This window comes from Oncorhynchus tshawytscha, linkage group LG19 (genome assembly GCF_018296145.1).
Source record: "Oncorhynchus tshawytscha isolate Ot180627B linkage group LG19, Otsh_v2.0, whole genome shotgun sequence".
Taxonomy (NCBI): Eukaryota; Metazoa; Chordata; class Actinopteri; order Salmoniformes; family Salmonidae; genus Oncorhynchus; species Oncorhynchus tshawytscha.
Window position 1 is genome coordinate 1,583,073 of NC_056447.1, and position 65,707 is coordinate 1,648,779.

Sequence of the window (65,707 nt, forward strand, 5' to 3'; positions counted from 1 at the left end):
GGTTATTCGGCGTAACAATGTGTGTGGAAAACATTTAATCACGGGTAAGACGTTTAACTTGTACAGTCTGTTTGTAACTCCACTCACTGCTTGTAGCTGTATAGTCCATTTGTTGTTGGTCTTGGCTAGGTTAATGTTTCGGTCGCTAGCTAGCACTCACTCATGTGGCTGTTAGCACTGAAATGAAAAGGGGCATGTGGGAAGCCCTACAATATTAAGTTTTTCTAAGTAGTGAGAACACTTAAGAGCAGGTCATCTTTAGACATGTAGTTTTGCAATTGACTAAAACAAGCATGCAAGAAAATTGCATTTGAAACAAGTAACGTTTTTGCTGTGAGCTAAGATAACCGAGGTTGTTTTTCCCACAGGTGGGCGCGGCCCACTATAATTTTGATATCATGGATGATCAGTCCTTGTATCCATAGCTCTGTCTATGAATTTACATTTATCCAGGCCCATCCCTCCAGCTTTTTACCAAAAATAACTTATTGTTTCAACTGCGAAATTGCCGCTTTAAAACTTCTTATGGCTGCAGGGGCAGTATTGAGTAGCTTGGATGAATAAGGTGCCCAGAGTAAACAGCCTGCTCCTCAGTCCCAGTTGCTAATATATGCATATTATTAGTATTAGTAGCATTTGGATAGAAAACACTCCGAAGTTTCTAAAACTGTTTGAATGATGTCTGTGAATATAACAGAAGTCAAATGGCAGGCAAAAACCTGAGAAAAAATCCAAACAGGAAGTGGGAAATCTGAGGTTTGTAATTTTTTTAACTCAGCCCTATCCAATACACAGTGGGATATTGGTTATGTTGCTTCCTAGGGCTTCCACTAGATGTCAACCGTCTTTAGAAACTTGAATGAGGCTTCTACTGTGATGTGGGGATGAGAGCCCTTTGAGTCAGTAGTCTGGCAGAGAGCCAGGTCCTGGTCATGCACATTTCACATGAGAGCGACCAGCTTTCCATGGCTTTTCTAGAGACAATGTAATTCTCCTGTTGGAACGTTATTGAAGATTTATGATAAAAACATCCTAAAGATTGATTCTATACTTAGTTTGAAATATTTCTACGACCTGTAATATAACTTTTTGAACTTCTCGTCTGACGTTTGGCTGGACCTGCACGAGCATTTGGATTTGTGTACTGAACGCCCTAACAAAAGTAGCTACTTGGACATAAATAATGGACATTATTGAACAAATCAAACATTTATTGTGGAACTAGGATTCCTGGGAGTGCATTATGATGAAGATCATCAAAGGTAAGGGAATATTTATAATGTTATTCCTGATTTCTGTTGACTCCAACATGGCGGATAAAAAAAATTCTGAGCGCCGTTCTCAGATTATTGCATGGTTTGCTTTTTCTGTTAAAATCTTTTAAATCTGACACAGCGGTTGCATTAAGGAGAGGTATATCTATAATTCCATGTGTAACACTTGTATTTTCATCAACATTTATGATGAGTATTTCTGTAAAATTGATGCAGCTATGCAAAATCACTGGATGTTTTTGGAAATAGTGAACTTTAAATATGAACTTTATCAAACAAAACACATGTATTGTGTAACATGAAGTCCTATGAGTGTCATCTGATGAAGATCATCAAAGTTTAGTGTTTAATTTTATCTCTATTTGTGCTTTTTGTGACTCCTCTTTGGCTGGAAAAATAGCTGGGCTTTTCTGTGAGTTGGTGGTCATCTAACAATCGTTTGTGGTGCTTTCGCTATAAAGCCTATTTGAAATCGGACACTGTGGTGGGATTAACAACAAGATTACCTTTAAAAAGGTATAAAACACTTATGTTTGAGGAATTTTAATTATGAGATTTCTGTTGTTTTGAATTTGGCACCCTGCACTTTCACTGGCTGTTGTCATATCGATCCCGTTAACGGGATTGCAGCCCTAAGAAGCAATTTTAAGTCCCATAACACTTGATGGAATGACATTCCGAATGCACTGTATAGGCTGTCATTGACTTGCATTTAAGTAGGCTGTTGCTTCTATGGAAAGTATACAGGCCCCATGACTTTTTCCACATTTTGTGATGTTACAGCCTTATTCTAAAATTGATTCAATTGTCCCCCATCTACACACAATACCACATAATGACAAAGCAAAAACTGGTTTTTATACATTTTTATAGTTACTTAAATATTCAGACCCTTTACTCAATTATTTTTTTAACCTTTATTTTACCAGATACGTTGACTGAACACATTCTCATTTACAGCCACGACCTGAGAAATAGTTACAGGGGAGAGGAGGGGGATGAATGAGACCATTGTAAACTTGGGGTGATTAGGTGGCCATGATGGTATGAAGGCCAGATTGGGAGTTTAGCCAGGACACCAGGGATAACACCCCCACTTTTACGATGAGTGCCATGGGATCTTTAGTGACCACAGAGAGTCAGGGCACTTGTTTAACGTCCCATCCGAAAGATGGCACCCTACACAGGGCAATGTCCCCAATCACTGCCATGGGATATTGGGATATTTTTATTTTAGACCACAAGAAAGGGTGCCTCCTACTGGTCCCCCAACACCACTTCCAGCAGCATCTGGTCTCCCATCCAGGGACTGACCAGGACCAACCATGCTTCAGAAGTAAGCCAGCAGTGGGATGCAGGGTGGTATGCTGCTGGCCTAAATACTTTGTTGAAACACCTTTGGTAGCAATAACCGCATCGAGTCTTGGCACACCTGTATTTGGGGAGTTTCTCCCAATCTTCTCTGCAGATCCTCTCAAGCTATGTCAGGTTGGATGGAGAGCGTCGCTGTATAGCTATTTTCAGGTCTCTCCAGAGATGTCCGGACATTCAGAGACTTGTCTCAAAGCCACTCCCGCGTTGTCTTGGCGTGTGCTTAAGGTCGTTGTCCTGTTGAATGGTGAACCTTCGCCCCAGTCTGAGACCTGAGCGCTCTGGAGCAGGTGTTCATTTAAGGATCTCTGTACTTTGCACTCTTCATATTTCCCTCGATCCTGACTAGTCTCCCAGTTCCTGCAACTGAAAAACATCCCAACAGCATAATGCTGCCTCCACCATGCTTCACCGTAGTGATGGTATTGGCCTGGTGATGAGCAGTGCCTGGTTTCCTCCAGACGTGACGCTTGGCATTCAGTCCAAAAAGTTCAATTTTGGCTTCATCAGACGAGAGAATCTTGTTTCTCAGGGTCTGAGCGTCTTTAGGTACCTTTTTGACGAACTCCAAGAGGGCTGTCATGTGCCGTTTACTGAGTAGTGGCTTTCGTCTGGCCACCATAAAGGCCTGATTGGGGTGCTGCAGAGATGGTTGTTCTTCTGGAAGGTTCTACCATCTCCACAGAGGAACTCTGGAGCTCTGCAAGAGTGACCATCGGGTTGTTGGTCACCTCCCTGCCCAAGGCACCTCTTCCCCCAATTGCTCAGTTTGGCCAGGCGGCCAGCTCTCGGAAGAGTCTTGGTGGTTCCAAACTTCTTCTATTTAAGAATGATGGAGGCCACTGTGTTCTTTGGGACCTTCAAAGCTGCAGCAATGCTTTGGTACATTCCCCAGATCTGTGCCTCGACACAATCCTGTCTCAGAGCTCTACAGAAAAGTCATTTGACCTCATGGCTTGGTTTTTGCTCTGACATACTGTCAACTGTGAGACCTTATATAGACAGGTGTGTTCTTTTCCAAATCATGTCCAATTAATTTAATTGACCACAGGTGGACTCCAATCAAGTTGTAGAAACATCTCAAGGATGATCAATGGAATAGGATGCACTTGAGCTCAATTTTGAGTCTCGGCAAAGGGTCTGAATTAGGGATTCACGATATATCGGGAAGCATAATCGGCCGATATTAGCTAAAAATGCCAGCATCGGCCCGATGTCTAGTTTAATACCAATGTGCAAAGCCAATGTCAAAGCTGACGTGCATACTTAAGGTAGGTAGAAGATGTAATGACACCACCAAAAATACAGTGCTACACATGCAACACAACATTCCTAACCTAGCCAACAATGTCTGCTGTGTGGATCTATTTTGAAGTTTCAAAGGAAGATAACAATGGTCTGGGAAAACTGGCCTTTTTATAAACACATTTCATGCAATTCTACATCATTTTAAATGACTGGAGACTTGGGCATAGTCTTTTTTAATTTACGCACAAATGGCCGCACTGCTTCTTGACACACTGCTCACAACCCAGAAGCCAGCTGCACCAATGTGCCGGCAGAAACACCGTACAGCTGGTGACCGAAGTCAGTGTGCACATGACCCGCCACAAGGAGTCGCTAGAGCGCGATGGCACAAGGACATCCCGGCCGGCCAAACCCTCCCCTAACCTGGGCGACGCTGGGCCAATTTTGCGCCACCTCATGGATCTCCCGGTCGCGGCCGGCTGTAGAACAGCCCAGGATCGAACCCGGGTCTGTAGTGATGCTTCTAGCACTGCGATGCAGTGCCTTAGACCGCTGCGGGAGGCCCACAAATAGGAATTTTTCAAGCAATGCTACAGTAGCTTGAGATCTCCAAGTGTAACCTTTTGGTCAAAGTTTTCATTCAAATATTAATACATCAGTTAATCAATAAGAAAGAGTTCCAAACCTCCCTGCCAGTAACAGCTAGTTTTCCGTTTCCCCTTCCAACTCAGACCACTTCCTGGCAATCCTAGCAATATTATTGCATGAGAAATTGCTCTTTGCTAAGAATTAAAATTGTTTTAAAAAATCCCAGTAAGGTACTTAATTGTTTACCAGAAATAATAGCTTTACATGCTGACCACATAGTTCACGTCACGTGCACTTGGCAAAATAAATATACACATACATGTTATTCAATCATTGCACCCACACTGCTCGCAAGTGTCTGCGAGGCCAGGTGCTAAAATAGAAATGGGTTCTATTTGTGATGCTCAACGCGCTGCAAGCCCGGCATCTCCCATATCCTCATTGGTTTTTAGAAGCATATACCAACTTGGGTGATTGAAAGATTAACTGAGGTCCTCACTCCAGTCGGTTGTAGTAATTAGAGGTTGACCGATTATGATTTTTTAACACCGATAGCGATTATTGGAGGGCAAAAAAAGCTGATACCGATTAATCGGCCGATTTAAAAAAAAAAAAAAAATATTACAAAGATTTTTTTGTTGTTGTAATAATGACAATTACAACAATACTGAATGAAAACTTATTTTAACTTAGTATAATACATCAATAAAATCAATTTAGCCTCAAATAAATAATGAAACATGTTCAATTTGGTTTAAATAATGCAAAAACAAAGTGTTGGAGAAGAAAGTAAAAGTGCAATATGTGCCATGTAAGAAACCAAACATTTAAGTTCCTTGCTCAGAACATGAGAACATATGAAAGCTGGTGGTTCCTTTTAACATGAGTCTTCAATATTCCCAGGTAAGAAGTTTTAGGTTGTGGTTATTATAGGAATTATAGGACTATTTCTCTCTATACCATTTGTATTTCATATACCTTTGACTATTGGATGTTCTTATAGGCACTTTAGTATTGCCAGTGCAACAATATAGCTTCCGTACCTCTCCTCGCTCCTACCTGGGCTCGAACCAGGAACACAACGACAACAGCCACCCTCGAAGCAGCGTTACCCATGCAGAGCAAGGGGAACAACTACTCCAAGACTCATAGCGAGTAACGTTTGAAACTCTATTAGCGCGCACCCCGCTAACTAGCTAGCCATTTCACATCACATTGTTACACCAGCCTAATCTCGGGAGTTGATAGGCTTGAAGTCATAAACAGCAGAGCTGCTTGCAAAATGCACGAAAGTGCTGTTTGAATGAATGCTTATGAGCCTTCTGCTGCCTACCATCACTACCAATGCTCTATCAAATCATCAGACTTAATGAACTAAATCCCCCACAAAATGCAATAATATGGCTACTTTACCTGGCTATCATCTGGGAAAACAAGCATTTATTCTTTCAGTGAAATCAGAACCGTCACCTTTTTATCCTGGAATCCCTGTCTAAATATTGCTGTTACATTGCAGGCCTTCAATGTTTTAATTTTAACCTCAATTTGGAGGTCAAACTGGTCTTTAGTAAAAAGCAAGAGTGACAAAACCTGGTTAATATTGCCTGCTAACCTGGATTTTTTTAGTTAAATATGCGGTTTAAAAATATATACTCATTGGTTTTAAGATACCAGGGTTTATGGTTAGGTACATTTAGATCCTTTTCGCGGCCCACTGCATCGAATATGGACACAAAAATGTTAGTGGAATTTCTAAATTCCTGTATGTTTTGTAGCCAAAACCAGATTCTCACTCATTCTAATTCATTAATGAGTTGTAAGTTCATTAATTATGCATGAAGTAGATTGAGACCAGTCTTAAAAGCCAAAAGTAACAGCGTTTATTTCAAGAGAGTACTGAAGCATACACATTTTTCCACAGGTTATAAACTGAACATGACATCATCAGTTTATCCCCCCTCTCTCCGATTCTCACAAGAGCCCATTGTTCATTAGGCCTCGAACGTCTCCCAGACATTTCTTATCTGTCTGACAAGCCATAGCCTCGCTCCTCCGTTAACTTCCCAGGAGGCCCAGACAATTAATTCGTTCTGCTTACATTTTCAGTAACAGCTTAACCAATAACTTTTACTTTTCATACCATAACATAATAGTATTAGAATAAATGGTTCTAATCAATAATGTATACATAATTAATCATCTAAACTATAATTTCCTCTAACAATAAACTAGTAATATCATCAACCATGTGTAGTTATAACCAGTGATTATGATTGATTAAGTTTAATGCTAGCTAGCAACTTACCTTGGCTTCTTACTGCATTCGCGGAACAGGCGGGCTCCTTGTGAGGCAGGTGGTTAGAGCGTTGGACTAGTTAACCGCAAGGTTGCAAGATTGAATCCCTGAGCTGATAAGGTCAAAAAAATCGGTCGTTCTGCTCCTGAACAAGGCAGTTAACCCACCGTTCCTAGGCCGTCATTGAAAATAAGAATGTGTCCTTAACTGACTTGCCTAGTTAAATAAAGGTTTAAAAAATATATAAATAATTGGCATCCAAAATGTACAATTTCCGCTTGTTATGAAAACTTGAAATCGGCCCTAATTAATCGGCCATTCCGATTTAATCGGGCGACCTCTAGTAGTAATGCACGTAAAGTTGGTTGCCAATCGATACATAAAGTCCAAAGAAGAAAAAGAAGCCTGAAGGAAGGAGGAGAGTTGATGAGCGCGAATTCAGTGTACCGTTTGATCTGTGGAATAATTGTTGGAGTAGTGGACCTTGTGCATTTCAGGTAAAATAACAATGCAATGTTTATATCCCAGGACAAATTAGCTAGCAACAGCAAGCTAGCTAGATAAATTGCCATAAATATTTAATGATTTTTGACCTGTCCCCAAAGTAATATAATTGGTTCAGCGTTTGTTTTGATATTTCAACCTGCTGTCCTGATCGCTTCTGGTGTGGTTGAACAAAATCAACGTGCGCTGAGGGCATAATCGAATTATCCTCGCGATAATGATCATTCTCCTAGAGACCTGTGTCTGACGTCATTTCAATGTTAATCAGGCGTCTCTGAAATGACGTGGGTGTGCATGTGTCTGCATAGCAAATCTTTATTTACTGAACATTATCACCCATTAGATTTAATCTTTTGAAGATGGACACCTCTGCCAAAGCCCAAGGAAGCATTGTGTGTTCTTTTAAACTCTCACGCCTTTCCACGTGCTACTGTATCGTCACAAAAACAGACCCCATAAACATGTGCCTTCTTTCCCTTCAGAACATTCCTACTTCGTTCTTTAACACCGGACCTTTATTTGTAGCTAGCTTCTTATTGGGTTGTTAAATGGTAACCTCAATTGACATTGTCTAATAACTTGGGGGTCAAAGTTTACAGACTAATAACGCACAGCATTAGACACCAATCTACTCTCCCATTAAACTGGGCTTGTTTACAATAGGGAAATGAGTCGCTTTCGTAAAGTGTTTGGTTTGTCTTATTGTGTTGGAAGGGTTGTCATTTCTATCCGTGTTTGGCTTTTTTAGAGTCCTTGATTTAAAGGGTAACCCTGGAAACCGACATAATTAACCTTTTTCTCACATAGTTTCTAAGCAAGAAATGAAGAGGTGGAATGACCACTTGGCCTTTCTATTTTTCATTCCATTCCATACTGGACTCCTACTAACTTTTCAATTAAGGGTTGAAAAAATATTTAAAAGAATATTAAACAGAGTTTATCTTTGTATTATTAAGTATTTTCAGCCAGCATAGGTCAATGAACAGGTCTTGTAGGGAATTACACTTTCTTCACCTCTTGAAAAGATAATCACACACCTCAACAATAAATTTGGCTTTGGAGGTGATGTCCCTCCACCTCACAAAATGAAAGTTGTGTCACCATGTTATCTGCACTGTAAATGTCTGTGACTTTGTGTCATGAAAAGGACAAAGAGGCTTAACTATCTAAGTCAGTGAGTCTTGTGCGTATCTTGTAAGGGAGTGAGTCCTGTACATCTGTAATTAAATGGCCAATCACCTTTCATTTACATGTGGTGAAGTGGGAATCGACATTAAAATAAATAATGGTTCATATGTTTAAGAACTGAACAGAACGGAGTATCTTGACTTGTATTTTACAGAAGGCTTGCAAGGTGACATGAACCTTTTGGATGGAGATTTGATCTTATGCAGAAGTGGCAGTAAAGCCAACCAAGCTGGGAGGATTAATACAATTGCACATCCCTGTAATGTGTAGAGTCAAATTATCATTTTGTAAGAGTCTATTGCTGACACATTTCAGTTGAATGCATTCAGTTGTACAACTGACTAGGTATCCCTCTGTCATGTTGGTATACAGGGATCGGGAGACAGGCGCAGGAATGCGTAATAGGGGTTTTTATTGACCCAAATTACAGCGTGTCGGGGACGAAGACCAAACAAACACATATACAAAACACAAGGTTGAAACCAAAACAAAAGAGCGAAGAGTACCTTGAATAAATACACCGGGGCGAGACCCATAACATACACACACACACAATGCTTCCACACGGGACGAAACCTGTAATCATCTGCACAATACAAGTGGCACGAAAGCCAAAACAACACAGCACAAGTACTCACATGACCAGCGGACATTGTAACAATAATCAACCATTAAGGGAGATGGGGGAATGGCCTGTCCGACGAAGCTGGGGCTGGTCCATCCGGCGCCGCTGCAACTGGCCCGTTCGACGCCGCCGCAACCGATCCGTCCGACGCCACTGCAATTGGCCCGTCTGACAACACAACTTCGGCAGCTGCATCAGGTCCTGATCGACCTGCACTGCATTTAGTAGGCACTAGATTCGATTTTCTTATCAGATGCATGAACAATGAAAACATTTGCTGCGATGTCGATGAGAACCTATGGCCATATTCTCAAGACAGGCTTGATGCAAACTAGTGTCTACAAACCTATGTTGTAATTATATCTGAACAATACATGTATTTTTGTTGCATCAATGATAGTGATAGTCTTCAATCATCACACATGGATTAGAATGATATATTATTATATATTTGTATATATTTTCCTGCAATTTTGACAGTACTGTAGCATATTCAATTCAAAGGGTAATTTTGAAACCTGTATCTGGCATTTTTTTGCTATTGAATTAACTGGTTGTCATTATATGTTGGTGATTAAATTAATGTGTAAATAAAATAAATCAATGTTCTCATGGTATTTCACATCAAAATGATATATTTAGGATCAATGTGTGGTGAAAGTTGTATCCAAACCAAATGAATGCACAATAAAAGGTTTTGAATATAAGACTCGCTGCGTAACAAAACTTCCAACTGGTAACACTTGTATTAAGAGTGTAGCATATTCACCACATCTCTTAAAATAAAATAAATGCAATGTGAATACGTTGAATTAATGTGGAAAACTGATTGGATTTGCAAAAAGTCATCAACATAAGAGAATTTAGTATTTTTTTCACCCAATGTTTTACCTAAATCCAATGATGGTGAAATGTTTTGTTGAATTCACATTATTTTACAACTCAACCAAAACTAGACATTGAGCTGACGTCTGTGCCTAGTATAAAACAATATAATTTCCCCATTGTTTTGAACATACAATATAGCTCAGTATTTATATGATTTATTTTAGTCTTCTTTGCTCATCTTTATCAAGGGTGCCAATCATTTTGGACCTCACTGTATGTACTGAGAACATTGTCTTTTTGTCTTATTTTTTGTTGTTGTATTTTAGCCTGGTACGACCATCCTGATCTCGCGAACTTACACGTAGATCAGGCTAGTAGTCTTTGACCATACAGTACAAAGCACTGAGAATGACCCTATGCCACCTGACTGTTAATCATTTGGATAACAGACAAGAAATGTGCCTCAATAACTTATTACGGACAGACATAAACACAAAGGTTTTAAATCTTCAATGTGATGTAAAAACAATGTAATATATACTCTTATGAATTTCTGGATTTATTAATCAGATCAGAAGATAAGTTTATCACACATGAAAGCGAGCAGTTTGGTAAGGTGGGTATAGTACACTATCACATTGAATTTTGAACATTCTGAATTGCTGGTAAAAATCCTTACCCAAGATCCTTTTAAGGATCTTATGGTTTTCCAGTGTAACACTGTTGTATCTAGCACTGAGGTATGTACCAGCTTCTTACCAAGATCATGCACACAAAGATCCATTCAGATTGTATTTTACAGTATTTATTTAATATCGTCACTTCAATCATGAAATCAGACATCCATTTCAAAGTTGCATAAGCCAAACCAGTTCAATGATCATCAAATACACTATTTTTATTTGACATACAAGAGTGATGGTGAGGAAGAGGGGAAAGGGACAGACAGAGACGGGAAGAGGGAGGAACAGGGCTTCACTGCGTGGCCTTGCCACCAGCGGCTTGTGGGATGGTAGTCAGGATCCTGGCTGTCACCGTTTTGATGGGCTTGGCGACTAACAGGTTGCCGTGGGTGGCTGATTGCAAGTCCACTTCCTGGAGGTATTTGGCCATGACGGGGATCTTGGAGAAGTATTTCTTTGCCACTGTGTGTTTGTGTTTAACATTCCGAATGAACACCACTCCATAGGCCTGTCCATGGTCAACAGGGGTTGATACTTTAGACTTTTCCTCCCATCTAGCTAGTGGTATCATAATCTATGATATTATATTGCCTAGACTGATTTTTTTCTCTCTCTGGTACTCTAATACTATCTCTTAATATAGGTTATGTTTACTTAAAACAAAATCTGCTGGAGAAACTAGGCAATTCATTTTAAACCCTCAAGTGTGCGGGTGTGTGTGTTTACCTTCTCAGTGTTCTCCATTTTGATGTGAGCAGCAGCTTCTCCCTTGGTGAGCAGGATGCAGTTCCAGGGACTCCACTCCCACTGGCAATCCCACCTCACCATTACCAAGTCATGCATGTCGCTCCATGCACTGAGGGCCGACTGGGCCCCCCACACTACATCTACCAGGTACCGCAGGTCCTGCTCCTGTAAGATACACACGACCACAGTCAGACACACACACACATACACACACACACACACACACACACACACACACACACACACACACACCTGCAGCAGGTAGGTAATCTTGGCCTCTTTGTTCCTCTGGGCCTCAGTCTTGCGGAGCCTCCTGAGGATGGTCTTGTAGTGGGAGAAGTCCTCGCGGCGGCGAGCCTCGTTGTCCAGCTCCGAACAACTGCGACACTTGCCTACCAGGCGAGCATTGGCTGTAAGTGCAAAGTCAGTGGAAAGCAGGTAGCGGCTGCAGCCGCGGCAGAAGTAGATGTTCTTCCTCAACTGGGCTGGGTCCTGGGGGACCTGAAGGAGGAATGAGGGGGATGGAGAGGAGGGTGAGGGTCAGAATAATACCGTTTTCTTAATTGGCCTAATTGAATCCACTGGGCGCACACTGGTTAAATCACCGTTGTTTCCACGTCATTTCAATGAAATTACGTTGAACCAATGTGGAATAGATGTTGAATTGACGTCTATGCCCAGTGGGAAGGTTCAATAATTATATTTTATTGACAAGAAAATACACCATATAACACCTATACAGTCTCAGATATGTACACTCGATATACAAAAGTATATGGACACCCCTTCAAATGTGTGGATCTGGCTATTTCAGCCACACCGTTGCTGACAGGTGTATAAAATCGAGCACACAGCCATGCAATCTCCATAGACAAACATTGATAGCACAATCCCCATCATAGCACTGAGACTGCACTTGTGAAGGTGGTAAGTGACCTTTTAATGGCATCAGACCGAGGCTCTGCATCTGTCCTCGTGCTCCTAGACCTTAGTGCTGCTTTTGATACCATCGATCACCACATTCTTTTGGAGAGATTGGAAACCCAAATTGGTCTACACGGACAAGTTCTGGCCTGGTTTAGGTCTTATCTGTCGGAAAGATATCAGTTTGTCTCTGTGAATGGTTTGTCCTCTGACAAATCAACTGTAAATTTCGGTGTTCCTCAAGGTTCCGTTTTAGGACCACTATTGTTTTCACTATATATTTTACATCTTGGGGATGTCATTCGAAAACATAATGTTAACTTTCACTGCTATGCGGATGACACACAGCTGTACATTTCAATGAAACATGGTGAAGCCCCAAAATTGCCCTCGCTAGAAGCATGTGTTTCAGACATAAGGAAGTGGATGGCTGCAAACTTTCTACTTTTAAACTCGGACAAAACAGATGCTTGTTCTAGGTCCCAAGAAAAAAAGAGATCTTCTGTTGAATCTGACAATTAATCTTAATGGTTGTACAGTCGTCTCAAACAAAACTGTGAAGGACCTCGGCGTTACTCTGGACCCTGATCTCTCTTTTGAAGTACATATCAAGACCATTTCAAGGACAGCTTTTTTCCATCTACGTAACATTGCAAAAATCAGAAACTTTCTGTCCAAAAATGATGCAGAAAAATTAATCCATGCTTTTGTCACTTCTAGGTTAGACTACTCCAATGCTCTACTTTCCGGCTACCCGGATAAAGCACTAAATAAACTTCAGTTAGTGCTAAATACGGCTGCTAGAATCCTGACTAGAACAAAAAAATTTGATCATATTACTCCAGTGCTAGCCTCCCTACACTGGCTTCCTGTCAAGGCAAGGGCTGATTTCAAGGTTTTACTGCTAACCTACAAAGCATGACATGGGCTTGCTCCTACCCATCTCTCTGATTTGGTCCTGCCATACATACCTACACGTACGCTACGGTCACAAGACGCAGGCCTCCAGCTGGAGGCAGGGCTTTCTCCTATAGAGCTCCATTTTTATGGAATGGTCTGCCTACCCATGTAAGAGACGCAAACTCGGTCTCAACCTTTAAGTCTTTACTGAAGACTCATCTCTTCAGTGGGTCATATGATTGAGTGTAGTCTGGCCCAGGAGTGGGAAGGTGAACGGAAAGGCTCTGGAGCAATGAACCGCCCTTGCTGTCTCTGCCTGGCCGGTTCCCCTCTTTCCACTGGGATTCTCTGCCTCTAACCCTATTGCAGGGGCTGAGTCACTGGCTTACTGGGGCTCTTTCATACCGTCCCTGGGAGGGGTGCGTCACTTGAGTGGGTTGAGTCACTGATGTGATCTTCCTGTCTGGGTTGGCGCCCCCCCCTTGGGTTGTGCCGTGGCGGAGATATTTGTGGGCAATACTCGGCCTTGTCTCAGGATGGTAAGTTGGTGGTTGAAGATATCCCTCTAGTGGTGTGGGGGCTGTGCTTTGGAAAAGTGGGTGGGGTTATATCCATCCTGTTTGGCCCTGTCCGGCGGTGTCCTCGGATGGGGCCACAGTGTCTCCTGACCCCTCCTGTCTCAGCCTCCAGTATTTATGCTGCAGTAGTTTATATGTCGGGGGGCTAGGGTCAGTTTGTTATATCTGGAGTACTTCTCCTGTCCTATTCGGTGTCCTGTGTGAATTTAAGTGTGCTCTCTCTAATTCTCTCTTTCTCTCTTTCTTTCTCTCTCTCGGAGAACCTGAGCCCTAAGACCATGCCTCAGGACTACCTGACATGATGACTCCTTGCTGTCCCCAGTCCACCTGGCTGTGCTGCTGCTCCAGTTTCAACTGTTCTGCCTTATTATTATTGGACCATGCTGGTCATTTATGAACATCTTGGCCATGTTCTGTTATAATCTCCACCCGGCACAGCCAGAAGAGGACTGGCCACCCCACATAGCCTGGTTCCTCTCTAGGTTTTTTCCTAGGTTTTGGCCTTTCTAGGGAGTTTTTCCTAGCCACCGTGCTTCTACGCCTGCATTGCTTGCTGTTTGGGGTTTTAGGCTGGGTTTCTGTACAGCACTTTGAGATATCAGCTGATGTACGAAGGGCTATATAAATAAATTTGATTTGATTGACAGTAAAACTTACTAAAGAGCTCAGTGATTTTCAACATGGCACAGTCATCAGATGCCACCTTGCCAACATGCCAGACTGTCACATTTCTACCCTGCTAGAGCTGCTCCGGCCACCTGTAAGTGCTGTTATTGTGAAGTGGAAACATCTAGGAGGAACAACGGCTCAGCCGCAAAGTGGTAGGCCACACAAGCTCACAGAACAGGACCGCCGAGTGCGGACACTCACTAATAAGTTCCAAACTGCCTCTGGAAGCAACGTCATCACAATAACTGTTAGTCGGGAGCTTCATGAAATCGGTTTCCATGGCCGAGCAGCCAGATACAAGCCTAAGATCACCATTCGCAATACCAAGCATCAGCTGGAGTGGTGTAAAGCTCGCCGCCATTGGACTCTGGAGCAGTGGAAACATGTTGTCTGGAGTGATGAATCACGCTTCACCATCTGGCAGTCCAACGGACGAATCTGGGTTTGGAGGATGCCAAAAGAACGCTACCTGCCCGAATGCATAGTGCCCACTGTACAGCTCCCTCAGTGAAGGGAAATCTTAACGCTAAAGCATACAATGACATTCTAGACGATTCTGTACTTCCAACTTTGTGGCAAAAGTTTGGGGAAGGCCCTTTCCTGTTTCAGCATGACAATGCCCCCGTGCACAAAGCGAGGTCCATACAGAAATGGTTTGTCGATAGGTGTGGAAGAACTTGACTGGCCTGCACAGAGCCCTGACCTCAACCCCATCGAACACCTTCAGGATGAATTGGAACGTCGACTGCGAGCCAGGCCTAATCGCCCAACATCAGTGCCCAACCTCACTAATGCTCTTGTGGCTGAATGGAAGCAAGTCCCCGCAGCAATATTCCAACATCTAGTGGAAAGCATTCCCAGAAGAGTGGAGGCTGTTTATCAAAGGGGGGACCAACTCCATATTAATGCCCATGATTTTGGAATGAGATGTTCGTAGAACAGGTGTCCACATACTTCTGGCCATGTAATGTACCTTGAGCAGTTTGGCCACCTCAGGGTTAAAGGTGGGGGTTTTGATGTATTGGAGGAAGAGGGTGGAGATTCTCTTCCTCAGCCCCTCCAGATTGGTCTCCTTTACCCCCCTCATCAGGAGGTCCGCCTCCCTGTCAATCAACTCCACAATGTTCTGGGTCAGCTTGCAGTCGTGCTCCTGTACAATTATGAAGCATTTTTATGATTCACAAATTAAAGAATCCTCATAGAAAACAATGGCCAATTGTCAATTCACAATCAATCAGTATGTATATTTCATATCTAAAAACAACTCAAGATTAATATATATTTTCAGTCAGTATGGGTTGAGGGTAAGTGTTCCCACCTTGACGGTGTGTTTGAGTGTGAGCAGCACGTCAAGCCTCTCCTCCTGGTTGAGGTACTGCAGGTTGATGCTGGAGTACAGATCTCTCAGCTCCTTGGCTCTAATGGTGTACTGGGTGTCCACCTGGGTCATCTTCCCATCGAAAGCACGCCACCTCTTAGGGGCAGCACACTGGCAAATACAAAAATAATATATTGTTTGGTCAAATGTTTTAATTGAAACTGAGAGCCTGCATTGCCTATTCAATGCTATGGAAAACTTTGGGAGAGAATTAATGGGACACCGCACATATCCCAGAGCAGTGGGAGAGAATAGAGGGGACCTTTGACCTTCTCAAGGAAGGCCTGCACGGCCTTGTCGTAATTCCTCTCTCCGGCGGCGATGCGATGGCGTCCGATGGAGGCAATGAGCTGGCTCTCCTGCTCCAGTAGCGCACACAGAGCAGCCTTCCTCTCAGCACCATCCAGAGTGGCATCGATGTGCTCTACCTCCTCTTTCCTCCACTCTGTTACAAACACATTCAGAGGATTTAAACACACACACAGTCTTGTACAGCTAACCTTGTGGAGACACAATGCAGTCCCATTCAAAACCTATTTTCCCTAACCCGTTCACTTACCCTAACCTTAACCCGATTGGCGCAGTGGTCTAAGGCACTGCATCTCAGTGCAAGAGGCGTCCCTACAGTCCCTGGTTCAATTCCAGGCTGTATCACATCCGGCCGTGATTGGGAGTCCAATATGGCGGCGAACAATTGGCCCAGCATCGTCCGGATTTGGCCGGGGTAGGCCGTCATTGTAAATAAGAATTAGTTCTTAACTGACTTGCCAAGTTAAATGAAGGTTACACACAACCCCAAAACCTAACCCTTAACATAATTTGAATTCTAACCTTAACCCTAGACCCCCTAGAAATAGAATTTGACCTCGTGAGGACTTACAAAATGTCCCCAGTTGGTAAAATGTTTGTTTGTTTACGATTCTTGTAGGGACTTCTGGTCCCCACAAGAATAGTTAATCAAGTCCACTCACACACACACAAACCAGTGGAGGGTGCTGAGGTGAGGAAAGCTCATAATAATGGCTGAAACGGAGCGAATGGAATGGTATCAAACACATGGAAACCATGGAAACCATGTGTTTGATGCCATTTCACCTATTCCGCTCCAGTCATTAACACAAGCCTGTCCTCCCCAATAAGGTGCCACCAACCTCCTGACACACACACACACACATATGAGCAGCAGAGGGTGGTCCCTGCTTACTCTCCAGGGCACTGTAGAGCAGGGCAAAGTCGTCCCTGCACTGGGGGTTCATCCTCCTGTGGTACTCAGCCTTGATCTGCTCCTCTTTCTCCTCCCTCTTCCTCCTCCCCTCTTTCTCCATCCAGGTCAGACGCAGCTCCCTGTCCTGCCTCAGCTGGTCCGTCATCCGCTTGGCCTGCCAGCGCCGCGTGTACATCTGCAGAGTGATCACCTATAGGTGGGGGTAAAGGTGTGAGCACAGAGATACAAAGGCAGCTCTGTCTGTCTATGTATAGTTCAGAGGACGTACAGCTCTCAGTCTCTTGCTATGGTACTGGGCGGCAGTGATGTAGGAGCCAGGGGAGATGAGCTTGTCCTCCATGTTGGACACGTAGCAGCCGATCTTGGTCATCTGGGTGGATGTGCTGTTGGTGCACTGCTGGGATTGGCTCTTCACCGTCACTGTCTGAAGGAGAACATTTGGTTGTTCGCATACCTTATGCAGCTCCAGGTGCAAAAAATAATCATGTTTGAAAAAGATTTTTGTTTCAAACTTTTTACACATTAAATGCACTATGCCTAATGTGGGTTGAATGCTGTAACGGCAACATTTATTCACATTACTTTACTTTAATAAAATATTTCAGTTGTTGTGTATATTACATTTGTTTTATTTGATGACTATTATTTTATTCAACGACATCATGTCATTTCTATAGAGCTGCTGCTTATGCTGTCTGACAAAAATCACAATACCAACTATCAATCACTTAGATAATGTATTTTTAGGTAGATACCCCACGAAGCAACTGCTTTCTATCCCTCTCGATCGCTCCTCTCCGTGCCTGCCCCATACAGACCGGACAAGTAGGCACGCAATGGATTATGGTCATTGTTAGTTACCATGTTTTCTGTGCTAAACTATGTAGAATATTGGCCTTTTGGAAACTACAACACCCTACTACATTGCACAGTTCGGGCTTGATTGGATTTACATTATATATACAAACGTATGTGGACATCCCTTCAAATTAGTGGATTCAGCTATTTCAGTTACAACTGTTGCTGACAGGTGTATAAAAATCGAACACACCGCCATGCAATCTCCATAGACAAACATTGGCAGTAGAATGGCCTTACTGAAGAACTCAGTCACTTTCAATGTGGCACCTTCATAGGATGCCACCTTTCCAACAAGCCAGTTCGTCAAATTTCGGCCCTGCTAGAGCTGCCCCGGTAAACTGTAAGTGCTGTTATAGTGAATTGGAAACGTCTAGGAGAAACAAAGGCTCAGCCTCAAAGTAGTAGGCTGGAATGGTGTAAAGCTTGCCGCCATTGAACTCTGGAGAAGTGGAAACGCAATCACTGGAGTGATGAATCATACTTCACCACCTGGCAGTCCAACAGACAAATCTGGGTTTGTCGGATGCCAGGAAAACACTACCTGTCCAAATGCATAGTGCTAACTGTACAGTTTGGTGGAGGAGGAATAATGGTCTGGGGCTGTTTTTCATGGTTCTGTCTAGGCACCTTAGTTCCAGTGAAGGGAAATCTTAATGCTACAGCATACAATGACATTCCAGACGATTCTGTGCTTCCAACTTTGTGGCAACAGTTTGGGGAAGGCTCTTTCCTGTTTCAGCATTACAATGCCCCCTTGCACAAAGTGACGTCCATACAGAAATGTTTTTGGTCATGTAGTGTATATTGCGCACAGAAAAAAACTGAACTAAATGGAATTCAAATAATTGAACCGACATCAGTCAATTAGTTGTTTAAAAAAATTAAATATAACAAATGTCAGTTAATCGCTCACCAATAGTGTGTGTGTATGTACCTGTGTATCGCGGCTGAAGGTCCCCACCCCCTTAATGGGTTTCCTCTTAGCTATGGTCTGTACAGCTGCATGGTGGTACTCGGTCTCTGTGGCCTTGTGTCTGTAGCCTCCCAGGAATGCCTTCCTATGGGTGACCCTCTCAATCTCCACCACCACATCCTGGAATGTCTCTGTCTCTGGGTCTGGGAGAGCAAGGGGGGCTGAAATATACAGATAGGATGCAACGCATATGACTATCATCAATGAAGGCTGGCCCTGCAAAAGTATGGTATTGTCTCCCAGAAGACTGGTAGAGAAAGACTAGTAAAAAAAATACCTGTCTGGACACGGACAGTGATTACGTCAGGCATGTTGTAGTCCTGCTGGGGCTTGACAGGACGGATGGGGTGGTTTTCAGGGTCAGACGAGGTCATCTCCAACTGGATGGTGCCATGAGGCTGCACTCCCAGCTCTATCAGGGTCCTATGGTCGTCTACCATCCTACCTGGATGGAGAAAGACCTAAATCATAATGCATAAACAAAGAAAGTCAAGGCCTTAGCAGTTAGTTGAAAGGCTTACCACTCTGAGAAATCTGTATGAGTTCTGATGGCACTTTCAGCTCAGTTGCGAAGTGATACTTCAACTCCTTGACGGTCAGCCCAATTGCAAAGGCCATCGTCATCATGTGTCCCTCCGGCATCAGCATGATCTTCACTACAATAGAGAAGATAAACAACATGTCCAACACATAATATGATAAAGCAGACAAATGCCCTTCCTATCATGAAACTATTGTGGTCTATAATTATTGTGATACTTTGTAAATCCTCTTTCTTACCAGTGGCTGTTGAGTTCCCAACTTCATTAGAAAAGGTTGTTTTCTTTGGTGATGCTCCATCTTGCATGCTGTCCTCAGGAAGGTCCGCTTGAGCTGTCGCCTCCACTGTGTCCTCCTCACCTGATGTCAAAAAAGTTGACTTGTGCACCGTTTCCCCCACCAGCTCGCCAGTTTCAGTCTTTACTCCAGTATCGCTATCTTGTACATCTGGAAGCAGGTGTTCAGTGGTGTTGCTTTCAACCTGAGATTCATCTAATTCTGCTTCAGGACCTATCCCCTCTTTTTTCACATTTTGTTCATCAGCAATCCCGTTGAGCCCCGACGTTTCTGCGTCTTCTTCGGACATGACACGTAGCTAGTTAACCGCTGACAGCAATAGTGGGAAACAATACGTTTTTAAGCGTCAGTAAAAGTGAGTGGATTTTGAATTTACTTTATTTTTGTTGCCAGTTACTCTCAAAAAGTCGATAAGCAAGCTGGATAGAAGCACGCTAGCTTTTATTTCCCTGTGTATTTTCAACCGCAACCGACTGCTGTTTGTGCAGCAAGTGCTTGATCGCTGCCATGGTAACGTCCACGTGATCTCTGCTAAAATGTAACCAATGAAATGTCTCTGCCCACAAAGGTTACCAGAGTCCAAGTGGGGACCATCCCTTGCGAAATCAGCATTACAATCTTTGAACGTTAATTCATTTCAAATGAATGGTAGCAGTATATCTTATAATTGGTATTAGTGTGGTAGTTATCAGGTAGCACTACACAATGTTTATCTTTGCAAGCATTTATAGAGTTGACCACACATGTGATGTCTATTTAAAAAAATTGGCACCCAAATAAATTATTTGGCCTTAAAGTTTTCAGAGAGATAAATTAAAGAAGTTTTTATATATTTCAAAATGTCCTCCTAGTTCAGGGATCAATTACAATGGGAGTATGACACACAACATGATGAGATTGGCAAATTAGTTGCAAAAAACAAACCAATTGAAGCTTATTATAAAAGCCTACATTTTTCCCATTTGAAGAACTCTATGCACTTCCACTATCCTCCAAGCAACGCGAGCGTCACGTGCGCGAGCGTTGCAAAATAAATGTAGAAATCTATGTTATTCAATTATTGCACCTACAATGCTCGCACGCGCCAACGAGCGTCTGCGTTGCCAAGGGCTAAAATAGAAATCAGTTCTATTTCTGACGCAGAACGCACTGCAAGTCCTGCCTCTCCCATCTCCTCATTGGTTTAAAGTGTGACTGAAAGACGAACGAACGAGCTCAGTGGTGGTAATGCACCTAATTTATGGAAGTTGCCAATCGCAATATAAAGTCAAGAGAAGAAAGAGCCTGGATGGAAGAGAGATGACTAGAAACGATTCGGTTGACCATTTTATGTGTGGATTCATTGGTGAAGTAGAGGACCTTGTGCATTTCAGGTAAAATAACAATTCAATGTTTGTATCCCAGGACAAATTAGCTAGCAACAGCAAGCTAGCTAAATAGGACAAATTAGCTAGTAAGTGCAAGCTAACTAGCTTAAGTGCCATAAATGTTTAATGCTTTTCGACCTGTCCCCAAATTAATATAATTGGTTCAGAGTTTTTAAAATATTTTAACCTGCGTGTCGTGATCGCGTTTGGTGTGGGGGGACAAGATACATTTATGCACAATGGCGCAGGATGGCACACGCGCGCAGCCGGTTAGGGTTCCGTAGGCCTACACTTCAAAATCCAGAATGAATATTTTATCTTTATTTTATCAGGGAGTCATACTGAGACCAATATCTCTTTTATAGATGAGCCCTAAATGACAGAAATGACAGAAAATACACATCAGAATATAAATACAAACTGCAAGCAGAAAGAAAAACAGTCATAAAAAACAAACACGTTCATCAGTAATAAGGTCCTCAATCATCTTTCTGAATCTCCCCAGAGGCACCACAACATCACATTTAAGAATATTTTGCAGATTGTTCCACAAATAAGTTGCAAGAAAACTAAACGCTGATTTCCGTAACTCAGTACAGACCAAAGGAGTTTCCACAGTTAACTATACCTGAGACCAGGTTTGGTAACTTGTATGTCTAAAGTTTAGTAATGCTGTTATGTACAGTGAGACTAATGGTAAATGAAAACATAGCAAAGTATCAATATATGTGACATCAAAGAGGGCCAACCAACTTTCTGGTAGAGAATGCAGTGATGCGCTATGCGCTACGCTATGCGCTATGATAAACTGCATCTAATGGCTTTAATGAAGTGGCAGCTGTGTTCATACGCATGACGTCTCCATAGTCTAGGACCAATAGGAACGTCAACTGAATAATCTGCTTTCTACTATTGAACGAGAGACAGCACCTATTTCTTTAAAAGAAGCCCATTGTTTTTAAAAGACAGCTTTTCATCCATCCAGATGCCCAGAGATGTGTAAGCACGGACACAATCAATATGGACACCATCCAAAGTGCATATGCTTAAATCATCAGACTTATGTTTATGCACTCTAGAGAACATATACTTAGTTTTACCTGCATTCAGTATTAATTTAAAGTCAACAAAGTTTTTTTGTAAAACAATGAAGGCAGACTCTAGTTCAGATAGAGCCTGGTCAACTGTGGGGGCAATAACATACACAACAGTATCATTGGCATACAAGTGCAGGTTACAATTTTTTTACAGACAAGTCAATATTGTTAATATAAACAGTAGAAACTCTGAACTGGTCTGGTCAGATTGGACAGCTCTGCTAAGGTATTTGTTATTGTAGAATACTGTTATAAAGCTTGGAGTTTGAATGGGTCTGATGGGTGATCTGAGTCTGATGTATGTAGTTCTGTCTGTCATTGAGCTGTGTAGTCTGTAATATGTCATGTTTTGAGTTGTGTGTAAACCCCAGGAACAGTAGCTGATGTTTTCACATCTAATGGGGATCCTAATAAAACACCAAATACCAATGATGGCTCCTCAAAAGCCATGGTAATCTAACAGCTCTATTGTGGCCGGCTGCCTCTACTACTGGGATAATCCACACTTCAGAACCAAGTACCCACTGCTATGTGGTTACAGACACAAGAGCTCATAGCAATTTATAAGATACTGAACTTTAGAGGCCTGTTGTCTGCACGGACACACACATGCCACAAACGAGAATAATCCATTGCATCTATGAGCTTGATCTCTGATGACATGAATGGTGGGATTCAAGCCAAACATAACTGAGAGCAGGCTTAAAACACATTAAAATACATTAAAATACCTACCCAAGTTGGTAGCCTGGATTCCATCCAGATTGAGCCCCTCCCCTGTCTGGCTCAACCAATCTAGATGGCAATAGACATTTGCCAGTCAGAATGGCACCCTTGCATCATAATGGTTAGTCAGACATTAAGCCCAGGAATTTCTGCCGTGACCTTTTGAATTGTTCTAGTAGCTTCGCATGGGCTAACGCTGGAGGAGAGAACAGCAATGGGGGGAGAGACGCCACTGACTCTGGCAGCTAAAGCCGATCTGGTGGAGAATGTGGAGACTGCTGGAGCGTGGGAGCTTCTCCACACAACACCAACAGCAGAAATGACTACCCACTATCGCTGGGTAAAATTAGTGTACTGCAATCTGAGGAAAATGACACACTTAAACTGTAAACAATTGTGTTGTTTAATCACATTGATCATAACACTGTTCATAACACTGTTACCAAATCAACCTTAAAACAAATAGGTGTTGACCTGCATTTCATTTGGTCAAGTAATAACAGACAAATATTTCAGTTAGAGATAAATGTCTTCACAATGATTTTGTGATGAATCCAGAAGTTCATAGAAACACAATCTTTGAGTTGTATTCACCATTGTTGTGTTGTAAGGAGTTTTTAAAACCACGGAGCTGCATAGCTTCATTCTCCTTGCTGAAACTCCTAGGGCCAGTTCATATGAAATGTCCTATTCTTTGATTGCGTAGTGGGTGGAGCGGATCTGTCAGAAGAAGTGGACCTTCATGCAGGAAGCAGCCAAGGTGGGCTGCTCTGAGGTCACGATGGTGTTGCTAAGGCACGGAGGTCGGGTTAACTAGAAAGATCACCGGGGCGTGACCCTGTTGGGTGTTTCCATGTCCACATGCTAGACATTGTTCTCCACTAATGGTATGTAACCAGTGAGGTAAAATCAGCTCGGAATGTTAACGTATCCATCTAGTCATAGGTTCTGTGAATTTACAGAGGTCTTGCTTGTAAACTTGACTCATGTATTCTCTCAGCTGGTGTGACTTTGTTTTAACATGTCATATAAGGAAACGGAGTCAATTCCCAGGCTTTAAATGGGAAGAGTGTTCTGACGGATGCAGTTGGTACAGGAAACCCAGACTGTATTGAACTTCTCTTAAAAAATGGAGCCAACCCTAATCTACCCAGTTTGATTGGACAACTACCAATCCACAAGGCAGCACATGAGGGTCACTATGAGTGAGTAAAGGCAAGATCTCCCGTAACACAGTTCAAAGACATTCGGCCAGGCCTCACAGGTGTTGAATGACATGTCCATCTCCACCAAACCTTTTTCATTTCTCACTGCTATCAAACTCACTGGCCAAAGCCCGATTCACTCTGCAGTTGATAGCAACCATTCTGATTGTATGGAACTACTCATAGAAAATGGCTTTGTACGTCAACGTCCTCCTGACGCCACACCTCTCAGACAAGAACATGGACTTGAGAAGAAGCACATTATACTTTGCTGTCTCTAGGGACATCCCATGCGTCGAAATGCTGCTGAATGCAGGAGCCAAACCTGAACTGGACCCTCTATGCTGCCTCCTGGTGGCGGCGAGAGCTGGGAGGTATGAGATTGTGAAGCTGCTTCTGGCCAGACAGGCAGACGTCAATTGTTACTTCACAGTGGTCAGTAACACAGTGCTTCGCCCGGCTCTGCATTACTGCCTGCGGGACGAGATGATGTGTCGTCTGCTCAACAATGGCTATGACGTTGAAAGGTGCTTCACTTGTAACCATGACGACAGCTTGAGTATGAAATGTGTAGAGGGAAGAAGGAATTCCAGTGAGTTGTCAACCTTTTTTTCATTATTTCCATTGTGGGATGTTTATTAAGCTTCTCTCGACTGAGTGACAAACAAAACATTTTCCAATCGTGTCTATCCTTTATGCAGTTTTGTGAATTCATGAGTCTTTCATGCCTCATGCACCTGTCTGGGTGTGCACCATTTACATGGAGTATATCACATTCAAAATGTTAACTTTTCTGTTTATTCCCTTTCACCTAGGGAAACCCGATCACTCAAGCACCCGTGCTGACTGGAGATCAGGAAGCAGCTGACCTTGAAAAGACTGAATGACCCCATGATCAGGGTCGGATTAATGCAGGGGCTTACTGGGGCTGAAGCTTTTTGATTTGAAGAAGATTGTAAGATTTTGAAGATTTTGATTTGTTTAACACTTTTTGGGGGTACTACATGATTCCATTTGTGTTATTTCATAGTTTTGATGTCTTCACTATAATTCTACAATTTTGAAAATAGTACAAATAAAGAAAAACCCTGGAATGAGAAGGTGTGTCCAAACTATTGACTGGTATTGTATATACATGTATATCCTCCTAATATTGTACAATATGTGTGTCGCTTCATTGGCCTGGGCTGTTGTTTGCTTGAATTCAAGACCAAAGCTCCGTTGCCTATGATTTCTTAATCCGGCCCTGCCCATGTTCATGAGCTGTGACCTTTTCCCTCCCAGACTGAAGAGCTACTTGATGAATGATCTGAAGTGTTTGCCATGTAGGGAGAAGAGACGACTGTGAACTACCAACCATGCAACCGTATTGACTATGCAGCTTGCATACAGTATGTTTGAATTGTTGAGCATATTATTACATTTCTGTTTCACACGTTTTTACACGTTGTAATGTCTTTTTTATTTTTATTGATGGGATAATGTCTTCCCCTGTCTCTTTTTGAGCAACATATTAGTCACAAAAGCAATAAGTAAAGCATGGATGTTTGATAAAGGGAATTGATGCTGGAGCTCTAGCAGTTCTGATGCAGCTTCTGAGAGATCCTATTCAGAATCACCACAATTGTCTTGAACCATCTTTGCGTCTCGGAAAATCAACAACACTGGATGTCTTTCTACATTTTAATCACATGTTAATACTACCCAGCAGGGAGTTCTTCAAGCCCCTTTGATGGTCTGCCAGAGAAAATGGATCTTCCCTGAACATTTCTCTTCTGACAAGGCTAATATTTGCCATCTGTTATTTTAACATTGCTGTCTCTTTCTGCACTAGTCAAATAAATATCTCTGTAATTATTACAGTTGACATTATGGAAAATGAGTGAACATAAGACACAAGATTTGGATGTTGTGGTATGGCCTGCATGCTAAACAAACGACTTCAACGGAAGCAGATGACACCTAAAAATAGTATTAGGCGTGTGTGGATGAACATGCGGATGAACCCCAGTGCAGGGACTACTTTGCCCTGCTCTACAGTGCCCTGGAGAGTAAGCTGTGTGTGTGTGTGTGTGTGTGTGTGTGTGTGTGTGTGTGTGTGTGTGTGTGTGTGTGTGTGTGTGTGTGTGTGTGTGTGTGTGTGTGTGTGTGTGTGTGTGTGTGTGTGTCAAATCAAATCAAATCAAATTTTATTTGTCACATACACATGGTTAGCAGATGTTAATGCGAGTGTAGCGAAATGCTTGTGCTTCTAGTTCCGACAATGCAGTAATAACCAATAAGTAATCTAACTAACAATTCCAAAAAACTACTGTCTTATACACAGTGTAAGGGGATAAAGAATATGTACATAAGGATATATGAATGAGTGATGGTACAGAGCAGCATAGGCAAGATACAGTAGATGGTATTGAGTGCAGTATATACATATGAGATGAGTATGTAAACCACGTGGCATAGTTAAAGTGGCTAGTGATACATGTATTACATAAGGATGCAGTCGATGATATAGAGTACAGTATCTACGTATGCATATGAGATGAATAATGTAGGGTAAGTAACATTATATAAGGTAGCATTGTTTAAAGTGGCTAGTGATATATTTACATCATTTCCCATCAATTCCCATTATTAAAGTGGCTGGAGTAGAGTCAGTGTCATTGACAGTGTTGGCAGTAGCCACTCAATGTTAGTGGTGGCTGTTTAACAGTCTGATGGCCTTGAGATAGAAGCTGTTTTTCAGTCTCTCGGTCCCAGCTTTGATGCACCTGTACTGACCTCGCCTTCTGGATGACAGCGGGGTGAACAGGCAGTGGCTCGGGTGGTTGATGTCCTTGATGATCTTTATGGCCTTCCTGTAGCATTGGGTGGTGTAGGTGTCCTGGAGGGCAGGTAGTTTGCCCCCTGGTGATGCGTTGTGCAGACCTCACTACCCTCTGGAGAGCCTTACGGTTGAGGGCGGTGCAGTTGCCATACCAGGCGGTGATACAGCCCGCCAGGATGCTCTCGATTGTGCATCTGTAGAAGTTTGTGAGTGCTTTTGGTGACAAGCCGAATTTCTTCAGCCTCCTGAGGTTGAAGAGGTGCTGCTGCGCCTTCCTCACGATGCTGTCTGTGTGAGTGGACCAATTCAGTTTGTCTGTGATGTGTATGCCGAGGAACTTAAAACTTGCTACCCTCTCCACTACTGTTCCATCGATGTGGATGGGGGTGTTCCCTCTGCTGTTTCCTGAAGTCCACAATCATCTCCTTAGTTTTGTTGACGTTGAGTGTGAGGTTATTTTCCTGACACCACACTCCGAGGGCCCTCACCTCCTCCCTGTAGGCCGTCTCGTCGTTGTTGGTAATCAAGCCTACCACTGTTGTGTCGTCCGCAAACTTGATGATTGAGTTGGAGGCGTGCGTGGCCACGCAGTCGTGGGTGAACAGGGAGTACAGGAGAGGGCTCAGAACGCACCCTTGTGGGGCCCCAGTGTTGAGGATCAGCGGGGAGGAGATGTTGTTGCCTACCCTCACCACCTGGGGTCGGCCCGTCAGGAAGTCCAGTACCCAGTTGCACAGGGCGGGGTCGAGACCCAGGGTCTCGAGCTTGATGACGAGCTTGGAGGGTACTATGGTGTTGAATGCCGAGCTGTAGTCGATGAACAGCATTCTCACATAGGTATTCCTCTTGTCCAGATGGGTTAGGGCAGTGTGCAGTGTGGTTGAGATTGCATCGTCTGTGGACCTATTTGGGCGGTAAGCAAATTGGAGTGGGTCTAGGGTGTCAGGTAGGGTGGAGGTGATATGGTCCTTGACTAGTCTCTCAAAGCACTTCATGATGACGGAAGTGAGTGCTACGGGGCGGTAGTCGTTTAGCTCAGTTACCTTAGCTTTCTTGGGAACAGGAACAATGGTGGCCCTCTTGAAGCATGTGGGAACAGCAGACTGGTATAGGGATTGATTGAATATGTCCGTAAACACACCGGCCAGCAGGTCTGCGCATGCTCTGAGGGCGCGGCTGGGGATGCCGTCTGGGCCTGCAGCCTTGCGAGGGTTAACACGTTTAAATGTCTTACTCACCTCGGCTGCAGTGAAGGAGAGACCGCATGTTTTCGTTGCAGGCCGTGTCAGTGGCACTCTATTGTCCTCAAAGCGGGCAAAAAGTTATTTAGTCTGCCTGGGAGCAAGACATCCTGGTCCGTGACTGGGCTGGGTTTCTTCCTGTAGTCCGTGATTGACTGTAGACCCTGCCACATGCCTCTTGTGTCTGAGCCGTTGAATTGAGATTCTACTTTGTCTCTGTACTGGCGCTTAGCTTGTTTGATAGCCTTGCGGAGGGAATAGCTGCACTGTTTGTATTCAGTCATGTTACCAGACACCTTGCCCTGATTAAAAGCAGTGGTTCGCGCCTTCAGTTTCACACGAATGCTGCCATCAATCCACGGTTTCTGGTTAGGGAATGTTTTAATCGTTGCTATGGGAACGACATCTTCAACGCACGTTCTAATGAACTCGCACACCGAATCAGCGTATTTGTCAATGTTGTTGTCTGACGCAATACGAAACATCTCCCAGTCCACATGATGGAAGCAGTCTTGGAGTGTGGGGTCAGCGTGGTCGGACCAGCGTTGGACAGACCTCAGCGTGGGAGCCTCTTGTTTTAGTTTCTGTCTGTAGGCAGGGATCAACAAAATGGAGTCGTGGTCAGCTTTTCCGAAAGGGGGGCGGGGCAGGGCCTTATATGCGTCGCGGAAGTTAGAGTAACAATGATCCAGGGTCTTTCCACCCCTGGTTGCGCAATCGATATGCTGATAAAATTTAGGGAGTCTTGTTTTCAGATTAGCCTTGTTAAAACCCCAGCTACAATGAATGCAGCCTCCGGATAAATCGTTTCCAGTTTGCAGAGAGTTAAATAAAGTTCGTTCAGAGCCATCGATGTGTCTGCTTGGGGGATATATACGGCTGTGATTATAATCGAAGAGAATTCTCTTGGTAGATAATGCGGTCTACATTTGATTGTGAGGAATTCTAAATCAGGTGAACAGAAGGATTTGAGTTCCTGTATGTTTCTTTCATCACACCATGTCACGTTGGCCATGAGGCATACGCCCCCGCCCCTCTTCTTACCAGAAAGATGTTTGTTTCTGTCGGCGCGATGCGTGGAGAAACCCGCTGGCTGCACCGCTTCGGATAGCGTCTCTCCAGTTAGCCATGTTTCCGTGAAGCATAGAACGTTACAGTCTCTGATGTCCCTCTGGAATGCTACCCTTGCTCGGATTTCATCAACCTTGTTGTCAAGAGACTGGACATTGGCAAGAAGAATGCTAGGGAGTGGTGCACGGTGTGCCCGTCTCCGGAGTCTGACCAGAAGACCGCTTCGTTTCCCTCTTTTTCTGAGTCGTTTTTTTGGGTCGCTGCATGTAATCCACTCCGTTGTCCTGGTTGTAAGGCAGAACACAGGATCCGCGTCGCGAAAAACATATTCTTGGTCGTACTGATGGTGAGTTGACGCTGATCTTATATTCAGTAGTTCTTCTCGGCTGTATGTAATGAAACCTAAGATGACCTGGGGTACTAGTGTAAGAAATAACACGTAAAAAAACTGCATAGTTTCCTAGGAACGCGAAGCGAGGCGGCCATCTCTGTCGGCACCGGAAGCCTGTGTGTGTGTGTGTGTGTGTGTGTGTGTGTGTGTGTGTGTGTGTGTGTGTGTGTGTGTGTGTGTGTGTGTGTGTGTGTGTGTGTGTGTGTGTGTGTGTGTGTGTGTGTGTGTGTGTGTGTGTGTGTGTGTGTGTGTGTGTGTGTGTGTGTGTGTGTGCGTGTGTGTGCGCGTGTGTGTGTGTTTGGTAGAGAAGGGATTCAGTTCAGGCATGGCACAAATTACACTTTCTCTGTCTGGACCGGGTGGGACCTGTGAACAGAACTAGATTTCACAGGTGAGAACTGAAATCTGCCTGACTGGTGAAAAGGACAATATATCTAATAAAACAGAACATTGTGTTTAGATATTTCTGGAGTCAATTACCTTTGCACACCTAAAGGTCGGGAGCACGGTGATAGTAGGCCACATAGTAACATCGCTATTTCCTCTGAAGCTATGGATCCTGACGACCTGGACGAAGATCGACTGCTTGATTACAACATTCAGATGAGCATTCAGGAGTCGTGCCACAAATATCATTATCATCTTTAGAGAGGTAATGCATGATACGAATACACTTCTGAAAATACTCCATGTCCTAGGCTACTTTTGCATTTTGCTATATGCTGTCATTTTTTAGATCAAAATGACATGAACAATTATTCATATTATGCTTACTTCAATTATTTTGGAACACTGTCTAAACATGATCTCCTTTGTTTCACGGCAAGAACTGGCTAATCTGGAGCAGTCCATGTGGGGATGCACTGCAGTACTTAATGCAGCTGGTGGCCACACCAGATACTGACTGTTACTTTTGATTTTGACCCCCCCCTTTGTTCAGGGACACATTATTCCATTTCTGTTAGTCACATGTCTGTGGAACTTGTTCAGTTTGTCTCAGTTGTTGAATCTTGTTATGTTTGTATACAAATATTTACACATGTTAAGTTTGCTGAAAATAAATGCAGTTGACAGTGAGAGGACGTTTCTTTTTTTGCTGAGTTTATATTATGTTATACATATCCCACATCGACCCGTGATAAGACTATGTAATTAATAATGACAAAGTCTATTAAACTGTTTATCTGACTCCATACTGATGATTTAGCAATATTGAAGCAGGACTATTGATGACTTACATTAAGAATCAAGAAATATCTAAGAATTGAATACTAAATGCAAGTATCTCATATCATTGTAAAATTAATGATTACATTATACAGGGCATGGACATAAGTTACAATGCATTGCTGACATTAACGTAGCATTCATAATCTGGGCATGATCGGAGAGGGAGAGAGACAAGGAACCCTTGGCTTGTGCCATGGCTTGTGCCATACTATTTTGGGGGCTGGGCCGGCTCAACACCATTTTATGTAGCTTAGATGAATCATGTCCAATTACTTGACAACAGAAAACTGCTAGGAAACTAGACTGATATTGAATGGCTGATACTTCATCATAAGACACCAATGCTCCTGTGAAAAGTCATCATTCTTTCTGGTACATTCTCCACCCAGGTGACATTCTCTCCCTTCAAGAAAGTTTTAGTGTTGCAGATGACATGGGCTGGTACCCTCTGTACAAGGCAGCTGTCCAACCTTTTCACCTTTATTTAACTAGGTAGGCAAGTTGAGAACAAGTTCTCATTTACAATTGCAACCTGGCCAAGATAAAGCAAAGCAGTTCGACACACACAACGACACAGAGTTACACATGGAGTAAAACAAACATACAGTCAATAATACAGTATAAACAAGTCTATATACGATGTGAGCAAATGAGGTGAGATAAGGGAGGTAAAGGCAAAAAAAAGGCCATGGTGGCAAAGTAAATACAATATAACAAGTAAAACACTGGAATGGTAGATGTGCAATGGAAGAAAGTGCAAAGTAGAAATACAAATAATGGCGTGCAAAGGAGCAAAATAAATAAATAAATAAATACAGTAGGGGAAGAGGTAGTTGTTTGGGCTAAATTATAGGTGGGTTATGTACAGGTGCAGTAATCTGTGAGCTGCTCTGACAGTTGGTGCTTATAGCGAGTGAGGGAGATAAGTGTTTCCAGTTTCAGAGATTTTTGTAGTTCGTTCCAGTCATTGGCAGCAGAGAACTGGAAGGAGAGGCGGCCAAAGAAAGAATTGGTTTTGGGGGTGACCAGAGAGATATACCTGCTGCAGCGCGTGCTACAGGTGGGAGATGCTATGGTGACCAGCGAGCTAAGATAAGGGGGGACTTTACCTAGCAGGGTCTTGTAGATGACGTGGAGCCAGTGGGTTTAGATAGTGTTGTGTGGTAGGCTATTACAGAGCAATTACATCATGGGCTGCATATCTGGACACGTACTGCATATCCTATAAATCTACTGGCATGAATGTGGATATTTGCTGATTTATGTGCGACATGACTTGTTTTGTTTTGTTGGACGTGCTAGAACTGGTTCCTGATCTCTTGGGTTGTGTCCAACAGCGTCTTTTAGGGGGTCCCTGGAGGAGAAGACAATGGAGGGAGAAACACTGCTAACTCTATGGCTATGGCTGGTCTGGTGGACAATGTGAAGATGCTACTTGAACATGGAGCGTCTCCGCATAACACCAACTGCAAGAAAGAATCCCCTCTACTGCTAGGTAATAGTGAAAGGTATAAAGTCTGTGTCCTTGGCATCCTTGTTGTCACAAAAAGAGAGAATCCCCTCTACTGCCAGGTAATAGTGAAAGGTATAAAGTCTGTGTCCTTGGCATCCTTGTTGTCACAACAAGAGAGAATCCCCTCTACTGCCAGGTAATAGTGAAAGGTATAAAGTCTGTGTCCTTGGCATCCTTGTTGTCACAACAAGAGAGAATCCCCTCTACTGCCAGGTAATAGTGAAAGGTATAAAGTCTGTGTCCTTGGCATCCTTGTTGTCACAACAAGAAAGAATCCCCTCTACTGCCAGGTAATAGTGAACGGTATAAAGTCTGTGTCCTTGGCATCCTTGTTGTCACAACAAGAGAGAATCCCCTCTACTGCCAGGTAATAGTGAAAGGTATAATGTCTGTGTCCTTGGCATCCTTGTTGTCACAACAAGAGAGAATCCCCTCTACTGCCAGGTAATAGTGAAAGGTATAAAGTCTGTGTCCTTGGCATCCTTGTTGTCACAACAAGAGAGAATCCCCTCTACTGCCAGGTAATAGTGAAAGGTATAAAGTCTGTGTCCTTGGCATCCTTGTTGTCACAACAAGAGAGAATCCCCTCTACTGCCAGGTAATAGTGAAAGGTATAAAGTCTGTGTCCTTGGCATCCTTGTTGTCACAACAAGAGAGAATCCCCATCTACTGCCAGGTAATAGTGAAAGGTATAAAGTCTGTGTCCTTGGCATCCTTGTTGTCACAACAAGAGAGAATCCCCTCTACTGCCAGGTAATAGTGAAAGGTATAAAGTCTGTGTCCTTGGCATCCTTGTTGTCACAACAAGAGAGAATCCCCTCTACTGCCAGGTAATAGTGAAAGGTATAAAGTCTGTGTCCTTGGCATCCTTGTTGTCACAACAAGAGAGAATCCCCTCTACTGCCAGGTAATAGTGAAAGGTATAAAATATGTAAAGTCCTTGGCATCCTTGTTGTCACAACAAGTCCTTGGCATCCTTGTTGTCACAACAAGAGAGAATCCCCTCTACTGCCAGGTAATAGTGAAAGGTATAAAGTCTGTGTCCTTGGCATCCTTGTTGTCACAACAAGAGAGAATCCCCTCTACTGCCAGGTAATAGTGAAAGGTATAAAGTCTGTGTCCTTGGCATCCTTGTTGTCACAACAAGTATTATTGTTGAAATGACTCATATTGTTCCCCTGATATTCAACAGTTGTTGTGGTTTCTCCCAGTCAGCTGTTAGATTTGAGTCGTATGAAATGGCATCTGCCCTGATCAAGAGAGGAGCCTGTGTGGAGCAGGTCTGTCTGAAGCAGTCGACTGCCCTGCACCAGGCGGCAAAGGTAGGTTACTCTCATATCATGGAGCTGTTGTTGGAACATGGTGGCCAGGTCTCTGAGATAGATCAAGATGGCGTGACTCCAATGGCCATTGCAGCACAGCACGCCCACTCAGAGGTTCTTGAGATCCTTTTTTCACAATGGTGAGTATGGAAAAACACGATAGCTCCAGTTTGCCCTGTGATAGGCCAGAGCTATATATAACTTTCAACATTTTGCATAAAACAACCCAAACCCAGAGTCATATCTATATAGAGAGTTGGGCCAATGCGGATTCTGTCTGAATGTGACGAGAGCGCCACTTTCTCCTCCATAGTCGTTGCTAGGTTTGTGCCGTTTATTTCTGATCATTTTCAAAACCTATGAAGATGTCCAGTGAAAGCAGATATGCAATTTCTTAACACCATAACACAGGACCGACTTGGATACACATTATCCCAAAGGCTAATAACTAAAAACGTATCTGAAATCCGAGTCGGTCTGACATCCGCTGCTCTGTTTTGCTTGTTTACAGCGGGTCATTTCATAGGGAATTGTTGGAGGCTCTCTCGTATTGTTATGTCACCAACATTTTGAGAATAAAGGCGCTAACATGGCGTGCGCTCTAAAAACCTGCCCGAATTCTCTTAATATATGGCTCTGCCCAAACCCATCAGACACTTGGGCTGCTTTAGACAAGTGGCCCAATTCTGATCTTTTTTTCACTAATTGGTATTTTGATCAATCAGATATGCTTAATAAAGATCTCATGTGAAAAGATCTGATGTGATTGGTTAAAAGACCAGGTAGTGGAAAGAATATCAGAATTGGGCTAACTACGTGAACCCGCAAAAATGACTATGGGGTAAGGTGTGATTTGGGACATCATGAGAATCTCAATTTAATTTCCTTGATTTCTCATGTCCTCTCTCCTCGCCTTCTCAACACCCATTGGACAGACAGGAGGGACACCTGACCTTTTCATCCAATGGGTTTTGAGGAGGCGAGGAGAGAGGACCCGACAAATTAAGGAAATGCAATTGAGATTCTCCCACTGTATCTATCCTACCTATCCTACCGATCCTTGACTTCAGCGATGTAATTTACAAAATAGCCTCCAACACTCTACTCAGCAAATTGGATGTAGCCTATCACAGTGCCATCCGTTTTGTCACCAAAGCGCCATATGCTACCCACCACTGCGACCTGTATGCTTTCATTGGCTGGCCCTCGCTTCATATTCATTGCCAAACCCACTGGCTCCAGGTCATCTAGAAGTCTTTGCTAGGTAAAGCCCCGCCTTATCTCAGCTCACTGGTCACCATAGCAGCACCCACCCGTAGCACGCGCTCCAGCAGTTATATTTCACTGGTTATCCCCAAAGCCAACTCCTCGTTTGGCTGCCTTTCCTTCCAGTTCTCTGCTGCCAATGACTGGAACGAATTGCAAAAATCACTGAAGCTGGAGTCTTATATCTCCCTCACTAACTTTATGCATCAGCTTACTGATCAGAGCAGCTTACTGATCATTGCACCTGTTCATAGCCCATTTGTAAATAGCACACCCAACTACCTCATTCCCATATTGCTATTTATTTTTTTCTCCTTTGCACCCCAGTATCTCTACTTGCACATTCATCTTCTGCACATCTATTACTCCAGTGTTTAATTGCTAACTCTCGCCACTATGGCCTATTTATTACCTTACCTCCCTAATCTCACGACATTTACACACACTGTATATAGACTTTTCTATTGTGTTATTGACTGTACGTTTGTTTATCCCATGCGTAACTCTGTGTTGTTTGTGTCGCACTGCTTTGCTTTATCTTGGCCAGGTCGAACTTGTTCTCAACTGGCCTACCTGGATAAATAAAGGTAAATAAAAAATACATAACAATTGTCTGAGAAATGACAATAAGCTGAAGCTGGATTTCCTCTCCCTACAACTAGGTGGTAATGTGAATACACAGGCGCCCAATGGGGACAGTGTGCTGTATGATGCTGCACAATCTGGGAATCCAGACTGTATAGATTTCCTTCTGCGACATGGAGCCAACCCCAATGTACCTAGCCTGTGCTCAGAGCTACCCATTCATCGAACAGCATATGAGGGCCATTACCTGTGAGTACTCTAAGGAGGATGGTGGGAGGAGCTATAGGAGGACAGGCTCATTGTAATGGCTGGAATGGTATAAATGGAACAGTATCAAACACATCAAACATATGGAAACCATGTTTATTCCATTCCAGCCATAACAATAAGCCTTTCCTCCTATGGCTCCTCCTACCAGCCTCCTCTGCTGGAGTCCATTATTTATCTTTCAAATAAAGAAGAACCGAATGTAGTTCGAAGGAAAACTACTTCACTGATCAGAGTTAACTTTTCTCTATCAGGTCACTGAGAATTTTTATTCTGATAAACACTAGAAGGGCAATCAGACTTTCAGGCAAGAGTCCCGTTCACTCTGCAGCCGACGGAGTCCATGTACAATGCCTGGAGCTACTCGTGGAAAAGGGCTTTGATGTCAACGCTCTCCAAGACTTTCACATCTCTGAAGACTACAGAGACATGAGAAAAAGTGCATTGTACTTTACTGTCTCTAATGGAGACGTGACCTGCACTGAAATGCTGCTGAACACAGGAGACAAACCTGACCTGGCCGCTCTATTCTGCCTCGTGGTGGCGGTGAGAGATGGGCAGTACGAGATTGTAAAGCTGCTTTTGGCCAGACATGCAGACATCAATTGTTATTTTTCCGTGGTGAGTGACAGTGTTTCCCACAGGCTCTGCAGTACTGCCTGCGGGACGGGATGATGATGCGTCTGCTGCTGAACAACGGCTATGACGCAGACAAAAGTTTCTGCTGTCCCCATGACAGCACCTGGGATGACTTGAGTGACCAGACTGATTCCAATTATCAAGTAAAAGTTTCTGTGAGTTATCATTTTAAATCCATAAACTCTCATAAAATCCACATATTAACGATTGTAATAAATGCCCTAACAAATCTTTTTTGTCATCCCTGTCACCCAGTTCTGTAATTTCATCAGAGTTTCTTGGCTGTTGCACTTGGCTGGGAGAGCAGTGTGGATCTGTAACGGAATTCCTCTTCTTCTTCAGAGGAGTAGCAAGGATCAGACCCATGTGCAGCGTGGTAAGTGTCCATAATGATATATTTAATAAATCAACTGAACAAAAGTACAAACAACCGAAACAGTCCCATATGGTGAAAACACTAACACAGGATACAACCACCCACAAAACACAATAGAAAACAGGCTGCCTAAATATGGCTCCCAATCAGAGACAACGACTGACACCTGCCTCTGATTGAGAACCATACTAGGCCAAACACATAGAAATATAACAACAGAACAAAACATAGAAAAACAACATAGAATGCCCCCCCCGAACTCACGCCCTGACCAACTCAAATAAAGACAGAAAAAAGGAACTAAGGTCAGAACGTGACATGATCCTTCTGGACTACGTCAGTCACGTGCCTCTGTCCAAAGCTGAGACAGATCCTGGATAAGGTTAAAGGCTTAGATCAGCTGCATATTAGGTGAGTCATTTGATAAAATCCAAAGGAAAAAGCAAGATAAATGTGTAGGCAATGCAATGGCCATGAGTAGGGGACATGGCCCCCCCCAAAAAACTACCTTTGCTCCTGAACCTGAAACCTCTCTTCTGTCTTTCTTCTCTGACCGAAACCCTGTTCACTGACACATCTGTGCAGACTGGTGATCAGGAAACAGATGACTCCAAAGAGACTGGAGGATCCAAACATCAGGGACTCCGCCCCATTCCCACCCAGACTTTTTTTTAAATTACATTTTTTAATTTCACCTTTATTTAACCAGGTAGGCCAGTTGACAACAAGTTCTCATTTACAACTGCGACCTGGCCAAGATAAAGCAAAGCAGTGCGACACAAACAACACAGAGTTACACATGGGATAAACAAACGTACAGTCAATAACACAATGGAAAAGTCTACATAGATTAAGGAGGTTAGATAGGCCATAGTGGCAAAATAATTACAATTTAGCAATTAACACTGGAGTGATAGATGTGCAGAAGATGAATGTGCAAGTAGAGATACGGGGGTGAAAAATAGCAAAATAAATGAATAACAACATGGGGGTGAGGTAGTTGGGTGGGCTATGTACAGATGGGCTATGTACAGGTGCAATGATCGGTAAGCTGCTCTGACAGCTGATGCTTAAAGTTAATGAGGGAGATATAATTCTCCAGACATTGGCAGCAGAGAACTGGAAGGAAATGCGGCCAAAGGAGGAGTTGGCTTTGTGGGTGACCAGTGAAATATACCTGCTAGAGCGCGTGCTACGGGTGGGTGCTGCTATGGTGACCAGTGAGCTGAGATAAGGCGGGGCTTTACCTAGCAAAGACTTAGAGATGACCTGGAGCCAGTGGTTTTGGCAATGAATATGAAGTGAGGGCCAGCCAACGAGAGCATACAGGTCGCAGTGGTGGGTAGTATATGGGGCTTTGGTGACAAAACGAATGGCACTGTGATAGACTAAATCCAATTTGCTGAGTAGAGTGTTAGAGGCTATTTTGTAAATGACATTGCCGAAGTCAAGGATCGGTAGGATAGTCAGTTTTATGAGGGTATGTTTGGCAGCATGAGTGAAGGATTCTTTGTTGCGAAATAGGAAGCCGATTCTAGATTTAATTTTGGATTGGAGATGCTTAATGTGAGTCTGGAATGAGAGTTTACAGTCTAACCAGACACCTCGGTATTTGCAGTTGTCCACATATGTTCTAAGTCAGAACAGTCAGAACAGACCACAGGCCCTCTGATTTGACATGCTGAACTCTAACTGAGAAGTAGTTGGTGAACCAGGCAAGGCAGTCATTTGACTCAAAAGGGCTGTTGAGTCTGCCGTTTTCCAATCTTTAGGGATCTCAGATGATACGAAAGAGAGGTTGAACAGGTTAGTGATAACGGTTGCAGCAATTGCAGCAGATCATTTTAGAAAGAGAGGGTCCAGATTGTCTAGCCCGGCTGATTTGTAGGGTCCAGATTTTGTAGCTCTTTCAAAACATCAGCTATCTGGATTTGGGTGAAGGAGAAATGGGGAGGCTTGGGCAAGTTGCTGTGGGGGGTGCAGAGCTGTAGACTGGGTTAGGGGTAGCCAGGTGGAAAGCATGGCCAGCCGTAGAAAATGCTTATTGAAATGTTTGATTATCGTAGATTTATCGGTGGTGACAGTGTTTTCTAGCCGCCGTGCAGTGGGCAGCTGGGAGGAGGTGCTCTTATTCTCTATGGACTTTACAGTGTCCCAGAACTTTTTGGAGTTTGTGCTACAGGATGCACATTTCTGTTTGAGAAAGCTAGCCTTTGCTTTCCTAACTGCCTGTGTATATTGGTTCCTAACTTTCCTGAAAAGTTGCATATCATGGGAGCTATTTGATGCTAATGCAGTCCGCCACAGGATTTTTTTTTGTGCTGGTCAAGGGCAGTCAGGTCTGGAGTGAACCAAATGCTATATTTGTTCTTAGTTCAACATTATTTGAATGGGGCATGCTTTTTTAAGATGGTGAGGAAAGCATTTTTAAAGAATAACCAGGCATCCTCTACTGGGCCAGGTCGATTTGAAAGGCCTGCTCGCCGAAGTGTTTTAGGGTGCGTTTGACAGTGATGAGGGGTGGTTTGACCGTGGACCCCTTACGGATGCAGACAATGAGGCAGTGATCGCTGAGGTCCTGGTTGAAGACAGCAGAGGTGTATTTAGAGGGCAGGTTGGTCAGGATGATATCTATGAGGGTTCCCATGGTTACAGATTTAGGGTTGTACCTGGTGGGTTCCATGATAATTTGTGTGAGATTGAGGGCATCTAGCTTAGATTGTAGGACGGCCGGGGTGTTAAGCATATCCCAGTTTAGGTCACCTAACAGTACAAACTCCGAAGATAAACGAGGGGCATTTAATTCACGTATGGTGTCCAGGGCACAGCTGGGGGCTGAGGTGGGTCTATAACAAGCAGCAACAGTGAGAGACTTATTTCTGGAGAGGTGGATTTTTAAAAGTAGAAGCTCAAACTGTTTGGGTACATACCTGGATAGCATGACATAACTCTGTAGTAGATTGCAACTCCACCCCCTTTGACAGTTTTATCTTGCCTGAAAATATTGCAGTTGGGGATGAACATTTCTGCATTTTTGGTGGCCTTCCTAAGCCATGATTCAGACACGGCTAGGATATCAGGATTGGCAGAGTGTGCTAAAGCAGTGAATAAAACAAATTTAGGGCGGAGACATCCGATGTTAACATGCATGAAACCAAGGCTTTTGCGGTTACAGAAGTCAACAAATGATAGCGCCTGGGGAATAGGAGTGGAACTAAGGGATACAGGGCCAGGGTTAACTTCTACATCACCAGAGGAACAGAGGAGGAGTGGTTGTCTAGTGCATTGGGGACAGAGAATAAAAAGAGCAGATTTCTGGGCATGGTAGAATAGATTCAAGGCATAATGTACAGACAAGGATATGGTAGGATGTGAGTAGAGCGGAGGTAAACCTAGGCATTGAGTGACGATGAGAGAGGTTTCGCCAGGTGAGGTCTCTGCATGTGTGTGGGGTGGGAGGAAAGAGCTCTAGCATTTTGAGCGGGACTGAAGGCTCTACTGTGAAATAAAACAGTAAAAACTAGCAAAGACAGCAGTAGACAAGGCATATTGACATTAGAGAGAGGCATAAAGCAATCACAGGTGTTGAGGAGGAGGAGGAGGAGAGCTAAGTCAGCAACGGGTAAACTCAGGACCTGAGTTCGAGGCTTGTGCCAACAGGTACCGTGTTATTAAAACAGTCCAGGGGGCATCAGCTGTGTAGCCGAGTGACCATGGGGTCAAAATCAGCAGTAGGTGAGTCAGGATGCTGTTTTCTAATCACTACTACGCGTAGGCGAGCAGGGGACACAGCGTTCTGAAAGCTAACGGGTCGGGGCTAGTAGCTGGTTCTTCGCCGACATCGTAACAAAATAGCCTGTTGAGATCACATCGGGCGATCATGTCGGCAGTCCAGTTGTGATGGATCGACGGGGCTCTGTGTCGACAATAAAGGATCCAGGCCAATTGGCCAAGGAGGTATTGTAGCCCTAGAATTAGCTGGTATAAGGGCCTAGCTCGAGGCTAGCTGGTGCTTGCTTCGGGACAGAGGCATTAGCTAACAGTAGCCACTCGTTTGCAGATAGCTAGCTGCGATGATCCGGAGTAATGATCCGGTGTAATGATCCAGAATGGCAGGAATCCGGTGATATGGTAGAGAGAAGCAGTACGATATGCTCTGAGTTGATATCGCGCTGTGCAGACTAGCAGGTGATTGTCTGAGCTAAGGCTGGCTAATGACGGGGGAAAAAAGTGAGGACCACTAGCCGTGGCTAACAAAGACTAGTAGTTAGTTATCTGGCTAGCTCCTGATGGAAGTTCCAGTTATAAGGAATAAAAATAGCAGATCCGTACCACATTGGGTGAGACGGGTTGCAGGAAAGTATATTTAGTTCGTAGATAGAAAGTGAGATTAAGATATATCCGAAAAAGACTGGCTATTTACACGGGATAATTTACACAGGATAAGACAAAGACAGAAACACATCCAACTGCAGCGCCATCTTGGAAACTCTAGGAACTGAAGGAATAGACTGAAGGAATACCTATTCTCCAAAGAACATGATTTGCATGGCAAAAGGATATGTATGGACAAGTGAATGTCTGTTGTGTTTCATGGTTAGGGTGATATGAAATGAAATAGTTCACATAAGGAAGGAGGGATGATGGTTCTTATAGTAAATGATGGCATTTAGTTGGATCCAGAATAAGAATATGTATGTTTATTTTATTTAGAAAGAGACTAGACCACTTAACTATGAAAACAATCCTCTGTATTCATAAACTCGTCTTAAAAGTATACATTCATTTTGCAAAGTCGTTTTTCAATCATTTATTTATTTTCATTTTACTGTTCGTCTTTGCTTTTACAGTGAATTTAATGCATGGCAAGAAGGCTCATCCCATGTTGCTGTTGTTTTTCGTAGATAGCTCGAGGCTAGTTTTTACACAACTTATATTATATTGTTAGTACTGAAAACAACACCTGTCTAGATGTGGGCTATCTAATTAAATATTTTGATTATCAAAACATTGAGGTTAATGCTGATTACTGACTCCAGTTGATTGCTGCATTGAACCTCACAACACTTCAGGAGTGAAGTGGAATGACCTGCATTCCTTAAGTGACAGATGACCTGCATTCCTTAAGTGACAGATAGTGAAAGCAGGTCAACTCTAATTATAACCATATATTGCCTGGAGTGCAAACAACAAACATGCACTCTAACCTAACCGGCAGACCTCTGACTTCCATGTGAAAGAATTATACCATGTTAACACCAGAAATGATTTTATATGGATTGAAAATACAAAATACATAACAGGAGCCAGAGGAGGTAGCATACTTCAGTCAATTGTCTTCCTGAGAGTTTCTTAGATGTTTCACTGTCCACCTAATATGTTGTAATCTTCCACTAGAGTGCAACGTTAGCATCTATTTTGCAGAACCCATGGAAATGTCCTGGGGAATATGGGACCTTGAACTGTTCATGGTCGATCTACTCAGAATTGGACATTGGTCTTGTTTGGGTAGTACCTGCCATAGATATTAGATCACTGTCTGTAGGGTATTATATCATATTACAATATTTACTGCTTAATGTCCTTTTACATTTGATTCAAATGTATCAAGAAGCTGATTAAACAGCATGATAATTACCCAAGTGCATCTCTAAAATGTGCAGTTTTGTCACTCAACACAATGCCACAGATGTCTCAAGTTTGAGGGAGAATGCAATTGGCATGCTGACTGTAGAAATGCTCACCAGAATCGTTGCCAGAGAATTTAATGTTAATTTCTCTAGGTAATTTTAGAGAATTTGGCAATACAGTGCCTTGCGAAAGTATTCGGCCCCCTTGAACTTTGCGACCTTTTGCCACATTTCAGGCTTCAAACATAAAGATATAAAACTGTATTTTTTTGTGAAGAATCAACAACAAGTGGGACACAATCATGAAGTGGAACGACATTTATTGGATATTTCATTTTCCTTTTAACAAATCAAAAACTGAAAAATTGGGCGTTTTTTAAAAGGTTTTTTGTTTTAAAGATGAGTACTGAATCGCATGGCCTCTGAAGGCACATTTGAAAGGGGATCTGTTATGTAGGAAAAAAGTCAGTTATAAATGATTGTGTCTTGGTTAAAAACAAGTTCTAATCCAGTAGGCTTTGATTACATTTCCAATATCCTCAGCCATGTGGACATTCTGTAAGAGTAATGTGTATGCCAATTATTTGATGGTCTGACCACATTCTTTCCCCTTTGAACACTTTTTGAACTTTTGGTAGCAGCGAGAATTACATAAGAAAGTATTCAGGACGACTAGCTTGATTGAGCCTCCTCCATGTACTGTATATCTCACTAGGTCAGGATATGTGAGCCTCCATATAACCACTAGTTCTAATATGTCCATAATATTTGTGATTTAAGTGCACAAGGGGGATAGTTTGTAGTGTGATTTCCTTTACAGAACATTGAGGTACTTTATATTAGAGTTGTGTATTGCCTGTAAGCGAGATAAAATATTATATATATTTCAAAGAAGTGTGGATCATCATTATTTGGACTGTATAGATTAATGAGCCAAATCTGTTAACAGCCATTAGCATATTTAAAAACATGCCGAGCTGTTTGGACATTTAGCACATTTAGACATTCTTTTTTAATTCTTTTTGAATTAATATCATCACCCCTTTTGAGTTTCTTTGACCATGAGAGAAGTATATCATCCCCCTCTCCCAGTCACTTTTACACACAACTTAATCTAAATATGTAGAATAATTTTCCTGTAAACAATAGATATTTTATTCTTTCTCTATTAGCCAGGTAAAGACCAATCCTCTTTTCTTATCATCTGCTTAGCCATTACAATTATAACTAGCTATACTTATTTCACCACTTACCATAATGAGATACACGTTTCAATTATACTTACAATAATATGTTTGTAAACTTATCATTAAAAAGTACCAAGATGACTGAACGCCCATATAGCGTACCATGATATCTGCACTGTTAAGCATACTGTAACTATGACTGAGTAAACCTCCAATTGTCCTCCAATTTTTCACCCGCTAAAACCTCCTCCCATCCCAAGTTGGGTTGTCGTCTAGGTGACTGGCAGACCACCCCTGTACACATGGATCCTAGGGCCTCACCCCTTGAAAAGAGCACAAGGTGCCACCTACAGAACAAAACAGATTAGAAGCCAACAGCATTTCCAGCGCTTTTACCTCGGTTGTACTATATATATATAAAATTAAGTATTTTAATAACCCACCCACCCACACAAACACCTCTACACCTCTCTCCCCTTCCACCCATGGACCAACCTATAAAACCTATAACCCCCCCCAATAACCCCCTTTAATAACCCACCCACCCACACAAACACACACACACACAAACACCTCTACACCTCTCTCCCCTTCCACCCATGGACCAACCTATAACCAACCTATAACCCCCCCCAATAACCCCCTGCTCGCTCACACACACACACACACACACACACACACACACACACACACACACACACACACACACACACACACACACACACACACACACACACACACACACACACACACACACACACACACACACACACACACACACACACACACACACACACACACACACACACACACCTTCAACAATTGTTCCATCCCCGAGCCCAACTCGAGAGTTGACCTGATGTGTGAAATGTGTATACCATTGTAGCTATTTGAGAAGGCATGCCAAATTGAGGAGGAATGGTAAGATTTGATTAAACAATGTCTAGTCCTAGCTGATGGAACTCAGATACCCTCCTTCCCCCCAACAGACACACACGCTGGTCCCCCGTTGTGACACTTCTTCCCAGGTACCTCTGTGCAGTCAGTCCATTTGATTAATCTGTGCTGCCAGGGCCACAATAATTTGCCCCCTCTCTGATCGTCCGAGTGTGTAACCCCCCGCCCATGGGTTACCACAGCCGGTGGTGCCAGCACCGCCACAATCTGGGTGGGGGTACTCCGGCGAATTCCCACTGGCTAAGTACGATGTCGTCAACATGCTTTAGCAGCTTTGAGAAAATCGTTGTATATTATACTCTCCCATCTGGGGTCTTTAGCTTTGTTGGACCAATCCTGCCAGGCTCTGCTCAGACTGCGCTATACACAATATTAAACACGTTTATTTACGTTCTAGTGACATTCAAAAGAATAGATAGATAACTATAAATTCACAAAACATGTCACTACAATGCTATTTGGACAAGCCAATTTGCTTAAACAATGTATGAACAATAAAGTTTTGCGGTGTAAAGGACTTGCATTAAGTTTAAAAATTGATCAACTGTTTTTCATGGTTGCAAAAGTGAGAACTGCAAATGCAACCGCAATTTGAGAATTGACCCATCAGCTGCTTAGAGAGCCACTATATTGCAATGGATTGACAATTTGTCCTTCTTTATTCAGTGTCCATTTTTTTATATATAATCTATAACCTGTACTGCATGTTCTGACCCATCATGTAACACCATTCACGTTCATCTTTGATGTCTCCCTCAGGCTTTGTTGGTCTATTTTTTCTCCCTGGGTACGAGCTATAGTGAGAGGTCTCTTCAGAGCCACTAAGTGGCCTCACATTGCTCCTGTAAACCTATCTTGTTGATCCCCACAACCTAAAAAAAGAACATCATTGGCAGACACTTTACACATTTCCCTCCCTTTAAGGGTCTTATGGCAGCTGGGAAGATTAGACAAACAGAGTCTCTCTTTCGCCATCAGTCTTCCTCTCAGACTCCCTACATCCACAGCATCCCTGGACACACGACTTTACCATTACCCAGTAGCTTTAAGAGAGTGTGCGGAGATTCAGTTGAAAAAGATCCTCACTAAGATCCAAGCGTTTCTGACAAGTCCATCATGAGTACCTTTGGGTACCGAAAGGAGCTGAAGAAGTATGAATCAGTGGATGAAGATGAGGTGTTGGCTGGCTTGTCATTTGAGGAGCTTCAGGAGCTGGAGAGGGAGCTGGCGGATATGGACCCGGATGACAACGTACCTATCGGGCTGAGGCAGAAAGACCAGACCGCCAAGACCCCCACAGGCACCTTCTCCAGAGAGGCACTGCTGAAATACTGGGAGGACGAGACACGCAAACTGCTAGAGGATGACAGATCTGAATCATCCCCTGAACATGTAAGAAAAGGGATGGTATTTCAAGGCTTAAACCAGAGAAAACAAATATATATATATATATTATTATTATATAGATGCCTTAACTTCAGAGGGCTTCCAGGTGCAACAAGATCCATTTCAGGCATCTCAAAAAATATTGGCAGAACAAAACAATCTGAAGTTAAGTTGTTATGTCTGACTCCTTAACAACATTTTTCCTATTTCGGTAATGAAAAAAATACCATTTATTTCAATCAAACTTAAATATTTTAGGTGTAACTTGAAAAGGTTTATTTATTTAATTTCTAATTGTGAAATAGCAGGGACATCTTTGGAATTCAGTGTCTCGCTGATTGAAATGGCCGATTACTTATATTCTGCATTACAGTATAATTTTACAGATAAATGACCTTTTGCCACCAGCCTGAAAATAAAAGATAAAGACAGATGAGATGTTTTTATTTTTTGCCAATGATAGAAAACACAATAATTTGAGATTCAATATTTTAAATAAGAATGATTGAAGATTATAAGAAATGCCAGAGGTTAAGGGAAAGGTTGAAGTATATATGCAAGTGTGCCAAACATTTATTGTTGTGTAAGAGTTAAAACAATATGAAGACTGTGTTCATTGCCTACTGTGTTATTTTGATAAGTTAGTGGAAAACAATCAAAAAAAGACATTGTCTCTGAAAATCCAACTTTAATGATTATGTGTGCTCAGAGAGTTCTGGAGGTATTCCTCATTAAGAGACAGTAACTGGAGAATGTTAGGTCTCAACCTAATTTTCCACCCTGTTCAAAAATACAGGATAGAATGGAGGAAGGACAGACTGATAAGAGCGAAGAGGAATGTGTGACAGAGAGTGACAGTAACAGCACAGAGTCTGAGGACTGTGATGAGGAAGAGGAACGCCAAAATAGAAGGGAAGGGAGCGAAGACGAGGCAGGTGAGGATGAGGATGAGAATGATTCAATTGAGGCTGAAAATGAAGAGGAAAAGAAGGACAAATGCAAACAGGAGCCTTTACCAACTTCTGGCAGACATGGGCAAAACGCTGTTGACCACCTGTCAAGAAACCTAGGGAATTGTTCTGAAAGGGGAGACTTGAGAACAACAATGACTGACCAAAACCTAAATGTGACTCCAGAGAGACCTTGTGGGAACCCTATCGTGATTGACGAAGCACTTGAACGAATCCTTCGCGATGACCCAACGATGAGCGAGCTCAACTTCAACAACATCGAAGACATCTCTCAGGAGACCTTGCTGCGTATCTCCGAAGCACTGAGCGCCAACACACACGTACGTGTTTTAAGCCTTTCTAACACCCGAGCCAATGACCGGGTTGCCTTTGCCGTCTCCAAGATGCTCAGAGAAAACTGCTCCATCACCAACCTCAACATTGAGTCCAACTTTGTGTCTGGCCGGGGAATCTTGGCGCTGTTGGCATCGCTCCAACAAAACAGTACTCTGGTGGAGCTGCGCTTCCACAACCAGAGGCACATCTGCGGGGGGCAGGTTGAGATGGAGATGGTTCGCCTCCTGAGGGACAACAGCACCCTCCTCAAGCTGGGCTACCAGTTTGATCTGCCAGGCCCCAGGATGACCACCACCAGTATTCTGACCCGCAACCAGGACCGACAGAGGCAGAGACGGCTGCAACAACAGAGGGAGAAAGGCCATCCAGAAGCAACAGTCCAGCCCAAGGCCGATGCCGGGACAACAGGCCTAGTTTCTGTATCGCCTCCTTCAAACAAACCACCCTGGTTCTCTCCAAGACGTGCGAGGAATGACCAGACCCCAAATAACATCCCTCCTCCACCTCCCCCACTCACTGGCCTTCAGTCTGAGAGGAGTACACCAACCAGGAAGATTGCAGAGACGATCAAACAACATGAAGGGAGTACAAAGGGTCAATCAGGCCAAAAGAAACCCAAATCCAAGAGGGTCAAAAATGGGGCCAATAAGAAGTGCAGCTCTGACATTCTCAAGGAGCTGAAGAATGCCTTGAAGCCTTCTTCACGAAAGAAGAAAGACAACCCACCCCAGCCACCAGCACCTCTGAGCTCTACCCGTGATGATCTGATGGCGGCCATTCGTGGGTGCAGCATTAAATCACTCAAAAGTGTAAGTATGACAGACGCACAAACATCCTATCATGAACCAGTGACAGAATTATTTTTATTAGCACATAAATCTGGATCATTGTTCAAAAAAGGACTTTCAGTAGACATGAGCAAAACTCAGTTGTACGCATATGATGCTACAAATAAAACTAAAACACTCTTCCAAAAGTCATTACACAGCCTTTGTGGAAACAGTGCTATCATTAGATGACAGCCTTCATAACCCTGTGAATTCCTCCAACTTAATACAGTTATAAATAGCTGAACTCGATAAGACTAATGGCTTGGAGCACTGATGCGCACAGGATGACAGTGTGCCAACAGACCAAACAATCTACAGCATGGATCACCATGAGGCTGTCAGTTGAACAATATGGTTGACAAGAAGAGAAAATAGATCAATTATCTGACCAGAATAAAAAAGTGATAAAGTCCATGACCCCTTAGAGTAAAGAAAGGTATGTTTAGAATTACAGGAAAAGAGCTTTAAAACGGCAAAATCTTCTCTCAGCCAAATAGCAAAATTCATAGAATAGCATGAGATTAGCTATAAAACTGAAAATATGTCTATCTGCTCCATGTCAAAATGTGTGGAATTGCAAGAAATTAGCATTATAACAGCAACATTTTCTCTCAGCCTCATGGCAAAATATGTAGAATAGCATGACATTAGCTATACAACCATACATTTTTCTCTTTACCCCTTATGTGGGTAGAATTGCTGCTTTGCTTGGAGCAAAGTATTTTTGTGAATGGATGGTATACCTACATACAATACCAGTCAAATGTTTAGACACCTACTCATTCAAGGGTTTTTCTTACAATTTTCTACATTGTAGAATAATAGTGAAGACATCAAAACTATGAAATAACACATATGGAATCATGTAGTAACCAAAAACGTGTTAAACAAATCAAAATATATTATAGATTTTAGATTATTCAAAGTAGCCACCCTTTGCCTTGATGACAGCTTTGCACACTCTTGGCAGTCGGTCAACCAGCTTCACCTGGAATGCTTTTCCAACAGTCTTGAAAGAGTTCCCACATATGCTGAGCACTTGTTGGCTGTTTATCCTTCACTCTGCCGTCCAACTCATCCCAAATCATCTCAATTTCTGTTGAGGTCGGGTGATTGTGGAGGTCAGGTCATCTGATGCAGCACTCAATCATTCTCCTTCTTGGTCAAATAGCCCTTACACAGCCTGGAGGTGTGTTGGGTCATTGTTCTGTTGAAAAACAAAATTGCACTTGAAGAAATGTTCAAAGTTCTTGAAATTGCAGGATTGACTGACCTTCATGTCTTAAAGCAATGATGGACTGTAGTTTCTTTGTTATTTGAGCTGTTCTTGCCATAATATGTACTTGGTCATTTACCAAATAGGGCTATCTTCTGTATACCACCCCTACCTTGTCACAACACAACTGATTGGCTTAAATGCATTAAGAAGGAAATAAATTCCAAAAATGAACTTTTAAGGCACACCTGTTATTTGAAATGCATTCCAGGTGACAACCTCATGAAGCTGGTTGAGAGAATGCCAAGACTGTGCAAAGCTGTCAAGGCAAAGGGTGGCTACTTTTGAAGAATCTCAAATGTATTTTGAACACTTTTTTTGGTTATTACATGATTCCATATCTGTTATTTCATAGTTTTGATGTCTTGACTATTATTATACAATGAATGAATGGTACAAATAAAGAAAAACCCTTGAATGAGTACATGTGTCCAAACTTTTGACTGGTACTGTATATACACAGTATATACATACACACACACACACACACACACACATATAAACTCAGCAAAAAAATGTAAATCCTCTTACTGTCAACAGCGTTCATTTTCAGCAAATTTAACATGTGTAAATATTTGTATGAAAATAACAAGATTTGTCAACTGAGACATAAACAGAACAAGTTCCACAGACATGTGACTACCAGAAATGGAATAATGTGTCCCTGAACAAAGGGGGGGGGGTCAAAATCAAAAGTAACAGTCAGTATCTGGTGTGGCCACCAGCTGCATTAAGTACTGCAGTGCATCTCCTCCTCATGGACTGCACCAGATTTGCCCATTCTTGCTGTGAGATGTTACCCCACTCTTCCACCAAGGCACCTGCAAGTTCCCGGACATTTCTGGGGGGAATGGCCCTTCACCCTTCAATTTAAAGGTCCCAAACGTGTTCAATGGAATTGAGATCTAGGTTCTTCGCTGACCATGGCAGAACACTGACATTCCTTTCTTGCAGGAAATCAAGCACAGAACGAGCAGTATGGCTGGTGGCATTGTCATGCTGGAGGGTCATGTCAGGATGAGCCTGCAGGAAGTGAGGGAGGAAGATGTCTTCCCTGTAATGCACAGCATTGAGATTGCCTGCAATGACAACAAGCTCAGTCCGATGATGCTGTGACACACCGCCCCAGACCATGACAGACCCTCCACCTCCAAATCGATCCCGCTCCAGAGCACAGACCTCGGTGTAACGCTCATTCCTTTGACGATAAACGCAAACCCAACCATCACCCCTGGTGAGACAAAACCGCAACTCGTCAGTGAAGAGCACTTTTTGCCAGTCCTGTCTGGTTCAGCGACAGTGGGGTTGTGCCCATAGGCGATGTTGTTGCCGGTGATGTCTGGTGAGGACCTGCCTTACAACAGGCCTACAAGCCCTCAGTCCAGCCTCTCGCGGACAGTATGAGCACTCGGGCAGTTGTTGTCATCCTGTACCTGTCCCACAGGTGTGATCATGTGCAGGTGTTGTTACAACGTGGTCTGCCACTGTGAGGACGATCAGCTGTCCATCCCCTGTAGTGCTGACTTAGGCTTCTCACAGTACTGACATTGCAATTTATTGCCCTGGCCACAACTGCAGTCCTCATGCCTCCTTGCAGCATGCCTATGGCACATTCACGCAGATGAGCAGTGCCCTTGGGCATCTTTCTTTTGCTGTTTTTCAGAGTCAGCAGAAAGGCCTCTTCAGTGTCCTAATTGTTCATAACTGTGACCTTAATTGCCTTCCGTCTAAGCTGTTAGTGTCTTAATGACAATTCCACAGGTGCATGTTCATTACTTGTTTATAGGTCATTGAAAAAGCATGGGAAAGTGTTTAAACTCTTTACAATGAAGACCTGTAAAGTTATTTGGATTTTTACGAATTATCTTTGAATGACAGGGTCCTGAAAAAGGGACATTTATTTTTTTGCTGAGTTGAAGTATACAGTTGAAGTTTACATACACTTGGATTCATTAAATGGATATAGATACTTCTGTACCTGTTTCCTCCAGCATCTTCACAAGGTCCTTTGCTGTTCTGGGATTGATTTGCACTTTTCGCACCAAAGTACGTTCATCTTTAGGAGACAGAATGCGTCTCCTTCCTGAGCGGTACTATTGCGTACTATTGTTTATACAGATGAACGTGGTACCTTCAGGCGTTTGAAAATTGCTCCCAAGGATGAACCAGACTTGGGGAGGTCTACAATTGTTTTTCTGAGGTCTTGGCTAAATTCTTTTGATTTCCCATGATGTCAAGCAAAGATGCACTGAGTTTGAAGGTAGGACTTCAAATACATCCACAGGTACACCTCCAATTGACTCAAATGATATCAATTAGCCCATTAGAAGCTTCTAAAGTCATGACGACATTTTCTGGAATTTTCCAAGCTGTTTAAAGGCACAGTCAATTTAGTGTATGTAAACTTCTGACCCACTGGAATTGTGATACAGTGAATTTTAAGTGAAATAATCTGTCTGTAAACAATTGTTGGAAAAATGACTTGTGTCATGCACAAAGTAGATGTCCTAACCGACTTGCCAAAACAATAGCTTGTCTAACAATACATTTGTGGAGTGGTTGAAAAACAAGTTTTAATGACTCCAACCTAAGTGTATGTAAACTTCTGACTTCAACTGTACATACACACACACACACACAAACACACACACACACACACACTGAGCAAAAATATAAATGCAACATGCAAGAATTTCACAACTTTACTGTTACTGTTACAGTTCATATAAGGAAATTTGTCAATTGAAATAAAGAAATTAGGCCCTAATCTATGGATTTCACATGACTGGGAATACAGATATGCATCTGTTGGTCACAGAAATCTTTAAAAAAGGTAGAGCCATGGATCAGAAAAGCAGTCCGTATCTGGTGTGACCACCATTTGCCTCAAGCAGCAGGACACATGTCCTTCACATAAAGTTGATCAGGCTGCCACTCCTCTGGCTGTGCAAAGTTGCTGGATATTTGCGGGAACTGGAACACGCCTGCATACACAATGGCAACGTTTTGTGTGGCAGGGGCCCACCTCCTCGCCCATCCTCTTTCCCGTGACAGAGGAAGACCCCATCCTGTGCAGCTTCAGCCGGTGCCTGATGTGCTAAGCCTGCATACACGTCGATCCAGACCATCCCAAACATTCTCAATGGGCGATGTCTGTTGTGTACGCAGGCCATGGAAGAACTGGGACATTTTCAACTTCCAGGAATTGTGTACAGATCATTGCGACATAGGGCCATGCATTATTATGCTGAAACAAACATGAGGAGATGACGACAGATGAATGGCACGACAATTGGCTTCAAATTGCAATCGCTAAAATGCAATTGTGTTTGTTGTCTGTAGCTTATGTTTGCCCATACCATAACCCCACTACCAACATGGGGCACTCTGTTCACAACGTTGACATCAGCAAAGAGCTCGCCCACACAATGCCATACACGCTGTCTGCCCGGTACAGTTGAAACCAGGATTCATCTGTGAAGAGCACACTTCTCCAAGGTGCCAGTGGCCATCGAAGTTGAGTATTTTCCCACTGAAGTCGGTTACGATGCCGAACTGTAGTCAGGTCAACACCCTGGTGAGGACAACGAGCACACAGTCTGTGCAGAAATTCTTCAGTTGTCAAACCCACATTTTCATCAGCTGTCCAGGTCGCTGGTCTCAGACGATTCTGCAGGTGAAGAAGCCGGATGTGGAGGTCCTGGGCTGGAGTGGTTACACAGTCTGTGGTTGTGAGGCCAGTTGGACGTACTGCCAAATTCTCTAAAACGACGTTGGGAGGGGAGACTGCTTATGGTAGAGAAATGAACATTAAATTATCTGACAACAGCTCTGGTGAACATTCCTGCAGTCACCAATTGCACGCTCCTTCAAAACCTGAGACCTCTGTGGCATTGTGTTGTGTGACAAACCTGCACATTTGAGAGTGGCATTTTATTGTCCACAGCACAATGTGCACCAGTGTAATGATCATGCTATTTAATCAGCTACTAGATATGCCACACCTTTTAGGTGGATGGATTATCTTGGCAAATGAGAAATGCTCACTTACAGAGATATAAACAACTTTGTGCACTACATTTGAGAGAAATACGCCTTTTGTGCGTGTTGGAAAATGTCTGTGTTATTTTATTTCAGCTCAGGAAACATGGGATCAACACTTTACATGTTGCGTTAATATTTTAGTTCAGGTAATGATACTAATACAAATAGGGTTTGTTATTAATAACTGGTAAGGTAGTTGGAACTCAATGCAACCCCCATCAAAATCATCACTGCTTACAAACAACTTAATGTTACCAAGCTATTTCTCTCACCACGCCAACTGTCTTGCTCTCTCTCGAGGTCCATTGGTCCTGAAATACCCATCTACTTATCCACTTATTGCATAGATGGTCCGATGGTTTGTGGCAGTAGGACATGTGTTGACACTGACTGACACACTCTTTCTCCTTGCAGGTGACTCTCCAGCCGGATCTATGTTAACGTTGTGGTGGGAGAAAGGAATATCCAACCTGATCAAGAGCTGTTCTCCACAAATACTGCACCCACTTCATTCTGTATTCATAAAAAAAACATGAACCATTTGTACCACAAATGCTACATATATAAATACAAGTATATTAAAATATAATTTGTTTATGTATTACCATGAAACTTTCTGCTTGGAAAACTGTTGACACATTTTACACATGATTTTGTTAGTGTTATGTAAATATTTTATATTACTACCTGTCAGGTAGTGAAAAATACAACACTGGACTTGATTGCATATTATGAACGGGTGGCAATTTATAGATTAAATGTAACTTATTACTACTTATTATTACTTATTATTACATAATATTACTGTTGTTCAATAGTCATTTCAATGAATGATTTATACCCATTGAGTCATCACAGAAATCTTAACTACAAACTGGTTAAATGTAGGCTTAGGGAAGATCCAAAAGATAAGCCTTCTCCCATCCTAGCCAGGATTAAAATGACTTGGAACAAAATTAGAACACATTAATGCTATCTGTAACTAAATCACCTTTAATCCCACCTTGCAGCTTCATGTGTCTCTTGGGATTGTTCCCAATTCATTAAAGTTCATTTTGCAGCTGTTCAAGGCTAACACATTTTCCCACAAGAGGAGGTCCCTTTGTATAGTCTCGGAGAGAGAATCCTTATAATTGTAGTGTGTCATATATTCAAAAGCCTTTTCAATGAAATGACATAAAAATGTCAATTTAACTGTGGAAAATGTTATTTAAACAAGATTTATAGGGCTGGGAATGGAGGGAAAGACAAATTGAGGAATAGCGTTATAGTGTTACTGACAGGTTATGACAGTGACATGTCAGACGCACCACAGGAAGAATTGGAACAAATGCTTAAAATAAGGTATTGTCACTCTGTACAACTTCACTCAAGCAAAGTAATTCAGTTTAGGGAAGGCATCTGTAAAGGGTTGAACAACTATTGTCATAATACATTTTATTTTCAATAAAAATTAGATTTTTCTGTTCTATATTTACCTTGTACAGTGGGGCAAAAACGTATTTAGTCAGCCACAAATTGTGCAAGTTCTCCCACTTAAAAAGACGAGAGAGGCCTGTAAAATACTTATTTTCCACCATAATTTGCAAATAAATAAATTAAAAATCCTACAATGTGATTTTCTGGATTTTTTTTCTCATTTTGTCTGTCATAGTTGAAGTGTACCTATGATGAAAATTACAGGCCTCTCTCATATTTTTAAGTGGGAGAACTTGCACAGTTGGTGGCTGACTAAATAGTTTTTTGCCCCACTGTATATAATATTCATATTTTAGCTTTGACCGAAACACATTTTGATGCATCTGTAAATGATGGGCAAATGAACATTCATGGATATAGTCTACTGAGAAGAGACAGGAATAGGAATGGTGCGGGTATAGCACCATTCCAGAATCATATACCTTTTAAGAGAAGGGATGACCTTAATGTACAGTGCCTTGAGAAAGTATTCGGCCCCCTTGAACTTTGCGACCTTTTGCCACATTTCAGGCTTCAAACATAAAGATATAAAACTGTATTTTTTTGTGAAGAATCAACAACAAGTGGGACACAATCATGAAGTGGAACGACATTTATTGGATATTTCAAACTTTTTTAACAAATCAAAAACTGAAAAATTGGGCGTGCAAAATTATTCAGCCCCTTTACTTTCAGTGCAGCAAACTCTCTCCAGAAGTTCAGTGAGGATCTCTGAATGATCCAATGTTGACCTAAATGACTAATGATGATAAATACAATCCACCTGTGTGTAATCAAGTCTCCGTATAAATGCACCTGCACTGTGATAGTCTCAGAGGTCCGTTAAAAGCGCAGAGAGCATCATGAAGAACAAGGAACACACCAGGCAGGTCCGAGATACTGTTGTGAAGAAGTTTAAAGCCGGATTTGGATACAAAAAGATTTCCCAAGCTTTAAACATCCCAAGGATCACTGTGCAAGCGATAATATTGAAATGGAAAGAGTATCAGACCACTGCAAATCTACCAAGACCTGGCCTTCCCTCTAAACTTTCAGCTCATACAAGGAGAAGACTGATCAGAGATGCAGCCAAGAGGCCCATGATCACTCTGGGAGACTCTGTCCATAGGACAACAATCAGTCGTATATTGCACAAATCTGGCCTTTATGGAAGAGTGGCAAGAAGAAAGCCATTTCTTAAAGATATCCATAAAAAGTGTAGTTTAAAGTTTGCCACAAGCCACCTGGGAGACACACCAAACATGTGGAAGAAGGTGCTCTGGTCAGATGAAACCAAAATGGAACTTTTTGGCAACAATGCAAAACGTTAGGTTTGGTGTAAAAGCAACACAGCTCATCACCCTGAACACACCATCCCCACTGTCAAACATGGTGGTGGCAGCATCATGGTTTGGGCCTGCTTTTCTTCAGCAGGGACAGGGAAGATGGTTAAAATTGATGGGAAGATGGATGGAGCCAAATACAGGACCATTCTGGAAGAAAACCTGATGGAGTCTGCAAAAGACCTGAGACTGGGACGGAGATTTGTCTTCCAACAAGACAATGATCCAAAACATAAAGCAAAATCTACAATGGAATGGTTCAAAAATAAACATATCCAGGTGTTAGAATGGCCAAGTCAAAGTCCAGACCTGAATCCAATCGAGAATCTGTGGAAAGAACTGAAAACTGCTGTTCACAAATGCTCTCCATCCAACCTCACTGAGCTCGAGCTGTTTTGCAAGGAGGAATGGGAAAATGTTTCAGTCTCTCGATGTGCAAAACTGATAGAGACATACCCCAAGCGACTTACAGCTGTAATCGCAGCAAAAGGTGGCGCTACAAAGTATTAACTTAAGGGGGCTGAATAATTTTGCACGCCCAATTTTTCAGTTTTTGATTTGTTAAAAAAGTTTGAAACATCCAATAAATGTCGTTCCACTTCATGATTGTGTCCCACTTGTTGTTGATTCTTCACAAAAAATACAGTTTTATATCTTTATGTTTGAAGCCTGAAATGTGGCAAAAGGTTGCAAAGTTCAAGGGGGCCGAATACTTTCGCAAGGCACTGTATGTCAGATAGAGGCACTATGGGCTCAAGTACATCTGCCTCACCAGGCAGCCATATTGGTAGGATGTGTGTATAGACCACCTACCTCTAAGGTGTCCTATCTGTATGACTTATGCACAGGGTTTTACCAGGCCACAAATAGTAAAAGAGATGTATTTATCTTGGGTGATTTTAATATAAATTGGAAGGATCATAATAATTCAAATATAACTAAATTAATGAGATACATTGCCTTCTGAAAATATTCAGATCCCTTGACTTTTTCCACATTGTTACATTTTTTTTCATCAATCTACACATAATACCCAATAATGACAAATAATACCCAATAATGACAAAGCGAAAACATGTTTTTAGACATTTTTTCAAATGTATTAAAAATAAAAAACAGATACCATATGTACATAATTATTCAGACCCTTTGCTATGAGACTTGACATTGAACCCAGGTGCATCCTGTTCCTATGGATAATCCTTGAGATGTTTTTAAAACTTGATTGGAGTGTACCTCTGGTAAATTGAATTGATTGGACATGATTTGGAAAGGCACAAACCTGTCTATATAAAAGGTCCCACAGTTTAAAGTGCATGTCAGAGCAAAAACCAAGCCATGAGGTCGAACGAATTGTCCGTAGAGCACCGAGACAGGATTGTGTCGAGGCACAGATCTGGGGAAGGATACCAGAACATTTCTACAGCATTGGAGTTCTCAAAAACACAGTGGCCTCCATCATTCTGAAATGAAAGAAGTTTGCAACCACCAAGACTCTTCCTAGAGTTGGCCGCCCAGCCAAACTCAACAATCGCGGGAGAAGGGACTTGGTCAGGGAGGTGACAGGCATGTACAAATTACCTCGACTAACCTGTACATTGACTTGGTACCAGTACCCCCTGTATATAGCCTCGTTATTATTTTATTATTACTTTTGATACATTTTTACTTTAGTTTTATTTTCTTAACTCTTCTGGAACTGCACTGTTGGTTAAGGGCTTGTCAGTAAGCATTTCACTGTTGTATTCGGCGCATGTTGTATTCGGCGCATGTGACAAATAGTTTGATTCGATTTTTTACAATTGTTCACTGGAAAAAAAGGGACATTTCCAAATATATGGAAGCATGCTAAACTTTGTCCAAAGACCGCAAAGAACCCATTAATCCTGCCAATTGTCAACTCCTTTCACTCAGTAAGATTTTCATGGAAAATAATGATCTGATCACAGCCAATCAGCATGCTTATCACAAAAACCATTCCACTACACTGGTTGACATGACTGACCAGTTGCTCAGTGCTATGGATAATGGGTGTGCTATTTTTTTTATTTTAGTGCAGCATTTCATTTACTGGATAATGAAATAATTTTGACAAAACTATTGCATTATGGGTTTAAGGAGGCAGTATTGAATTGGGTACAGTCATATCTAACTGACAAGAAACAGTCCACCTCTATCAATGGGTAATTTTCTTCCACTCATGCTTTAAACTGTGGAATACAGCAGGGCAGCTACCTTGGGCCACTTATTTACTTAATATATACCAACTTAATAGAAACTCAAGCTACTATATTTGCAGATGATACTACAAATTATACAGCAAGACAATTGTTTAAACAGGTTTTAAAAAAGTATAATTTAAACCTTTATTTATCTAGGCAATTGTTTTAAGGTGGAAATATGGTTCTTCTGTTGTCTTCATGCACAATGCTCTTGGTTGGTCATCAATCAACAAGATAATTGAAAAAACATGCTTATTGTATTTCACAATGTACAACATTTAAAATGGCCAATCTCCACTCACAACAGTATTCAGTTGGTAAGAGACAGCCATTCAGTTAATACTAGGAATATATAGTCCACCATCTACAGTTGAAGTCGGAAGTTTACATACACTTAGGTTGGAGTCATTAAAACTCGTGTTAACAAACTATAGTTTTGGCAAGTCGGTTAGGACATATACTTTGTGCATGACACAAGTAATTTTTCCAACAATTGTTTACAGACATATTATTTCACTTATAATTCACTGTATCACAATTCCAGTGGGTTAGAAGTTTACATACACTAAATTGACTGTGCCCTTAAACAGCTTGGAAAATTTCAGAAAATGATGGCTTTAGAAGCTTCTGATAGGCTAATTGACATCATTTGAGTCAATTGGAGGTGTACCTGTGGATGTACACTGCTCAAAAAAATAAAGGGAACACTAAAATAACACATCCTAGATCTGAATGAATGAAACATTCTTATTACATACTTTTTTCTTTACATAGTTGAATGTGCTGACAACAAAATCACACAAAAATAATCAATGGAAATCAAATTTATCAACCTACGGAGGTCTGGATTTGGAGTCACACTCAAAATTAAAGTGGAAAACCACACTACAGGCTGATCCAACTTTGATGTAATGTCCTTAAAACAAGTCAAAATGAGGCTCTGTAGTGTGTGGCCTCCACGTGCCTGTATGACCTCCCTACAACGCCTGGGCATGCTCCTGATGAGGTGGCGGATGGTCTCCTGAGGGATCTCCTCCCAGACCTGGACTAAAGCATCCACAAACTCCTGGACAGTCTGTGGTGCAGCGAGACATGATGTCCCAGATGTGCTCAATTGGATTCAGGTCTGGGGAACGGGCGGGCCAGTCCATAGCATCAATGCCTTCCTCTTGCAGGAACTGCTGACATACTCCAGCCACATGAGGTCGAGCATTGTCTTGCATTAGGAGGAACCCAGGGCCAACCGCACCAGCATATGGTCTCACAAGGGGTCTGAGGATCTCATCTCGGTACCTAATGGCAGTCAGGCTACCTCTGGCGAGCACATGGAGGGCTGTGCGGCCCCCCAAAGAAATGCCACCCCACACCATGACTGACCCACCGCCAAACCGGTCATGCTGGAGGATGCTGCAGGCAGCAGAACGTTCTCCACGACGTCTCCAGACTCTGTCACATGTGCTCAGTGTGAACCTGCTTTCATCTGTGAAGAGCACAGGGCGCCAGTGGCGAATTTGCCAATCTTGGTGTTCTCTGGCAAATGCCAAACGTCCTGCACGGTGTTGGGCTGTAAGCACAACCCCCACCTGTGGATGTCGGGCCCTCATACCACCCTCATGGAGTCTGTTTCTGACCGTTTGAGCAGACACATGCACATTTGTGGCCTACTGGAGGTATTTTGGTATTTTACGAGGTATTTTGCAGGGCTCTGGCAGTGCTCCTCCTGCTCCTCCTTGCACAAAGGCAGAGGTAGCGGTCCTGCTGCTGGGTTGTTGCCCTCCTACGGCCTCCACGTCTCCTGATGTACTGGCCAGTCTGCTGGTAGCGCCTCCATGCTCTGGACACTACGCTGACAGACACAGCAAACCTTCTTGCCAGAGCTCGCATTGATGTGCCATCCTGGATGAGCTGCACTACCTGAGCCACTTGTTTGGGTTGTAGACTCCGTCTCATGCTACCACTAGAGTGAAAGCACCGCCAGCATTCAAAATTGACCAAAACATCAGCCAGGAAGCATAGGAACTGAGAAGTGGTCTGTGGTCACCACCTGCAGAACCACTCCTTTATTGGGGGTGTCTTGCTAATTGCCTATAATTTCCACCTGTTGTCTATTCCATTTGCACAACAGCATGTGAAATTTATTGTCAATCAGTGTTGCTTCCTAAGTGGACAGTTTGATTTCACAGAAGTGTGATTGACTTGCAGTTACATTGTGTTGTTTAAGTGTTCCCTTTATTTTTTGGAGCAGTGTATTTCAAGGCCTACCTTCGAACTCAGTGCTTCTTTTCTTGCCATCATTGGAAAATCAAAAGAAATCAGCCAAGACCTCTGAAATTAATCCATGCCTTTGTCACTTCTAGGTTAGACTACTGCAATGCTCTACTTTCCGGCTACCCAGATAAAGCACTAAATAAACCTCAGTTAGTGCTAAATACGGCTGCTAGAATCCTGACTAGAACCAAAAAATGTGATCATATTACTCCAGTGTTAGCCTCCCTACACTGGCTTCCTGTCAAGGCAAGGGCTGGTTTCAAGGTTTTACTGCTAACCTACAAAGCATTACATGGGCTTGCTCCTACCTATCTCTCTGATTTGGTCCTGCCGTACATACCTACACGTATGCTACGGTCACAAGACGCAGGCCGCCTAATTGTCCCTAGAATTTCTAAGCAAACAGCTGGAGGCAGGGCTTTCTCCTATAGAGCTCCATTTTTATGGAATGGTCTGCCTACCCATGTAAGAGATGCAAACTCGGTCTCAACCTTTAAGTCTTTACTGAAAACTCATCTCTTCAGTGGGTCAGTGTAGTCTGGCCCAGGAGTGGGAAGGTGAACGGAAAGGCTCTGGAGCAACGAACCGCCCTTGCTGTCTCTGCCTGGCTGGTTCCCCTCTTTCCACTGGGATTCTCTGCCTCTAACCCTATTACAGGGGCTGAGTTATATCCTTCCTGTTTGGCCCTGTCCGGGGGTGTCCTCGGATGGGGCCAGTGTCTCCTGACCCCTCCTGTCTCAGCCTCCAGTATTTATGCTGCAGTAGTTTATGTCGGGGTGCTAGGGTCAGTTTGTTATATCTGGAGTACTTCTCCTGTCCTATTCGATGTCCTGTGTGAATTTAAGTGTGCTCTCTCTAATTCTCTCTTTCTTTCTCTCTCTCAGAGGACCTGAGCCCTAGGATCATGCCTCAGGACTAACTGACATGATGACTCCTTGATGTCCCCAGTCCACCTGGCCGTGCTGCTGCTCCAGTTTCAACTATTCTGCCTTATTATTATTTGACCATGCTGGTCATTTATGAACATTTGAACATCTTGGCCATGTTCTGTTATAATCTCCACCCGGCACAGCCAGAAGAGGACTGGCCACCCCACATAGCCTGGTTCCTCTCTAGGTTTCTTCCTAGGTTTTGGCCTTTCTAGGGAGTTTTTCCTAGCCACCGTGCTTCTACGCCTGCATTGCTTGCTGTTTGGGGTTTTAGGCTGGGTTTCTGTACAGCACTTTGAGATATCAGCTGATGTACGAAGGGCTATGTAAATAAATTTGATTTGGGATGATGGTGTTGATGTAAGCCATGACCAGTCTTTCAATGCATTTCATGAATACAGATGTGAGTGTTACAGGGCGAAAGTATTTCAGACAGGTTACCTTGGCATTCATGGGCACAGGGACTATGGTAGTCCGCTTTTAACATGAAGGTACTGTGTTCGTGAAGGCGGTTGCCAGCTGGTCAGTGCAAGCTGCCAGAACAGCTTCAATATGCCTTGGCAGTGATTTTACAAGTGTCTGAATTCCCTCATTTGATGTTTTGTTGGTGGTTGAAAATGCTGTCTCAGGGGCCGCTCCAGAATCTCCCATACGAGTTCAATTAGGTTTAGATCTGGTGACTGACACACACACACACACACACACACACACACACACACACACACACACACTTTGAACCACCTATGCTCCTTTTCAACCTGGTCTCAAAGCATTTCATATTATTCTATACGTAAACCCGAGACACACCATTTACTATGATACTGTATGTTGTTTCATATGGCATGCATTAATTTGTTGATGTCCATCATCCATTTCATATATGTTACGAATTACAATTTGTATGTTACATATTGCAATTCATACAATATGTTAAAATATTTGCAAAATGTACAATGTTACAAATTCCATTTTGTTTTGGCTAACGTTAGCAAGGCTAGGGGTTAAGGTTAGAGTTAGGGATTAGCATACACACTAAGAAGGGTTAGCATACATGCTAAGTAGATGCAAAGTAGCTAGAGTGTAGTAAGTAGGTGCAAAGTTGGCCATGATGAGATTCGAACATGGAAACTTTGTATATTTGTTTAGATTATATACACACACAACCGTTCCAAAGTTTGGGGTCACTTAGAAATGTCCTTGTTTTTGAAAGAAAAGCACATTTTGTCCAATAAAATTACATCAAATATATCAGAAATACAGTGTAGACAATGTTAATGTTGTAAATGACTATTGTAGCTGGAAACGGCAGATTTATGGAATATCTACATAGGCCCATTATCAGCAACCATCACTCCTGTGTTCCAATGGCACGTTGCGTTAGCCTTTTTAAAATTATAAACTTGGATTAGCTAATTGATCATTAGAAAACCCTTTTGCAATTATGTTAGCACAGCTGAAAACTGCTGTTCTGATTAAAGAAGCAATAAAACTCAACTAGTATTTAGACTAGTTGAGTATCTGGAGCATCAGCATTTGTGGGTTCGATTACAGGCTCAAAATGGCCCGAAACAAACACCTTTCTTCTGAAACTCGTCAGTCTATTCTTGTTCTGAGAAATGAAGGCAATTCCATGTGAGAAATTGCCAAGAAACTGAAGATCTTGTACAACACTGTGTACTACTCCCTTCACAGAACAGCGCTAACTGGCACTAACCAGAATAGAAAGAGTGGGAGGCCCCGGTGCACAACTGAGCAAGAGGACAAGTACATTAGAGTGTCTAGTTTGAGAAACAGACCTTACAAGTCCTCAACACGCAGCTTTATTGAATGGTACCCGCAAAACACCAGTCTCAACATCAACACTGAAGAGGCGACTCCAGGATGCTGGCCTTCTAGGCAGAGTTGCAATGAAAAGCCATATCTCAGACTGGCCAATAAAAATAAAAGATTAAGATGGGCAAAAGAACAGACACTGGACAGAAGAACTCTGCCTAGAAGGCCAGCATCCCGGAGTCGCCTCTTTACTGTTGACATTGAGACTGGTGTTTTGCGGGTACTATTTAATATGTTTTGAATAGTCATCCAACTCGGAACTGAAAGTTGGGAATTCGGGCTTCTTTCTAGAGCTCGACCTGAAAATTCACGTCATCATTCGACCTTGTTTTTTCCAGAGTTCCCAGTTGTCTTGAAAGCACCATAAATCCAGAGAATGCCAGACTTTGATGACAAAATTTGCCCACCAAGGACCCCTGCACCACCTTTCTGTTCAAGTGAGCACAGCACAACAAGATGAGTCCAAAAATGTCTTGTATGCTGCTGCATTAATGATGTAATATGCCAGGAAGATATGTATACTATAGCTAAGAAAGTAATACTAAGTGCATGTTGTGTAGTAAGATGCTAGTAGCCCATGTGCCTCACCCTAATAATTTGGTCCCTTTTCCGCTCTTAATTTCACCTACTGTTTGGACGGTGGTGCACATGTAGCCTATAGCCTGCTTTAGAGAAATGTAATCATTGAATATTGTAAGAGCTTTCAATGTCTACTTTATATGCCCCCTTTATTTATCCTACAGTTCTGACTTGGAGTACAGTGAGAACGCTGTAAGAATGGACCATTTTCTGAATTCTGTTGCTGTACATTTCAAAAGTGCTGAACAAATAGTTATATTGACTATGTCCGTCGCTTAAAAATGTCTTAATCGAAATGACGGATTGCCTCCTTTCCCGCTCATCGTCCCCTTATACCTTAGTTTGTACGTCTTAAATTGTCAGTAGAAACACCATTTGTTTATGCAAGTCACCCATGTCAGATATAATTTTTAAAGGCAGTAAATAAGGCTGAATGAACTGTTTTGCTGCCAGACAAGGCTCCGCTGATAACCAGGTGTAGCAGAGGTAAGGTGTTGGGACTTTGTTGGGACAGCTTTATGTAGCACCTTAATTGCACCATTATAGTACAATTAAAGTATTGTTTAGTGTTGTGGATTTGCTGGCATGCATCTAAAACAAATATTTTTCCCCCCCACCAAGATTTACGTGCTAAAATCCCCACTACATGTAAGTCGTTTGAATGAGGGCATCACTACCAGAACTAGCCAGGGATGAGCTCCGAGCATAGGCATGCAGGCTGGCCCTTACTGCCAGCTCACCCATCAGCAGCTCCCAGCTCAGAGGTAACTGGTTTGGATGTTGAATGTAAATCGATATTTCAGAGACATGTTGTCTGTGATATTTGAAGGATATAATGTGCGTCTGATAGCCTGGTCCCAGATCTGCCGTCTTGCCAACTCCTATAGTCCATGTTATGCCAAACATGTTTGACAATGATCAAAAGAGTTGGCAAGATGGGACTAAGATAAGCGAACTGGCCATTTATATGTTTGTATAATGTTTCTCAAGGTGACTGTTGAGGTCATTATGAGAAACCTAGTGTATCCTTGTTATGTCCCCTCTGGATGTGTTCTACGAGGGGCCCATTCCCATCAAGGAGGCTACCTTTTGCTCACCTCAATGATAACATCAAGGAGCAGTTCCTGGCAGAAACATGTGCCAAGTTTGGAGAGGTGGAGGAGATCTTCACCAGCACCAGGAAGGCTAAGGACACGGTCAAACACCTGCACAACATCTCATGGGCAACATTGTTCACACTCAGCTGGATATCAAAAGGCAAGACTTGGCTTTATGTCTGTGTGGTTTGAGTGTTGGGAAAAAAAACGTATGATTAATATTGAAGCTCAGAGGAGTTTTATGGAGACATGAGAAATTATTGTACTCAATATTCCGGGCCTTTGTCAGGGAGGTGAACAAGAACCCGATGTTCTCTCTGACAAAGCGCCAGAGTTCCTCTGTGGAGATGGGCAAACCTTCCAGAAGGACAACCATCTTTGCAGCACTCCACCAATCAGGCCTCAGTAAAAGGCACATGACAGCTTGCTTGAAGTTTGCCTAAAAGCACCTAAAGGATTCTCAGATGAAACCAAGAGTGAACTATTTTGCTTGAATGCCAAGCTTCACGTTTGGAGGAAACCTGGCACCATCCCTACGGTGAAG

The 65,707-nt window shown here is 42.7% G+C and overlaps 3 protein-coding genes and 1 pseudogene across 3 annotated transcripts; 3 read left to right on the forward strand and 1 right to left on the reverse strand.

Moving 5' to 3' along the window:
• Positions 1-10,711: 10,711 nt before the first annotated feature.
• Positions 10,712-20,217, reverse strand: iqub (IQ motif and ubiquitin domain containing). The gene is made up of 12 exons (XM_042301226.1): positions 19,641-20,217; positions 19,382-19,516; positions 19,138-19,305; positions 18,822-19,003; positions 17,295-17,450; positions 17,006-17,216; positions 16,071-16,246; positions 15,742-15,912; positions 15,397-15,573; positions 11,605-11,853; positions 11,332-11,517; positions 10,712-11,113 (listed from the first exon to the last, which is right to left on the reverse strand). The coding sequence occupies exons 1-12, from the start codon at positions 19,984-19,986 to the stop codon at positions 10,898-10,900; spliced, it is 2,373 nt and encodes a 790-aa protein (XP_042157160.1). The 5' UTR covers positions 19,987-20,217; the 3' UTR covers positions 10,712-10,897.
• Positions 20,218-23,101: 2,884 nt separating this feature from the next.
• LOC112219180 lies at positions 23,102-24,960 on the forward strand (annotated as a pseudogene).
• Positions 24,961-26,086: 1,126 nt separating this feature from the next.
• LOC112219181 (ankyrin repeat and SOCS box protein 15-like) lies at positions 26,087-36,791 on the forward strand. The gene is given in 6 exon segments (XM_042302003.1): positions 26,087-26,143; positions 33,574-33,812; positions 35,602-35,784; positions 36,057-36,433; positions 36,436-36,558; positions 36,784-36,791. Coding segments are annotated over 6 exon segments (987 nt in total).
• An 8,739-nt stretch (positions 36,792-45,530) lies between these two features.
• On the forward strand, positions 45,531-54,436 carry LOC112218215 (leiomodin-2). The gene is made up of 3 exons (XM_024378838.2): positions 45,531-45,983; positions 46,774-48,093; positions 53,849-54,436. Exons 1-3 carry the CDS (start codon positions 45,708-45,710, stop codon positions 53,873-53,875), a joined length of 1,623 nt encoding a protein of 540 aa, XP_024234606.1. The 5' UTR covers positions 45,531-45,707; the 3' UTR covers positions 53,876-54,436.
• The last annotated feature ends 11,271 nt before the right edge of the window (positions 54,437-65,707 follow it).

What these genes read in the sequence shown, in the direction of transcription:
- iqub (XM_042301226.1), bottom strand. Translation starts at nt 19,986, where the DNA reads ATGTCCGAAGAAGACGCAGAAACGTCGGGGCTCAACGGGATTGCTGAT. An exon ending in GCTCTACAGTGCCCTGGAGA is followed by an intron (nt 16,247 to 17,005) that starts GTAAGCAGGGAC and finishes TGTTTGTAACAG; the next exon opens with AGTGGAGGAAAGAGGAGGTA. An exon ending in AGGTGGCCAAACTGCTCAAG is followed by an intron (nt 11,854 to 15,396) that starts GTACATTACATG and finishes TTCCTCCTTCAG; the next exon opens with GTCCCCCAGGACCCAGCCCA.
- LOC112218215 (XM_024378838.2), top strand. Translation starts at nt 45,708, where the DNA reads ATGAGTACCTTTGGGTACCGAAAGGAGCTGAAGAAGTATGAATCAGTG. An exon ending in CTGAATCATCCCCTGAACAT is followed by an intron (nt 45,984 to 46,773) that starts GTAAGAAAAGGG and finishes TCAAAAATACAG; the next exon opens with GATAGAATGGAGGAAGGACA. An exon ending in GCATTAAATCACTCAAAAGT is followed by an intron (nt 48,094 to 53,848) that starts GTAAGTATGACA and finishes TTCTCCTTGCAG; the next exon opens with GTGACTCTCCAGCCGGATCT.